Genomic DNA, 71,216 nt, shown 5'->3' with positions numbered 1-71,216 from the left:
AAGTTTAGACATAGGGACGTACGATAGGAGGTACGAAAGTTAAAATCCTGGCACGAGTAATTGGAAGCGGTGCTAGGCTCAGCAAGGGTCCCCTAGGTCGACACACACACACACACACACACACACACACACACACACACACACAGAGAGAGAGAGAGAGAGAGAGAGAGAGAGAGAGAGACACGAATAATAATAATAATAATAATAATAATAATAATAATAATAATAATAATAATAATAATAATAATAATAATGATGTCGCCGCCGCCAGGTTAGGCCGGTCACCTAGGAGGAAATGCAATACTACGCTAAGCTTCGTTCCTGTATAGCCACACGGGGTCGAAGAGCAGCAAAAGGTCTAGCTAGTTTCAGACGTAACAAAAAACGTGATTTAAGCAATTTCTGCTGGCCTGAGGCAAAAGTTGAAAGTAAGTTGTCGTACTGGGACTGGGAAACTTGGTAAAAAGGGAATTGAGCCAACGGCACGTGGTGTTCCCAAGCGGTCACCCATCCAAGTACTGACCACGCCCAATGTTGCTTAACTGCGGTGATCGGACGAGAACCGGTGTATTCAACATGGTATGGCCGTTGGCGAGAGAACGGAGCTTGAAACGTCCATACGAACCGCAAAGCGAGTTTCCTGGAGGTCTTTGTGGCGCGGGGGCGTTGGCAATGGTGCAGGGGTGTGCTCGGAGGTCGCCGTCGCGGAGCGGGCGCGGGTGGTTGTCGCGCTCCGCGGCGAAACGTAACCTAACTCGACTTAACCCCACTTCTCGTAACCTAACCCCAAAAAAACGCGCGCGCTGGCGCGCGCGCGCACACACACACGGGAAGTGTCTAGGGTTGTAATAATAATAATAATAATAATAATAATAATAATAATAATAATAATAATAATAATTACTGAAGGTGGTTGTGAAGGGGCCGGCGCTGTAGCGCAGGGGCAGCGTGCCTGCCTCGTAGCTGGGGGGCCCGGGTTCAATTCCCGGCCAGGCAAAGGAATTTTACCTCGTTCTAATGGCTGCTTTGAGGTCCACTCAGCCTGCTTGCTTAGGGGCTGTAGTGCCATGGGGGTTGGTCTGGTTTTCATTGTAAAGGACAAAGCAGGAGGATTTTTAGCAATAAGGTAATGCAGTAGTAGTAGTAGTAGTAGTAGTAGTTCTTCCCTCGTTAGCTTATGATTTGAATGTTTTGCACTGTCTTTCGATGTATATGAAGTAGGACAGATAGATAAAATCAGAGTGGAGTTGATAACAAGGCTAACAGATGCTGCTCTTTTTTTTAAAGGTGTGGTGGCCCTGAAAAGGGCCGTTTGTTAAGAATGCAGCAAGGCAGAAAACCTGGCACCTTACTTGGAGCTGGTGTATTTGGTAACTGCCTTGGTACCCTCACTGACGGCGTGCTTGGCCAGCTCACCGGGCAACAGGAGGCGGACGGCAGTCTGGATCTCCCGACTGGTGATGGTGGAGCGCTTGTTGTAGTGGGCCAGACGGGAAGCCTCAGCGGCGATGCGCTCGAAGATGTCGTTGACAAAGCTGTTCATGATGCTCATCGCCTTGCTGGAGATGCCAGTATCAGGATGTACCTGTTTAAGCACCTTGTAGATGTAGATGGCATAGCTTTCCTTCCTCTTGCGCTTCTTCTTCTTGTCTCCCTTGGAGATGTTCTTCTGGGCCTTGCCGGCTTTCTTGGCTGCCTTTCCGCTTGTCTTGGGTGGCATGGTTGTCTCGGATGTCTCCTAGAAAGTAAATTTTGCGGGCCTTTTTTTTTTTTTTTTTTTTTTTTGTTGAGAGCGAGTACATGGGAGTCCCGAGGCACACTTCGGCCTCTCTACTCATCTGTTTCCGAGACGTAGCCGATGAGTCGGAAAATCACCATCTCATAATGCACTGGCGGGGGAAAAAACGATCTGTCGTGGAGAAGAGAAAAATATTTTCTCCGCGTCAGAGAAGAAACCCCCTCTTCGCTGCTCTGATAAAATTCAAATGAGTGTCGGAGTGAGTTCTAGTGAAGAAGAAAATTTTAAGAGGGAGGGAGCTTCCTTCTTAACAAACGGGCATTTTCAGGGGGGTAGAATTTTGAATTTCGCAAGTGGGAGTGAGTCAAAAGTAAGCCGAAATAGGGGGGATGGTACCAGTTAAAACAGGTCGTAAGTTAGCCAAGGACCGCGATATTTAAATCGTGTGTTCGGTTTCTTGGTCCTTACGACCCGTTTTAAGAGTAGGATGCCAGGGTCGGTAGACTGATTAAGAAGGATTCTAGTTTTGGCCGCCCTGACTATTTTATTTATTTGCGTTCTAATAAGAGGAACACGAAGCTCAGTCCGTATTTTCCTATTAGATCGCAGTAATGGAGCATTTGTCATACGGCGGAGGGTTTTGTTTTGAAAACGCTGAAGGGTTAGCATATGTGTTTTCGGAATATAGCACCAGGCCTCACAGCCGTATAGGAGTATAGGCCTGACACATGCAAGGTACAGGTTTCTCTTAATGGACTTAGAGATGTGCCTGTTCCATAGCAGAGGTCTCAGGGCTGCCACCCTTGCCGCAGCACGCTGCAAGGCCTGTTCTATATTCAGTTTCCACGTTAACCCGCGGTCTAGTGTGAGACCAAGGTACTTTACAGATTTAGACCAAGACAGGGGGACGTTATCAATAGTAAGGCGGCCAAATCTAGGAAGGCGCTTGGTGAAAACAATTGCCTGCGTCTTGGCAGGATTTATTTTCGCCTTGTTCCTTACACACCATTTCCCAAACAGTGATATCCATTGTTGCAGTGCCCTGAGGGCATAGTCATTCCTCCGTTGTGTGGTAAAAATGGCTATGTCATCAGCATACTGCTGGACCTCTACACCCTGAAGGGTGGGAAGGTCGTTCACATATAGGCCGTATAATGTTGGGGAGAGGACTCCCCCTTGGGGGACTCCGGCACGGAGGGTCCTTGGGGTTGATTTCTCCCCTTCGCAGGAGACATAAAATCTCCTGTTCGTTAGATAAGATTGAATAATTTTGACTAAATAGGCTGGAATATGGTAAATTTCCAGCATTTTAACAATTAGATTTTCGTGCCAGACAGTGTCAAAGGCTTTTTCTACATCAAAAAATACTGCTGGCACGCTACGGCGTATATTGAACGACCTTGTGATGTATTGAGCCAGGCGCAGCGCCGCAAGGGGGGCGCTGCGCTTGGACCGGAATCCAAACTGCTCCGGTCGCATTATTCTGCGCGGGTCCAGGTAGGCATTTAGCCGTGTGAGTAGAAGTCTCTCGAATATCTTAGAGATATGAGATAACAAGGTGATCGGACGGTAATTTTGAGGGAAAAGTCTATCTTTCCCTGGTTTTGGAATGACGACCATCTTCCCCGTCTTCCAAGTCCCAGGGAAATATCCCGTTTTCAGGCAGGCCGAAAAAATAGATGCCAAAAAGAGAATGGCCTTGTAAGGCAGTGATTTAATTTCTTTATTCGATACCTTGTCATCTCCGGGAGACTTCTTCTCATTCAAGCTCTTAATGACCCTGCGGATCTCATGAGGCTTAACGTCTTCAATGTTATTGTCAGGTCTCCATTGTCGTTTGAAAGTTGAAGCCTTTCTGTGTATCTCACGGGTCAGTCGTTCGTTTTCGTCGTCGTCATCGTCAGAGATATCGTGAGTTACACATTGACTCTCAATAGAGTCCGCAAAGGCCTCAGCTTTATCATAAGGGTCGAACACTAGACCTTGGCGGCCATGAATTGCACGCCGGGGGGGGGTGGGCCTAGTCAGATTGCGAGTAATCCGCCAAAATTCGCGATCTGACTCGTTTTCTGAGAGATTACGGCATAATTCCTCCCATTTTTCAATCTTTCTTTCGAGCAGTCGATTTCGAACCTCCTGAGCTAGTTCCAAGTATTCAGCTCTGTCGGAGGGGTCTCTGAATTTTTGCCATCTAATCCTATAGGCATTTTTAATGTAAATCAAATCCTTGAGGAGATCTGGCGTTGAGTCGTCTTGGGCGTCACGGCGGGACTGAACCCGTGGTCTTGCTGTGTTCGTGGTATTAGCAAGGCCGGGACCCGTTTCTGGCGCAGTGTGCGCATTTTGACGACGGTCCAGAACGTTATTATTATTATTATTATTAGGGTGGAGTGTATTAGGTAAATATTGGTTGTGAGTGGTATTATTATTATTATTATTATTATTAGTGCCGTTCTGGACCCCGCCGCGGGATGCAGGACCGCTACTAGGCGGGAGATTGCATCCGTTGACATTGTCAGAGATGACAATGTGGTCAGCGCCATTATTGCGCGTGGTTAAGTGCGCGGGATTTCTCGCGATACGAAGGACATATTTCCGCGCATTGTTGATCTTATTATAGAGATGAACAATAGCACGGTCAATGTCATTCCTATCTTTGGGTTCAAAAGTATTTAAGTTTTTATTTATATGCCAGGAGAATTTATTATAATCTAAATTTAGAGTCTCCCTAGGAATAGATGGCGCCTCGAATCGAACCCAAGAGAGATTGAAAATGATAGGTTTGTGATCAGAGTCAAGGGCATTATGGACGACAAAGTCAATAGGTCTATTGTAAAATTTAGAAACCGTAATGTCAATGACGTCGGGTCGACCATTGGCTGGGTAGATGGTGGGCTCAGTCGGAGCATAGATACCGACGTCATTATCTCTCATATATTCCTGAAGTATTCTACCCTTAGGATTAATAGTCCTAGAGTTCCAGTCAGTGTGCTTCGAATTGAGATCTCCTGCCACGATGGTAGGGACGGACGACGGATTATTTAATAAAATATCTAGTTCCGCTGTATTTAGCGGGGCGTTGGGGGGTAAATAGGCCGCAAAAAGACGATAATGATATTGTTGATGTCTAATCTCGATACCGAGAGACTCAATAACTCCGAGAGGGGGGAGGTCAATGGTACTGTGTGTAAGTTTTGACTTAATCAGAACAGCCACACCTCCACCGTCTCGGTCAGGTCTATCTTTACGATACATCGTAAAGTTCTTAATTTTGAAGGACTTATGTTGTTTAAGCCACGTCTCTCCCAGTAGCAGGATATCGATTTTATAGTCAGAAATAAACGACTCAAGTTCGTATTTCTGACTAGAAATTCCCTGACAATTCCAAGCACAAACGGAAAGGTCCATTGTCAGGCAGAAGGAAACAGATTAGGGTTCTGTAAAGTACTGCATTGCAGCATTTATCAGGACTCCAATCTTATCGATCGTATTCTGACATTGTCGCAGCTGAGTAGCGGTCTCTTTTAGAATAGGCAGTAGCCTGGAAAAATTAATTTGCCTCATGAGATCAATGATATCTCCCATACCCGAGAGAGCGGATGTGGGAGATGCCGTGCCAACGGGCTCAGGGTTCGATGCAGGGAGGGGTGCGGGTGCGCCTCCTATCGCTTGGGCGAAGGAGAAGTTGGGGTCTACTTCTCGGGAGGGGGGCAGAGTCCTGGTCATTTTCTGAGTTTTCAGGTACTCATTTACCACCTTGGTCTCCATAATATTACGAAAGGTTTCGCAACCTCTCCAGGAGGCCGGGTGGCTGCCCTTGCAGTTTACACACGTGGCCGGTGCTGTCGGCACTAATGGACAGGCAGCGGCCGCATGGTTTTCTCCGCACTTTACGCATCTAAGCGGCATGGCACAATAGTTGGCCGTGTGGCCCCATCTCTGGCATCGGTAGCACTGAGTCGGGCCCTCACGACCCCTATAGGCCTCTATTTTGACTCTGGATCCGCACAGATATTTCAGGTTGTAAATAGTTTTAGAGAACTCACTGTTTGGGAGGGTGACGCTCATGACGTTCAGGGGTACTCGCTTTTTAGACATACTGTCAATTCGAGTGAACTGGAATATGTCCTGAGGCTCATACCCCAGAGCCATGAGCTCCTCCTTAATCCAGTCTACGTCTACAGATGAAACAATATTTCTAATGACTACCTTTAAGAGCCTCTGACTAGGCATCTGGTGCGTGTAGAAACTCTTTCCGGAATCACAGAAATACTGTTTAATTATCTGATAGTCATTTTCGTTGGAAGCATGAAATTTTAGGGCATCCCTGGTGTTTATTACCCTAATATCGCCAGTGCATTTAGTTCTCAGATACTTATAGTGTCGCTGGTACTCCGACTTATCAGCGACGACAATCGGCGGTATGGAGACTTTCCTAGGGGGACTCTGACCCTGGGAGGGGCTCGAACCCGGGTCCGAAGTGGGATTCGAACCCAGGTTCTGAGCGGTTTCAGTCTCCATGGCCTCGCTCTCCCCTCCTGGGGGGGCACCACTCGCAGACAGATCAGTACTTTCAGGTAATGGCCGTGAGGCGGCTTCATTAAGTAATTGAGATTGAGTGGCACTCCCGGAGGGCCGAACCTCGGTCTCTTTACGGAGTTCCGACCGGGTCGGAACATAAGCAGTAGGGTCCGTGGACCCTGTAGTTGGTAGTGAAGCCAATACTTCGTACTTGTTCTGGGTGTTAACGGGGGATGGTTTCGGGGTTTTTTCCGCCCGTTTTTTCAGAATCATCTTGGAGACAACCCTGCGATTACCCTTATTCACGGGATGCCATGGAGGGTATTTGGCCGCAAGCTTAGCGGGAACGATGCCCTGTGAAAGCAGGCTGGCAAGCATTTTGTGGTCAAAGCCAGCTGAGCCGTACTCAGGTAGTACATTAATACTAGATTTAGACGCATTTAGTGCCTCCGAGGAGGTGGTCGTAGCGCAAGAGGAGGAAGAAGAAGATTCCCCGCCTCCCGGCGGGGGATTGCCATCCATTGTTACTATCTACAATGCACTCAAGCAGAAATTACACACCCGAAAAAAAATAACACCAACCAGCAACACAAAAAGCACTCACTGACAGTATTTGCACACTATTACCTTCTTATCTTACCAAACTTATACTGAAAGTACACGGTGACGTACACAATTCAGCATCGTGGCATAGATAAAAATACAGGGAGTACAACAATCAAGCAATCTCGCACCAATCACCACGGGATCATAGAAAGGAATGATTTTGCGGGCTTTTTTTTTTTTTTTTTTTTTCTTTTGTTGATGTCAAGTAGCTGGAAGTCCCGTGGCGCACGTCGGCCACTCTACTTATCTGTTTCAGCGACGTTGGTTCAGCTTCACGGCGTAGCGCTAGCGGGGCAAAATCTATCTGTCTATGGCGGAGCAAGTCCGCCACGTCAGAGCTGAAAACCCCTCTTCTCTGAGCTGTTAAAAAGTCAAGTATGCTAGTGCTAGTTGGCAAGGTAGGAGATGGAATTTGTTATGTAATTTGAATTGCAGGAAGAAGAAGGCAAGTAGTGAGGGCAGGCGATTTATCTTGGTCTTGGTGGGGAGGGGACTAGGGTACAATGAGTTGTCGGGGAGGCATGGCTGGGAGATGAGAAAGTTGGGAAGAGAGAAGGTTGAGTAGAAGATAGAGTAGAGCAGGGTTACTATTGCTTGGTTGAGAAAGTTGAGGAGTGAAGCTATTGAAATGTGGTGGTGGAGAACTTGGTTTGCGGAGGTGCCTGGCATTCTTGTAGTGAGACCGAATGGCCTTCTTCATGAACGGGCACCCAGGGAAAGAGGCCGCATGATTCCCCTCACAGTTCACACATCTCGCCTGGGTACGAGGTACCTCGCAGACAGTGTGGTGATGATCACCACCACACCTATTGCACCGGGTGGAATTGGTGCACGTCGCAGCTGTGTGATGTAACTGCAAGCAGTTATAACATTGGATGACCAGGGAGGGGTGGGGGGGGAGGGGAGGGTTGGGGGGGAGGGGCTGGTTCGGTGCTTGAAGAAGTCTGAGGCGCTGATGACCGGCGTTTCCTTCTTCTTCTTCTTCTTCTGGTCTGAGTGGCGCTGGAGGTAAGATTTAGAATAGGTATAGAGGTAGGGTCGGGAGTCGAAGTCGGGATAGTTTCAGGAGTTGAAGTAGATTCATCAGTCTGGGCTTCCTGGGTTTGAAGTGGGACGGGGTCAGTCTGGATGGTTTGAGGTTGGCATGAAATACTGTCGGTCTGGGTAAGTTTCGGCTTTGTGAAGGGGGCTTGAGTGGATCGGTCAAGAGTGGCAGGTTGGCAGGTGTTGCTTACTGGATTGATGAGCATGGGGGTGGGGATGTCTGCATATTGAAGTTTGCGGAGAATAACGGGAATGGATTTATTGTAGAGAGGGGTGAGGATGAGATGGTTATTGTGAGTTTCCTCTATGGTGGCTATATGCTTGCTGAGGACTGGTTCTATTGCTTCGATGACAGATTTACGAGTGAGGGGGATGGGGCCGGGGTTGGTGAGAGGGATGATGAGAAAACTGTTCTTGGGTGCAACTGGGAAAGGTGAATTTTTATGAACATAGTGGAAGGGATGTTCGAAAGGGGACTCTTCAGATTCGACGAAGACTTCGACGGCTTCTTCTTCTTCTTTATCTTCTTCGCCGGTGTCATCTTCCACCATTTCTTCAACTACGTCGCAGTCAAACCCAGGCAGTTCGTCAGCGGGGCAGAAAGGGATATTGCAGCTGGAGAGCTTGTCAGATAGAGGGGTGATGGCTTTAGGGACTATCGGGAGGATGAAAATGACATGAGTGTCGTCATTTTCATATGTCCGATTGATAAATTTGGTGAGGGGAAGAAGAGTAGAGGCAATTTGCCTTCTGTGGAGAATTATCTTGGCAGGAGAAATAATTTCAGGGGGGGGAATAACCAGATAGTTATCGTGCGGGCGGGTGGGGGCATCTGAGAATTCAATAGTGAGAGGAAGATTGAAATCATGATATGGGCCCCAGCTACTCAGTCCACCGGGGGTGTCCATATCGGTGATCAGAAGAATTGAAAAGAAAAGAACAGGAAAAGAAAAGAAGATTTAGTGGAAATAGAAAAGGGGTGGGGGGGGGGCTGGGAGGTGGGTCAGGAACTAGCACTAGGGTCAAACTCCAAGGAGGACCAGGGTGCACTCAGGGGGTACCAGTCGTGCCAGGTGTAGTTTTAACGGATCGCGCCGGGACAAGGCACGAGCAGGCACACACTGAGCGCAAACAAATTTGCTTTAGTTTGGCCTAATAAGGCCAGTCGGCTGCGCTGGTACTTGTTGGCGGTCGAGTAGCTGGTGTGGAAATGAGAGACCGCAGAAAGGTGGCCTCTCAGAGTATATCAGAACAGTCGGACCGACAAGGAAATCCCAAGATGGCCGCCGTTACCGGGCGACACACAGTGGAGCTGGCGGCGGGCGAGCCGGGGCTCGCGCTGGCAGGCGGACCGGTGAAGCGCTACAGGTGGCAGGTGGCGGTACTAGGGTACCGCAGAACAAGCAGGTTGACTGGAGGTGTGAGCGACCTGACGGTTACGGGGTGCACGCTCGGTGACTGGGACCTCTGCAGTTGTTGCCTGTTCAGAGCATAGACAGGGAATGATGGCTGGCTGGCTGATTTTGCGGGCCCCTTGCAATTCTTTTTAAGACCGAGAGGGCTGCATGCGACTAGCCAATGAGCGCAAGCTTACTGCAGCCTTATTGGTTGGCTCGTAACGTTGAGCAACCTTGCAGGCTACAAAACTGGTGCGCAGAGTGATTCGGTATCATTTTCGAAGTAGAGCAGCAGAGCATCATGTCAGGACGAGGAAAGGGAGGAAAAGTTAAGGGCAAGTCCAAGAGTCGCTCCAGCCGTGCAGGCCTGCAGTTCCCTGTCGGCCGTATCCACCGTCTCCTCCGCAAGGGAAACTACGCTGAGCGAGTGGGTGCTGGGGCTCCTGTGTACCTGGCCGCAGTCATGGAATACCTGGCAGCTGAAGTTCTTGAGTTGGCGGGCAATGCAGCCCGTGACAACAAGAAGACCAGGATCATCCCTCGTCACTTACAGTTGGCCATCCGTAACGACGAGGAGTTGAACAAGTTGCTGTCCGGAGTGACCATTGCCCAGGGTGGTGTTCTGCCCAACATCCAGGCAGTGCTCCTGCCTAAGAAGACTGAGAAGAAGGCTTAAGTTCCTGTTCTCGGTCAGGGCGTTGGCTCACCGGAAAAATATAAATAAACGGCCCTTTTCAGGGCCACCAACACCTTAAGATAAGAGCTGTTTGTCTATCATGCTGGTATAGCTATCTTACAGAAGTATGGAAAAATCCTGAAGTGATAGAGCAGTTCAGACAACTCTCCTAATAATAATGATAATAATAACAATAATGAGACACTGCAAATATGAGGGCATCTGTAACATTAGCCAGGAGAGCACAAGAATAGCCTTACCTTTGAGGTTATTTATTTAAGGGGGAAATGAGTGAAGTAGCTCCAGGCCCCTCTTAATATTTAATTTTCAGAAGGGAAGGAAGAAGGAAGTACATTATAGATTTCATTTCATTAATGCTGTATAATTCTGTTCTTGACTGCTGGATACTACCGACCTATGCATGTAAGAACACACACTTAACTAGAGAGGAAAGGATACTTAAAGTAGTATATTTACAATACTTTGTGTATCAGATGTGCACGGCAAGGAAGATAATGTTTGTTTTCTCTTGTTAGCATTAAAATGTAGACATCATAACTGATAATGAGGGCTTTTTTTTCCGTGCAGGTTTCGGGGAGATGACTGTTTTGAGAGGGAGAATAGCGCAAGCTACGTTAGAGGAGTACTGTAAGTGGGACTCTGTGCTCTTTTGAGAGGTAAGTGGTGGCCCTGAAAAGGGCCGTTTTTTAAATACTGCATGCTCACAAACGGGAGCACGCTCGGAGGAGACTTAACCACCGAAACCGTACAGGGTGCGTCCCTGCCTCTTGAGAGCATAGACGACATCCATGGCGGTCACAGTCTTCCTCTTGGCGTGCTCGGTGTAGGTGACGGCATCCCGGATAACGTTCTCCAGGAATACCTTGAGCACGCCACGGGTCTCCTCGTAGATAAGTCCCGAAATACGCTTGACTCCACCTCTGCGAGCGAGACGTCTGATGGCAGGCTTAGTGATGCCCTGGATGTTGTCTCGGAGCACCTTCCTGTGACGCTTGGCGCCTCCTTTGCCGAGTCCCTTGCCTCCCTTGCCTCGTCCGGTCATGATAGATCAGTAGAGCTGCGAGTTCAGAGCTAGAATGCGGCTGGCACTCGCTCTCTCTGAAGTGCGAGACCACGTGACCCCCCGAAGGGGGGTCTCGTGGTTTTGTTTTGAATCTTTTGTGGGACCGCCGACCTTTCTGGGTCCTTTGTCCCATGCCAACTGGTTGGTGAAATTGCTTGGTTCAACTTGCTGTCCTCGTTCTTCCGTTGGTTCTTCTCTGCAGTCGACTATGCCATCTTGTGGCATTGTAATTTCAGCCCTATATTCCAGTATTTCAGGAGGGTAGGGCAGGTTCGATTTGGGAATTATATATCAGATTTGGCTGACGAAGGGTGGTAGGGTGTTGGCTTTGGAGACGGTTGAGGTGTGTAGGAGTTCGTAGGCGTGCGACAGATTTGTATTTCAGGAGCATACAGTATTTACGGGGGATGGGTTTGAATTCGGGAGATGGTGGCTTTACGTTGCAGTGGTGAGGAGAGTTAGAAGGCATTTGAGAAGCTCAATAGCAGGAGGGTTGAGTTGTTGTGGTATGTTGTAAGCGGGAGGTGGTGGGATCTTTAGGCTGAGTAGTGATGGTTGTTGTGGTTGGTTGGCAGGTTGCTGGTGACGTAGATGCTTATTTGCAATATACTGGGCTTTGAGTGCCTTTTTCAGGAATGGACACCCAGGATAGGATGCGGCGTGGTTGCCCTTGCAGTTAGCGCAAATGGCCTCTTTTCGAGGGACTGGGCAGGTGGAGTGATGGTGATGGTCGCCGCACCTGTTGCAGCGGACCTCATTTGTGCAGGTGGCAGCAGTGTGGTGCAGTTGAAGACAGTTATAGCACATGATAATGGTAGCAGGTTTTGAGCGAGGTGCGGTTCTCTTTCGAGCGGGGGCGGAGGATGTAGTGGTTGCAGGAGGGGGTGCCTCCGGTTCTATTGCAGGTGTGGTTGGATTATTTTCAGCGCTTTCCAGGTTAGGCTGTACATGTGTGGTAGCCGAAGAGTGGGAAGTTTCAGAGTCAGTCTGGACTTGTGTGGTAGCTGAAGGGTAAGTGATTGCTGGGTCGGTTTGAAGGCTGATGTCCACTAGAGATGGAGTTGGGTCAGTTTGCACTGCGCAGGCGCAGAAACTAGGTTCCTCTTCCTGCGATTCTTCTTCTTCTTCTTCGTTGTCTACTTCTTCGTTGTCTTCTTCTTCTGTTTTCGGGTCATCGGATTTGTGGTCAGGATGAGAATCAAGTGGGTGCAGTACCAGAGGCTTGGGGACATCCTTTAGGGAGAGTAGTATGTCTAAGATGAGGGTGAGATGTTCTGGGAATGGTTTAATCAATAGTATTCCGCTGTCAGTCTCTTCTATTGTGACTATGTGGGTTTCAATGATATGCTTGATTGCGCCAAGGATTGTAGCGCGATTCTGGGGCACATATCCAGAGATGTAAAGGGGAATGATAATTATCTTGGTTTCAGGGGGAGTTCGACCTCCCCTCCTAAAGGAGAAAGAGTTTTCGTAAAAATAGCCTTCCTCATCAAACGTAGGGTCGTAGCTTGTCTGGGGCTCTGGTATGGGAGATAGAGCTGGGGACGGTAGCCTGTAAGAGGGCTGCGAGGCGGGGCTGCGGTTAGGGGTGGAACGGGCGCGGGACGTGTTGCTCCTAGTTTGGTAGTTTCTAGGAGGGTCTGGAACAGGGGTCCAGCTACTCAGTCCACCGGACTTGTTCCTGGATCGTGGCTTGTTAGGCATGGCGGGATTTTTCTTGGCTGGGATTTATTGGTTGAAGGCTGGGAAAGGTAAGGATGAAATACTGGAAAGGTCAAACGCAGTAGCGGACCAGGCTGGGTATTCAACTTGTTGCCTGTGTCGTGTCAGGCTAGTTTTTTATACGTGGATTACGCCACAGGCAAGACACGCGCACAGGACACCAAGCTGTATTGACAAATAAGCTCTGTGGTCACTAAAGTGACCGTTGACTGCAGTTGTCTTCTTGGCTGGGGCGCAGCTAGCGAGCGCTAGCGGCGAGGCTGACGTCTAGGCGGGCTTCTCCTCGGCTGTATGGGGCTAGCGAGTGCTAGCGGCGATGAGTTCCTCTTGCTGGCTGTGGGCTGGATATCCAGGCCTCGGGGCTAGTCTCTCCGATGTGCTCTCTACCGTGGCTGCACGACGAAGGATGGCTGGCACTCGCGACCCCTCGCTTTTGTTGAAAGTGCCTGGCCCCGGTGACGTCAGCACCGCCCGGCCAATGGGAGTGCAGCTGCTACCGAGGGTGGGGGAAGCGAAGCAATAAAACAGCCGGGCAGCAAGCCCCCGCACCATTCTTCCTGGGACGAGTCGACAGTGAGCACGTGATGGCCCGTACTAAGCAGACTGCACGTAAATCTACCGGAGGCAAGGCCCCGCGCAAGCAACTGGCCACCAAGGCTGCCCGTAAGAGCGCGCCTGCCACCGGAGGAGTGAAGAAGCCTCATCGTTACAGGCCCGGCACCGTGGCCCTGCGTGAGATCAGGCGCTACCAGAAGAGCACTGAGCTTCTGATCCGCAAGCTGCCCTTCCAGCGGCTGGTGAGAGAGATAGCTCAGGACTTCAAGACCGACCTGCGCTTCCAGAGCTCGGCTGTCATGGCCTTGCAGGAGGCCAGTAAGGCCTACCTGGTGGGTCTTTTTGAAGACACCAACTTGTGTGCCATCCACGCCAAGCGTGTCACCATCATGCCTAAGGACATCCAGCTCGCCCGCCGCATCCGTGGCGAACGTGCCTAAGTCCGGTGCTTGTCTTATGGCTGGAGCTTTACCAAACGGCCCTTTTCAGGGCCACCAAAATTTCCTAGAAGAGTAGTTATTGTCTCTCTGGTCTAGGATAGAAGGAAAACGAAAAGAAAAAAAAAAAGCTAGTGGTTCCTCTAGGTTCAAGGAAAAATCTAAGAGTAACAGAAAATAATAATAATAATAATAATAATAATAATAATAATAATAATAATAATAATCTTGAGTACTGAGTACAATAATTCATTAATTAATATCTAGGAGGTGATAGTTATAATAATAATAATAATAATAATAATAATAATAATAATAATAATAACAACAACAACAGCAACAGCAAAAGTGCAGTAAGTAAGGATAAAGAAAAATGTAGTCAAGTACAATAATAATGAAATTCGAAGAGTGAGTCGCCCCGCAATGAGACAAACTAGCCTGTTTAGGAGGCAGAGATAGGAGAGGCCAGGGTTCCAGCCTTGGACAGTGACTGACATAATATGCTCTCTTGGGGAATAAAATTGATGGCCCTGATAAGGGCCGTTTTTCCTCTGCTCTTACGAGAGCAAGAGGTGCGTGTAGAAGGAAGCAAGAACACGAAATGTCCTCACTTCCTTTTTGCTGGAGCCTTTTTAGGCGAGGCCTTGGGCTTAGCGGCCTTTTTAGGCTTAGGTGCCTTAGGCTTCTTAGTGGGCACCTTGGCGGCCTTCTTAGCCTTGGAAGGAGCCTTCTGCTTGGGTTTGGGAGCAGGAGCGGCCTTCTTCTTCTCAGCAGGCTTTTTGGAAATGGCTTTCTTGGCTGCAGCCTTGGCTCCACCAGCCTTCTTCGCCTTGGGGATGCGCTTCTCCTTGGGGGCAGCGGACCGCTTGACAGGGGCTGCGCTGGCCTTCTCCGGCTTGGCAGCCGAAGCGAGCTTGAAGGAACCTGAAGCTCCCTTCCCCTTGGTCTGGACCAGCTCTCCGGAAGCCACGGCAGATTTCAGGTACTTCTTGATGAAAGGGGCCAGCTTCTCAGAGTCCACCTTGTAGTTGGCAGAGATGTACTTCTTGATAGCCTGCAGAGAAGATCCACCTCGTTCCTTTAGGCTCTTGATGGCACTGCCCACCATCTCGGAGGTTTTCGGATGGGCAGGCTTGGTGCGAGGTTTCTTCGATGCAGAAGCCTTGCTCTTCTTGGGCGACGCCTGGGCCGGAGCCGAGGCGGGTGCAGATGCTGCCGATGCTGTTGCTGTGTCAGCCATGGTCACGATCAGAATGTGTTCGCGCTCTCCCCTGGTTATCTGAGTGTATCAGGCTACTCGGACCGCGCAGGAAACAGCAGTGGCTGGCTGTCGGGTGGGTTGCGCGGCGACAAGTTGGGGACGTGCTTCCTAGCTCCTTTCTCGTGCTCCCTGCGTCTTTAAGGGGTGGGTTACAATCAGGGTTCGGTTAGGAAGGGATAGTCAAAGGTTTGACGCTGCTCCTCAGGTGGCAGAAGTACTCGTCACCTTGCTTCGGGCGTCCTGATGGAGGTGCGTTCGATGGGCAGCATTTCACCAGCCGCCTCTCCATGCCGACGTTTAGGGGCGGCCGTCGTCGTCGCGACGCCCCCGGGAGTGACCCCCTCTTACCTGAAGGAAGCCCAATCCTTCCTCTAGCAATGGAGCTGAACGGCCATCCTCAGGCTCTAACCCCTTCCGAGTGAGAGCAAAGGCAAGTCAGCCTTTAGGTAGTTTTCCACAGAGTGAAGCAGACCTGCTGTAATCTGCCTCTTGTAGCTTTGCTTGAAAGGACCTACAGGATAAAGGACATAAGTTAGAAGCTAGCCTCCATGACTCGTTCGACTCCTGCTTTCCTGCAGGTAGCGCCAATCTCGTAAAGTCCTAGCCTTTAGGCCTCTATTTATAAGGCTCTCAACTCTGTACAGTCTCTCACATCCAGCAGCTTTCAGCCCCTGTCGGGGGTCGAAAGCTCAGGTTGGGAAAAGGGACAGCCTGCCCAAGGGAACCTCTAGATGTTTCTTAGGGCATAATTAAATTTCCAGTTCGCTACAGAGCCTGTACCGCCTCAGGAGAGGCTTCACCCCTCGCCTGCTGGATGGAGGCATTGTGAGTCGTATCTTACTGCCTCCAGTGGGCTGCGAAGGCAGGATTGAGAACACCGTGACGGAGGAAGGGGCAGTCAGTCCAGACTCTTCAAAGAACAGATTTCCTGTACCAGGAGATGATAAGTCTGTCAGTTTGATAGACCTGGCAACATCCCTTACCTTCGGTCAAATTTCTTTAGGATGAGAGACCCTTTGAGACAGCAACTCAGCAGATTTATTGGATGGATGGAAGGAAGGAAGGAAGGAAGGAAAGAAGGAAGGAAGGAAGGAAGGAAGGAAGGAAGGAAGGAAGGAAGGACCATGGTTTCCCAACAAACTTCTCTGCAAGACATTGCCACAACTTACAAGGAAAAAATGTAAAGGTTTGAGGTGCTGCAACACTCATACAGCTAACATCTCACTTAAATGGTCCTGAAAGAAAGAAAGAAAGAAAGAAAGAAAGAAAGAAAGAAAGAAAGAAAGAAAGGAAAATAATAATAATAATAATAATAATAATAATAATAATAATAATAATAATAATAATAATAATAATAATAATAATAATAATAAGAAGAAGAAGAAGAAGAAGAAGAAGAAGAAGAAGAAGAAGAAGAAGAAGAAGTTGTGTTTAATGACCCTTCAATAGGAGTTTATTTTTTGAGAGAAGCTCTTGTTTTTACCTTGAATATGTATACTCTGAACGAGGTGAAGCAGAATTTGAAGCCAACTGATCGCGCCGAGACTCGATCTTGCTACCCACCTTCATCATACAGAGTAGCGTATGATGATGATGATGATGATGATGATGATGATGATGATGATGATGGTAGTAATAACTGTATCCAAAATTCAGGTAACATCAGTTTTTACTCGCAAAATGGTTTCATGATTTCTTTGGCTAAGAGAACCATGCGGTAACCCTAACCTCGAAAATGAATTGTCGCTCTCGATTTATAAGATGCCCTTTCTTTCTTCGGCCTAGTCGCTATCTAGTCGGCAGTCGTTTGAAATCGTGCAGGTTTCTGCATGGTTCGACGTGCGTATCCTACTAGCAGTTGAAGTCAGCGTGAAATTAAGTACAGTACAGTAACTATGTGTAAGATCTCCTTCACTTGGTGAGACAAGTTGTAGGGCCAAATAAAGGTACAGAGAGCAGAGAGAGCATAACATAACATAGAGCTAAATATGCACTGTACTTGGGTTGATGGTGTATTATACTGAACGCCCTCTTCCCCCCCCCCCCTGCCATTACATCTTTACTGAATGATTCTGCACAACGTTCCCTGCTGTTAATATTAATCCCCTACTGGGTTTTAGCTTAACGGTATCACTCGGTAATCATCATCATCATGACAGCCTCTGTCCTTCATGCTAAAAATCAGCTGCAGAGAAAAGGACCCTTTGTGTTCTTGCCATTATTATTATTATTATTATTATTATTATTATTATTATTATTATTATTATTATCATTATCATTTACCTCAGCGAATGAAAGCCCATGTATGAACATTTTTTTGTACATAAGCAACGATCAGCTGTTTTACCGACACCTTGTAATCTAAGAAAGAAAGAAAGAAAGAAAGAAAGAAAGAAAGAAAGAAAGTAAGTATAGGGGTACCTAACCACTCCTGAAAACTACTTTCATTGAAGGTTGTACTAGGCCAAACTCTAGAGACCTCTTACTAAATGGTACCATACTACAGGGCAGGTGTAAAAAATAGTTAATGAAACCGTATAATGAAAGGTACAGACTTAAGAGCAAGTGGCGTACTGGCTTATTATCCCTCCCTTCCAGGACCCTTCTTGCAACCACTAACCACCACCTACACCCCTGCCCAAGCAGTATTCGAGCATCGGGCTGGGTGATGTGGTCGCCTTAGAAGTTTGTGCTAGACAATACCCCAAAGAAAGCAGTTGGTTTAAGACAGGCAATAAAGTTTTAAGTTTTACTCCTCTTCCCTCAAATATGAAGAGAGGTACACCATAATGAGGGGTACTAAGCCATTTAAATTCATGACAGAGACCTGATGATTCTTAGCCCTGCTGATCTAGGGTGACACTTGATATAACCAGGCCAGACCCAGTACCTGAATATTTTTAGGTTATCCAAGCCAAACCTGGGTTATATATTGCCCAAAATATGTAGCATCTACCCTGTAATTAGAAGATGCAGCTGTGACTTCACGACTGGTGATGATATAACGGTGCACAATTGAGCATGTTAGGTATTAGTAGATCCACGATCAGCCCTAGCCGTGTCTGATGCAGAAATCCTAACCTGACTTGGGAAGAACGGTAACTTATTTCTTTCTTTCTTTCTTTCTTTCTTTCTTTCTTTCTTTCTTTCTTTCTTTCTTTCTTTCCTTGAACGCTAGCCTGTAGTAGTAAGGCAAGAGGCAGTGATCAGGTGGTCAGCAAATGGACACATTATTGCTTGAGTTCGAAATTGTCCACTGCCTTAAGTAATAGTCGTATTAGTAGCAGTAATGGTGGTGGTGGTACTACTAGTAAGGTTATGTTCACTATTATCTTACGCCTTTCGTAGATGCCGAGGTGCCGGAAGTTTGTCCCGCAGGAGTTCTTTTTATGCGCCCATATCTACAGACCATCGAAATATCACGCGAGTGAGCCGGTGTCGAACCTGTCAAGTAGGGCTCAGAATGGTCTAATTTTAATTCTAGGACGGTAACAGTAACTATCCGGAGTTCCGATTCGTTCTACTCAATTTATCACTTGCCAGATCGGTCAGCTGACGTACAAACAACAAAAACGAGTGCTTTCCTCCCTTCACCTAACCTAAAACGTCACGACTCTTTGAACTAACCCTTGTCGTCAAAAGGTTACCTTCTCAGTCTTATTTGAAGGGCGTCTCGTCTTTGATAGAAATGAAAGAGTTTTACAAGTTCCTAGGCTTCAAAACTACGTTACATCGCAACACACGCACTTCGAAGATAGCGGGCTGTGTGTAGGCCACTGTACTGCACTGGTGCCCTACCGTTCGTAAGGAAGCCCGGGAGAGACACGAGCGTACTACAAACTTGTAACTTATTGCCGAACCGTGTCGTAATTTGAATAGCTACTTACCTGGAAGAACATAAAAGGAAATTGTTCGACTCTTTGAGGGGCTGCTAAATGCCGCGGTCGGTTGCTAGGACATGGCTTTCATTGTAATCACGACAGTGTCGATGACGTTGCATGGAAACCACCTTCCTCGCGATTTTCAAGGTGGGCGGGGAGTTTGGAAGCCTCGTTCCGCCCTTTAATAATCTTAATATTGGGAGAAATAGGACGTAGAATGATGTTATGTGCCATAAGAGGCCTGCAGGATAAGCTACACTAACCTAAAAGAATAAGAACAGCAAGTTTAGACATAGGGACGTACGATAGGAGGTACGAAAGTTAAAATCCTGGCACGAGTAATTGGAAGCGGTGCTAGGCTCAGCAAGGGTCCCCTAGGTCGACACACACACACACACACACACACACACACACACACACACACACAGAGAGAGAGAGAGAGAGAGAGAGAGAGAGAGAGAGACACGAATAATAATAATAATAATAATAATAATAATAATAATAATAATAATAATAATAATAATAATAATAATAATGATGTCGCCGCCGCCAGGTTAGGCCGGTCACCTAGGAGGAAATGCAATACTACGCTAAGCTTCGTTCCTGTATAGCCACACGGGGTCGAAGAGCAGCAAAAGGTCTAGCTAGTTTCAGACGTAACAAAAAACGTGATTTAAGCAATTTCTGCTGGCCTGAGGCAAAAGTTGAAAGTAAGTTGTCGTACTGGGACTGGGAAACTTGGTAAAAAGGGAATTGAGCCAACGGCACGTGGTGTTCCCAAGCGGTCACCCATCCAAGTACTGACCACGCCCAATGTTGCTTAACTGCGGTGATCGGACGAGAACCGGTGTATTCAACATGGTATGGCCGTTGGCGAGAGAACGGAGCTTGAAACGTCCATACGAACCGCAAAGCGAGTTTCCTGGAGGTCTTTGTGGCGCGGGGGCGTTGGCAATGGTGCAGGGGTGTGCTCGGAGGTCGCCGTCGCGGAGCGGGCGCGGGTGGTTGTCGCGCTCCGCGGCGAAACGTAACCTAACTCGACTTAACCCCACTTCTCGTAACCTAACCCCAAAAAAACGCGCGCGCTGGCGCGCGCGCGCACACACACACGGGAAGTGTCTAGGGTTGTAATAATAATAATAATAATAATAATAATAATAATAATAATAATAATAATAATAATAATAATAATAATAATTACTGAAGGTGGTTGTGAAGGGGCCGGCGCTGTAGCGCAGGGGCAGCGTGCCTGCCTCGTAGCTGGGGGGCCCGGGTTCAATTCCCGGCCAGGCAAAGGAATTTTACCTCGTTCTAATGGCTGCTTTGAGGTCCACTCAGCCTGCTTGCTTAGGGGCTGTAGTGCCATGGGGGTTGGTCTGGTTTTCATTGTAAAGGACAAAGCAGGAGGATTTTTAGCAATAAGGTAATGCAGTAGTAGTAGTAGTAGTAGTAGTAGTTCTTCCCTCGTTAGCTTATGATTTGAATGTTTTGCACTGTCTTTCGATGTATATGAAGTAGGACAGATAGATAAAATCAGAGTGGAGTTGATAACAAGGCTAACAGATGCTGCTCTTTTTTTTAAAGGTGTGGTGGCCCTGAAAAGGGCCGTTTGTTAAGAATGCAGCAAGGCAGAAAACCTGGCACCTTACTTGGAGCTGGTGTATTTGGTAACTGCCTTGGTACCCTCACTGACGGCGTGCTTGGCCAGCTCACCGGGCAACAGGAGGCGGACGGCAGTCTGGATCTCCCGACTGGTGATGGTGGAGCGCTTGTTGTAGTGGGCCAGACGGGAAGCCTCAGCGGCGATGCGCTCGAAGATGTCGTTGACAAAGCTGTTCATGATGCTCATCGCCTTGCTGGAGATGCCAGTATCAGGATGTACCTGTTTAAGCACCTTGTAGATGTAGATGGCATAGCTTTCCTTCCTCTTGCGCTTCTTCTTCTTGTCTCCCTTGGAGATGTTCTTCTGGGCCTTGCCGGCTTTCTTGGCTGCCTTTCCGCTTGTCTTGGGTGGCATGGTTGTCTCGGATGTCTCCTAGAAAGTAAATTTTGCGGGCCCCTTGCAATTCTTTTTAAGACCGAGAGGGCTGCATGCGACTAGCCAATGAGCGCAAGCTTACTGCAGCCTTATTGGTTGGCTCGTAACGTTGAGCAACCTTGCAGGCTACAAAACTGGTGCGCAGAGTGATTCGGTATCATTTTCGAAGTAGAGCAGCAGAGCATCATGTCAGGACGAGGAAAGGGAGGAAAAGTTAAGGGCAAGTCCAAGAGTCGCTCCAGCCGTGCAGGCCTGCAGTTCCCTGTCGGCCGTATCCACCGTCTCCTCCGCAAGGGAAACTACGCTGAGCGAGTGGGTGCTGGGGCTCCTGTGTACCTGGCCGCAGTCATGGAATACCTGGCAGCTGAAGTTCTTGAGTTGGCGGGCAATGCAGCCCGTGACAACAAGAAGACCAGGATCATCCCTCGTCACTTACAGTTGGCCATCCGTAACGACGAGGAGTTGAACAAGTTGCTGTCCGGAGTGACCATTGCCCAGGGTGGTGTTCTGCCCAACATCCAGGCAGTGCTCCTGCCTAAGAAGACTGAGAAGAAGGCTTAAGTTCCTGTTCTCGGTCAGGGCGTTGGCTCACCGGAAAAATATAAATAAACGGCCCTTTTCAGGGCCACCAACACCTTAAGATAAGAGCTGTTTGTCTATCATGCTGGTATAGCTATCTTACAGAAGTATGGAAAAATCCTGAAGTGATAGAGCAGTTCAGACAACTCTCCTAATAATAATGATAATAATAACAATAATGAGACACTGCAAATATGAGGGCATCTGTAACATTAGCCAGGAGAGCACAAGAATAGCCTTACCTTTGAGGTTATTTATTTAAGGGGGAAATGAGTGAAGTAGCTCCAGGCCCCTCTTAATATTTAATTTTCAGAAGGGAAGGAAGAAGGAAGTACATTATAGATTTCATTTCATTAATGCTGTATAATTCTGTTCTTGACTGCTGGATACTACCGACCTATGCATGTAAGAACACACACTTAACTAGAGAGGAAAGGATACTTAAAGTAGTATATTTACAATACTTTGTGTATCAGATGTGCACGGCAAGGAAGATAATGTTTGTTTTCTCTTGTTAGCATTAAAATGTAGACATCATAACTGATAATGAGGGCTTTTTTTTCCGTGCAGGTTTCGGGGAGATGACTGTTTTGAGAGGGAGAATAGCGCAAGCTACGTTAGAGGAGTACTGTAAGTGGGACTCTGTGCTCTTTTGAGAGGTAAGTGGTGGCCCTGAAAAGGGCCGTTTTTTAAATACTGCATGCTCACAAACGGGAGCACGCTCGGAGGAGACTTAACCACCGAAACCGTACAGGGTGCGTCCCTGCCTCTTGAGAGCATAGACGACATCCATGGCGGTCACAGTCTTCCTCTTGGCGTGCTCGGTGTAGGTGACGGCATCCCGGATAACGTTCTCCAGGAATACCTTGAGCACGCCACGGGTCTCCTCGTAGATAAGTCCCGAAATACGCTTGACTCCACCTCTGCGAGCGAGACGTCTGATGGCAGGCTTAGTGATGCCCTGGATGTTGTCTCGGAGCACCTTCCTGTGACGCTTGGCGCCTCCTTTGCCGAGTCCCTTGCCTCCCTTGCCTCGTCCGGTCATGATAGATCAGTAGAGCTGCGAGTTCAGAGCTAGAATGCGGCTGGCACTCGCGACCCCTCGCTTTTGTTGAAAGTGCCTGGCCCCGGTGACGTCAGCACCGCCCGGCCAATGGGAGTGCAGCTGCTACCGAGGGTGGGGGAAGCGAAGCAATAAAACAGCCGGGCAGCAAGCCCCCGCACCATTCTTCCTGGGACGAGTCGACAGTGAGCACGTGATGGCCCGTACTAAGCAGACTGCACGTAAATCTACCGGAGGCAAGGCCCCGCGCAAGCAACTGGCCACCAAGGCTGCCCGTAAGAGCGCGCCTGCCACCGGAGGAGTGAAGAAGCCTCATCGTTACAGGCCCGGCACCGTGGCCCTGCGTGAGATCAGGCGCTACCAGAAGAGCACTGAGCTTCTGATCCGCAAGCTGCCCTTCCAGCGGCTGGTGAGAGAGATAGCTCAGGACTTCAAGACCGACCTGCGCTTCCAGAGCTCGGCTGTCATGGCCTTGCAGGAGGCCAGTGAGGCCTACCTGGTGGGTCTTTTTGAAGACACCAACTTGTGTGCCATCCACGCCAAGCGTGTCACCATCATGCCTAAGGACATCCAGCTCGCCCGCCGCATCCGTGGCGAACGTGCCTAAGTCCGGTGCTTGTCTTATGGCTGGAGCTTTACCAAACGGCCCTTTTCAGGGCCACCAAAATTTCCTAGAAGAGTAGTTATTGTCTCTCTGGTCTAGGATAGAAGGAAAACGAAAAGAAAAAAAAAAAGCTAGTGGTTCCTCTAGGTTCAAGGAAAAATCTAAGAGTAACAGAAAATAATAATAATAATAATAATAATAATAATAATAATAATAATAATAATAATCTTGAGTACTGAGTACAATAATTCATTAATTAATATCTAGGAGGTGATAGTTATAATAATAATAATAATAATAATAATAATAATAATAATAATAATAATAACAACAACAACAGCAACAGCAAAAGTGCAGTAAGTAAGGATAAAGAAAAATGTAGTCAAGTACAATAATAATGAAATTCGAAGAGTGAGTCGCCCCGCAATGAGACAAACTAGCCTGTTTAGGAGGCAGAGATAGGAGAGGCCAGGGTTCCAGCCTTGGACAGTGACTGACATAATATGCTCTCTTGGGGAATAAAATTGATGGCCCTGATAAGGGCCGTTTTTCCTCTGCTCTTACGAGAGCAAGAGGTGCGTGTAGAAGGAAGCAAGAACACGAAATGTCCTCACTTCCTTTTTGCTGGAGCCTTTTTAGGCGAGGCCTTGGGCTTAGCGGCCTTTTTAGGCTTAGGTGCCTTAGGCTTCTTAGTGGGCACCTTGGCGGCCTTCTTAGCCTTGGAAGGAGCCTTCTGCTTGGGTTTGGGAGCAGGAGCGGCCTTCTTCTTCTCAGCAGGCTTTTTGGAAATGGCTTTCTTGGCTGCAGCCTTGGCTCCACCAGCCTTCTTCGCCTTGGGGATGCGCTTCTCCTTGGGGGCAGCGGACCGCTTGACAGGGGCTGCGCTGGCCTTCTCCGGCTTGGCAGCCGAAGCGAGCTTGAAGGAACCTGAAGCTCCCTTCCCCTTGGTCTGGACCAGCTCTCCGGAAGCCACGGCAGATTTCAGGTACTTCTTGATGAAAGGGGCCAGCTTCTCAGAGTCCACCTTGTAGTTGGCAGAGATGTACTTCTTGATAGCCTGCAGAGAAGATCCACCTCGTTCCTTTAGGCTCTTGATGGCACTGCCCACCATCTCGGAGGTTTTCGGATGGGCAGGCTTGGTGCGAGGTTTCTTCGATGCAGAAGCCTTGCTCTTCTTGGGCGACGCCTGGGCCGGAGCCGAGGCGGGTGCAGATGCTGCCGATGCTGTTGCTGTGTCAGCCATGGTCACGATCAGAATGTGTTCGCGCTCTCCCCTGGTTATCTGAGTGTATCAGGCTACTCGGACCGCGCAGGAAACAGCAGTGGCTGGCTGTCGGGTGGGTTGCGCGGCGACAAGTTGGGGACGTGCTTCCTAGCTCCTTTCTCGTGCTCCCTGCGTCTTTAAGGGGTGGGTTACAATCAGGGTTCGGTTAGGAAGGGATAGTCAAAGGTTTGACGCTGCTCCTCAGGTGGCAGAAGTACTCGTCACCTTGCTTCGGGCGTCCTGATGGAGGTGCGTTCGATGGGCAGCATTTCACCAGCCGCCTCTCCATGCCGACGTTTAGGGGCGGCCGTCGTCGTCGCGACGCCCCCGGGAGTGACCCCCTCTTACCTGAAGGAAGCCCAATCCTTCCTCTAGCAATGGAGCTGAACGGCCATCCTCAGGCTCTAACCCCTTCCGAGTGAGAGCAAAGGCAAGTCAGCCTTTAGGTAGTTTTCCACAGAGTGAAGCAGACCTGCTGTAATCTGCCTCTTGTAGCTTTGCTTGAAAGGACCTACAGGATAAAGGACATAAGTTAGAAGCTAGCCTCCATGACTCGTTCGACTCCTGCTTTCCTGCAGGTAGCGCCAATCTCGTAAAGTCCTAGCCTTTAGGCCTCTATTTATAAGGCTCTCAACTCTGTACAGTCTCTCACATCCAGCAGCTTTCAGCCCCTGTCGGGGGTCGAAAGCTCAGGTTGGGAAAAGGGACAGCCTGCCCAAGGGAACCTCTAGATGTTTCTTAGGGCATAATTAAATTTCCAGTTCGCTACAGAGCCTGTACCGCCTCAGGAGAGGCTTCACCCCTCGCCTGCTGGATGGAGGCATTGTGAGTCGTATCTTACTGCCTCCAGTGGGCTGCGAAGGCAGGATTGAGAACACCGTGACGGAGGAAGGGGCAGTCAGTCCAGACTCTTCAAAGAACAGATTTCCTGTACCAGGAGATGATAAGTCTGTCAGTTTGATAGACCTGGCAACATCCCTTACCTTCGGTCAAATTTCTTTAGGATGAGAGACCCTTTGAGACAGCAACTCAGCAGATTTATTGGATGGATGGAAGGAAGGAAGGAAGGAAGGAAAGAAGGAAGGAAGGAAGGAAGGAAGGAAGGAAGGAAGGAAGGAAGGACCATGGTTTCCCAACAAACTTCTCTGCAAGACATTGCCACAACTTACAAGGAAAAAATGTAAAGGTTTGAGGTGCTGCAACACTCATACAGCTAACATCTCACTTAAATGGTCCTGAAAGAAAGAAAGAAAGAAAGAAAGAAAGAAAGAAAGAAAGAAAGAAAGAAAGGAAAATAATAATAATAATAATAATAATAATAATAATAATAATAATAATAATAATAATAATAATAATAATAATAATAATAAGAAGAAGAAGAAGAAGAAGAAGAAGAAGAAGAAGAAGAAGAAGAAGAAGAAGAAGAAGTTGTGTTTAATGACCCTTCAATAGGAGTTTATTTTTTGAGAGAAGCTCTTGTTTTTACCTTGAATATGTATACTCTGAACGAGGTGAAGCAGAATTTGAAGCCAACTGATCGCGCCGAGACTCGATCTTGCTACCCACCTTCATCATACAGAGTAGCGTATGATGATGATGATGATGATGATGATGATGATGATGATGATGATGGTAGTAATAACTGTATCCAAAATTCAGGTAACATCAGTTTTTACTCGCAAAATGGTTTCATGATTTCTTTGGCTAAGAGAACCATGCGGTAACCCTAACCTCGAAAATGAATTGTCGCTCTCGATTTATAAGATGCCCTTTCTTTCTTCGGCCTAGTCGCTATCTAGTCGGCAGTCGTTTGAAATCGTGCAGGTTTCTGCATGGTTCGACGTGCGTATCCTACTAGCAGTTGAAGTCAGCGTGAAATTAAGTACAGTACAGTAACTATGTGTAAGATCTCCTTCACTTGGTGAGACAAGTTGTAGGGCCAAATAAAGGTACAGAGAGCAGAGAGAGCATAACATAACATAGAGCTAAATATGCACTGTACTTGGGTTGATGGTGTATTATACTGAACGCCCTCTTCCCCCCCCCCCCTGCCATTACATCTTTACTGAATGATTCTGCACAACGTTCCCTGCTGTTAATATTAATCCCCTACTGGGTTTTAGCTTAACGGTATCACTCGGTAATCATCATCATCATGACAGCCTCTGTCCTTCATGCTAAAAATCAGCTGCAGAGAAAAGGACCCTTTGTGTTCTTGCCATTATTATTATTATTATTATTATTATTATTATTATTATTATTATTATTATTATCATTATCATTTACCTCAGCGAATGAAAGCCCATGTATGAACATTTTTTTGTACATAAGCAACGATCAGCTGTTTTACCGACACCTTGTAATCTAAGAAAGAAAGAAAGAAAGAAAGAAAGAAAGAAAGAAAGAAAGTAAGTATAGGGGTACCTAACCACTCCTGAAAACTACTTTCATTGAAGGTTGTACTAGGCCAAACTCTAGAGACCTCTTACTAAATGGTACCATACTACAGGGCAGGTGTAAAAAATAGTTAATGAAACCGTATAATGAAAGGTACAGACTTAAGAGCAAGTGGCGTACTGGCTTATTATCCCTCCCTTCCAGGACCCTTCTTGCAACCACTAACCACCACCTACACCCCTGCCCAAGCAGTATTCGAGCATCGGGCTGGGTGATGTGGTCGCCTTAGAAGTTTGTGCTAGACAATACCCCAAAGAAAGCAGTTGGTTTAAGACAGGCAATAAAGTTTTAAGTTTTACTCCTCTTCCCTCAAATATGAAGAGAGGTACACCATAATGAGGGGTACTAAGCCATTTAAATTCATGACAGAGACCTGATGATTCTTAGCCCTGCTGATCTAGGGTGACACTTGATATAACCAGGCCAGACCCAGTACCTGAATATTTTTAGGTTATCCAAGCCAAACCTGGGTTATATATTGCCCAAAATATGTAGCATCTACCCTGTAATTAGAAGATGCAGCTGTGACTTCACGACTGGTGATGATATAACGGTGCACAATTGAGCATGTTAGGTATTAGTAGATCCACGATCAGCCCTAGCCGTGTCTGATGCAGAAATCCTAACCTGACTTGGGAAGAACGGTAACTTATTTCTTTCTTTCTTTCTTTCTTTCTTTCTTTCTTTCTTTCTTTCTTTCTTTCTTTCTTTCCTTGAACGCTAGCCTGTAGTAGTAAGGCAAGAGGCAGTGATCAGGTGGTCAGCAAATGGACACATTATTGCTTGAGTTCGAAATTGTCCACTGCCTTAAGTAATAGTCGTATTAGTAGCAGTAATGGTGGTGGTGGTACTACTAGTAAGGTTATGTTCACTATTATCTTACGCCTTTCGTAGATGCCGAGGTGCCGGAAGTTTGTCCCGCAGGAGTTCTTTTTATGCGCCCATATCTACAGACCATCGAAATATCACGCGAGTGAGCCGGTGTCGAACCTGTCAAGTAGGGCTCAGAATGGTCTAATTTTAATTCTAGGACGGTAACAGTAACTATCCGGAGTTCCGATTCGTTCTACTCAATTTATCACTTGCCAAAAGATCGGTCAGCTGACGTACAAACAACAAAAACGAGTGCTTTCCTCCCTTCACCTAACCTAAAACGTCACGACTCTTTGAACTAACCCTTGTCGTCAAAAGGTTACCTTCTCAGTCTTATTTGAAGGGCGTCTCGTCTTTGATAGAAATGAAAGAGTTTTACAAGTTCCTAGGCTTCAAAACTACGTTACATCGCAACACACGCACTTCGAAGATAGCGGGCTGTGTGTAGGCCACTGTACTGCACTGGTGCCCTACCGTTCGTAAGGAAGCCCGGGAGAGACACGAGCGTACTACAAACTTGTAACTTATTGCCGAACCGTGTCGTAATTTGAATAGCTACTTACCTGGAAGAACATAAAAGGAAATTGTTCGACTCTTTGAGGGGCTGCTAAATGCCGCGGTCGGTTGCTAGGACATGGCTTTCATTGTAATCACGACAGTGTCGATGACGTTGCATGGAAACCACCTTCCTCGCGATTTTCAAGGTGGGCGGGGAGTTTGGAAGCCTCGTTCCGCCCTTTAATAATCTTAATATTGGGAGAAATAGGACGTAGAATGATGTTATGTGCCATAAGAGGCCTGCAGGATAAGCTACACTAACCTAAAAGAATAAGAACAGCAAGTTTAGACATAGGGACGTACGATAGGAGGTACGAAAGTTAAAATCCTGGCACGAGTAATTGGAAGCGGTGCTAGGCTCAGCAAGGGTCCCCTAGGTCGACACACACACACACACACACACACACACACACACACACACACACAGAGAGAGAGAGAGAGAGAGAGAGAGAGAGAGAGAGACACGAATAATAATAATAATAATAATAATAATAATAATAATAATAATAATAATAATAATAATAATAATAATAATGATGTCGCCGCCGCCAGGTTAGGCCGGTCACCTAGGAGGAAATGCAATACTACGCTAAGCTTCGTTCCTGTATAGCCACACGGGGTCGAAGAGCAGCAAAAGGTCTAGCTAGTTTCAGACGTAACAAAAAACGTGATTTAAGCAATTTCTGCTGGCCTGAGGCAAAAGTTGAAAGTAAGTTGTCGTACTGGGACTGGGAAACTTGGTAAAAAGGGAATTGAGCCAACGGCACGTGGTGTTCCCAAGCGGTCACCCATCCAAGTACTGACCACGCCCAATGTTGCTTAACTGCGGTGATCGGACGAGAACCGGTGTATTCAACATGGTATGGCCGTTGGCGAGAGAACGGAGCTTGAAACGTCCATACGAACCGCAAAGCGAGTTTCCTGGAGGTCTTTGTGGCGCGGGGGCGTTGGCAATGGTGCAGGGGTGTGCTCGGAGGTCGCCGTCGCGGAGCGGGCGCGGGTGGTTGTCGCGCTCCGCGGCGAAACGTAACCTAACTCGACTTAACCCCACTTCTCGTAACCTAACCCCAAAAAAACGCGCGCGCTGGCGCGCGCGCGCACACACACACGGGAAGTGTCTAGGGTTGTAATAATAATAATAATAATAATAATAATAATAATAATAATAATAATAATAATAATAATAATAATAATAATAATAATAATAATAATAATTACTGAAGGTGGTTGTGAAGGGGCCGGCGCTGTAGCGCAGGGGCAGCGTGCCTGCCTCGTAGCTGGGGGGCCCGGGTTCAATTCCCGGCCAGGCAAAGGAATTTTACCTCGTTCTAATGGCTGCTTTGAGGTCCACTCAGCCTGCTTGCTTAGGGGCTGTAGTGCCATGGGGGTTGGTCTGGTTTTCATTGTAAAGGACAAAGCAGGAGGATTTTTAGCAATAAGGTAATGCAGTAGTAGTAGTAGTAGTAGTAGTAGTTCTTCCCTCGTTAGCTTATGATTTGAATGTTTTGCACTGTCTTTCGATGTATATGAAGTAGGACAGATAGATAAAATCAGAGTGGAGTTGATAACAAGGCTAACAGATGCTGCTCTTTTTTTTAAAGGTGTGGTGGCCCTGAAAAGGGCCGTTTGTTAAGAATGCAGCAAGGCAGAAAACCTGGCACCTTACTTGGAGCTGGTGTATTTGGTAACTGCCTTGGTACCCTCACTGACGGCGTGCTTGGCCAGCTCACCGGGCAACAGGAGGCGGACGGCAGTCTGGATCTCCCGACTGGTGATGGTGGAGCGCTTGTTGTAGTGGGCCAGACGGGAAGCCTCAGCGGCGATGCGCTCGAAGATGTCGTTGACAAAGCTGTTCATGATGCTCATCGCCTTGCTGGAGATGCCAGTATCAGGATGTACCTGTTTAAGCACCTTGTAGATGTAGATGGCATAGCTTTCCTTCCTCTTGCGCTTCTTCTTCTTGTCTCCCTTGGAGATGTTCTTCTGGGCCTTGCCGGCTTTCTTGGCTGCCTTTCCGCTTGTCTTGGGTGGCATGGTTGTCTCGGATGTCTCCTAGAAAGTAAATTTTGCGGTTTTTTTTTTTTTTTTTTTTTTTTTTTTTTTTTTTTTTGTTGATGGCCAGTGGATGGGAGCCCCGGGGCGAAAATAATGCCCCCCTACTCATCTGTTTCCAAGGTTTGCCGATGAGGCAGGAAGTCTCTGTTCGCGCTACACTGGTGGGGGATAAAGCAATCTGTCAGATAGACCAAGGGCCTATCGCCAGAGAAGAAACCCCCTCATCGCTGCTAATTTGTGCTCAAGAGAGTAATTTATTAGGAAATTGGGTCCTTCTTAACAAACGGCACTTAACAGGGGAAAAATTTTGACGTAATTTAGTGGGTCATTGGTATTAATTTGCAAAAGGCCGAAAGGGTTGGCAGGTTCGAATTTTAAAACAGATCATAAGTGATCCAAGGGCCACGGTACTTCAGGCGAGTCCGCGGCTTCTTGGTCCTCATGATCCGTTTTAATAAAAGAATACCAGGGTCCTCTGATAGGTTCGAGAGGATCCTAGCCCTGGTCATCCTCACTATTTTATTTATCTGAGATCTAAGTGTGGGGATACGAAGCTCAGCCCGTATCCTCTTGTTAGATTTCAGATATGGTGCTCTGGTCATCATTCGTAGTGTCTTATTCTGAAAGGTTTGTAATTTGGAAAGCGGAGTCTTGGCAATATAGCCCCAGGCCTCGCAGCCATACAGCAGGATGGGCCTAATACATGCTAGGTAAATATTTCTCTTGATGGTGGTAGAGATATATTTGTTGCCTAGCAGAGGTCTCAGTGCTTTCATCCGTGCCGTGGCACGCTGCCGGGCCTGTTCTATATTGTATCTCCAGGACATAGTTCTGTCCAATATTAGGCCAAGGTATTTAATTTGGTTAGTCCAAGACACGGGGACGTTATTAATAGTGAGGCGATCAAGGTTAGGCCGGCGCCGGGTGAAAACAATTGCCTGTGTTTTGTCCGCATTTATTTTCACCTTGTTCCGGAGACACCACTCCCAGAAGGAATCGATCCATTGTTGCAGTCGTCGGACGGCATAGTCATTTCGTTTCATGCCGATGTAAATGGCTATGTCATCCGCATACTGCTGGATCTCTACTCCGTCTCGTGTGGGAAGATCGTTCACATATAGGCCGTAGAGAGTGGGGCTCAGCACTCCACCCTGTGGGACTCCAGCTCTGAGTGCCCGAGGGGTAGATTGCTCCCCTTCACAGGAAATATAAAATTTCCTGTTAGTCAAATATGACTGAATAATTTTGACTAGGTATGTAGGAACTTGATATAGTTCCAGAAGTTTCACTATTAAATTATCGTGCCAGACAGTGTCGAAAGCTTTCTCTACGTCGAAAAATACTGCTGGCACGCTACGGCGCATATTGAACGACCTTGTGACATACTGTGTCAGGCGCAGCGCCGCAAGGGGGGCACTGCGCCTGGACCTGAACCCAAACTGCTCAGGTCGCAGTATGTTGCGGGTGCTTAGGTATCCATTGAGGCGTGAGAGAAGAAGTCTCTCGAATATCTTAGAGATATGTGATAACAGGGTTATCGGACGATAATTTTGAGGGAATAATTTATCCTTCCCTGGCTTCGGGAAGACTATCATTTTTCCAGTCTTCCAGACGTCAGGGAAGTATCCCAGTTTTATGCAGGCCGAAAAAATGGTAGCTAAGAAAATTACTGCCCTGTATGGCAGTGACTTAATTTCTTTATTTGTAACCCTGTCATCACCGGGAGACTTCTTCTCGTTTAAATTTTTAATAGCCCTGCGAACCTCGCGAGGCTGGAAGTCAGGTACGTTAAAGTCAGGTGTCCATTGTCTTTCGAAAGCCAAGGCTTTTCTGCGTATCTCACGGGTCCGTCGTTCGTCATCGTCATCGTCATCGTCAGCTAAGTTGTGAGTTACGCACTGGCTTTCAATAGTATCCGCGAAAGCCTCAGCTTTATCATAAGGGGAGAACACCAGGCCGTGCCGGCCGTGAATGGCACGCCGGGGTTCCTGGGTTCGAGTCAGACCGCGAGTGACACGCCAAAAGTCGCGTTCTGACTCATGCTCTGAAAGATGTCGGCAGAACTCCTCCCATCTTTCAATCTTACGCTCCAGCAAGCGATTGCGGACTTCGCGGGCTAATTCCTGGTATTCCGCCCGGTCAGCGGGGTCCCGGAATCGTTGCCATCTCTTCCTGTATCTATTTTTAATTTGGATCAAATCCTTAAGGAGATCCGGTGTGGTATCATCCTCAGAACCAGGACGGTGCTGAGAACGATTATTATTATTATTATTATTAATTTTGGCTGCTCGAATGATGTATTTCCGTGCATTGCTGACCTTATTATTAAGGTGCGCAATCGCACGGTCCACATCATTCTCGCTGGTGACCGGAAAGGTTTTCAAATTTTTGTTGACATGCCACGTGAATTTGTGGTAGTCAAGATTTAATTTAGGTACAGGAAGTGACGGCTCTTCAAGCCTAACCCAGGTAAGATTGAAAATGATGGGTTTATGATCCGAATTTAATTCGTCAGGGACTAAGAAATCAATAGCCCTGTTGTAATACTTAGTGACTGCGACATCTAAGACATCAGGTAGGCCACCATTATCCGGATAGAAGGTGGGCTCCGTGGGGGCATATACACTGATGTCAGTATCAAGTGAATGTTGCTGGAGTATTCTCCCCCTAGGATTAATAGTCCTGGAGTTCCAGTCGGTGTGCTTGGAATTCAAGTCGCCTCCAATGATAGAGGGCGTATGGCTTTGATTATTAAGTAAAATATCTAGCTCAGCCGTGTGAAGCGGAGCTTTGGGGGGGAGATAGGCCGCAAAAATTCGATAATGATAGTTATCATGTCTAATCTCGATACCGAGAGACTCAATAGCTCCAAGAGGGAGAGGGTCGATGACGTGATGAGTAAGCTTAGACTTAATCAGCACAGCCACTCCCCCGCCCTCTCTGTCAGCTCTATCTTTGCGGTATACCGCAAAGTTCTTAATTTTGAAAGGCATATGGGGTTTCAGCCATGTTTCCCCTAGAAGGAGGATATCAATGTTGTGCTCAGAGATAAACGACTCGAGTTCGTATCTCTGAGCAGAAACACCCTTGCAATTCCAGGCACAAACCCTAAGGTCCATAGTCAAACAATGACAGCCTGCTTAGGGCTCTGAAAAGTACTGAAAAACAGCACTTAACAGGACTCCAATCTTGTCTATCATTGTTTCACATGACCTTAGTTTGGTCATCGTGTCTTTAATGATAGGTAGCAGTTTAGAAAAATTAATTTGCCTCACAAGGTTCAAAATGTCACTCATGCCCGAAAAGTCGGAGATGGGTGACGCTTCCTCTGAGGGGGCAGGGTTCGATGCAGGGGCGGGGGCCGCCTGGGCACCTCCAGCAGCAGCTGCGTACGAGAAGTTGGGATCAACTTCGCGGGAGGGGGGGAGGACCTTTCGCTTCTCGGTTTTCAAGACCTCCCTAACCATTTTCTGTTCCATAATGTTCCGGAACAGCTGGCATCCCCTCCAGGAGGCGGGGTGTTCGCCCTGGCAGTTGGCGCACTTAGCTGGTGCCTCCGGGTTTAGGGGGCAGGCAGCAGCTGCATGGTTTTCACCACACTTTACACACCTCCTAGGCATTTTACAGTAATTAGCGGTGTGCCCCCACCGCTGGCATCGATAGCATTGAGAGGGGCCTTCACGGCCCCTAAAAGCCTCAATTTTGACCGCACACCCACACAAATATTTGAGTGAGTAAATGGTCTCGGAGAATTTATCCTTCGGGAGTGTTACACTCATAACACTCAAGGGTATCACTTTCTTGGACGTAGCATCACGTCGCGTGTACTGATACACGTCCTGTGGTTGATATCCGAGTGCTATGAGTTCCTCTCGAACCCAGTCCACGTCTACTGTTGAAACAATATTCCGAATGATCACTTTGAGGAGCCTTTTACTCGCGAGCTGGTGCGTGTAAAAGCTCTTGTTGTTCTCCTCGAAATACTGTTTCAACAGTTGGTAATCCTGCTCATTTTCCGCGTGGAATTTCAGAGCATCCCTAGTATTGATGACTCTGATATTTCCAGTGCAGCGGGTCCTCAAGTAATTATAGTGGCGCTGATATTCTGATTTATCATGCACCACTATAGGGGGAACAGAGACTCTTTTCGGGGTCGAAACATCCATGGCCTCGCCCTGGTTTCCTTGAGAGGAGCTCTGCCCTGTCTCATTGTTATTTGGGGTCGAACCCGCGACCCTATCAGGCCTAGGAGGCTGAGAGGGGGCAGTGCTCGTAGAGGGTTGAGGTGCAGGAGCGGTGGAGGGGGGAAGGGGGACGAGGTCAGCTGTGGTCATGTTGCCCTCTGTGGGCAAGGAAGCCAGGACACTGAAAGAATTTGAGGTGGGAACGGGGGGTTTGGGTAGTAGTTGCCTACTACTAGCCCGCTTTTCTTTTTCCTTGAAATATTGGGCTCTAAATTTCTTTGCTTGGGGGTGACTACTGCGGAGAATGGCTGCCAAGTGAGCCGGGTAGTCCCCGGTTCTAGAATATTCTTCCAGTTTCTCTTTAGAGAATAAAGGCATAAGATTAATGGAAGAGCCTCTGTTAGAGGCCGGCATGCTTGATTTATCAGTCCTAGCTCGCTTTACCGTAGCAGCAAGAGGTGGAAAATCATCACCACCACCTCCCGGTGGCGGGGAGTTAGCCATCATGCAACTACAAGTCTACAAGCAGGCACACACCAACAAGCAAGTCAGCAGGCAATAGCACTTACCAGATATGCAGATAGGTAGCCAAAAGGATTGTTGTAATCCACTTTAGCACTTCTCTGTATATTCAGTAATATGTTTAAATTTGCTCCACTAAGAAAAAAGGCTCACACCAAGTCAAATCAGGAGAGAACAGAACAGCGCGTCCGTAAGGTTCACCAGATTGTTCTCGAATCTAAATTTTGCGGGCCCCTTGCAATTCTTTTTAAGACCGAGAGGGCTGCATGCGACTAGCCAATGAGCGCAAGCTTACTGCAGCCTTATTGGTTGGCTCGTAACGTTGAGCAACCTTGCAGGCTACAAAACTGGTGCGCAGAGTGATTCGGTATCATTTTCAGCCATTGAGCCATTCAGCCACAGGTTATTCAGCCATTCCAGCCATTCATTCAGCCATTTGACTCTGAAGGTGACACACCTCAGAGCGCCAAGACTCCTGCGTACATTCAGTTCTCGGCAAGCTCCGCTCTGTCGCCCGCCAGTTGGCCCGACTCCGCAGCTTCCAAGTTACTGTGCGAGCTCCCTGTCTCGGCTAGCTCGCCACCGTCGCCCGCCAAGCCTGCCTACTGCCGCAGCCAGCTCTCCAGCCAATCAACGGCCCTGCCCAGCGGTTCCCTGCGCGGTCCGACTTGTCGGATATACTCCAGCAAGTCTTTCTGCGGTCTCGCATATTCCCTCCAGGGAAGCCAACCGGGTCACACGTCCAGCACTGCTCCTACCAGCCTGCCTGTGCGGGCACACTCAGCATTCTCCGGAAAAGAGCAAATTGTCTCGTACTCGGTGTGGTGTCTGCTCGTGCCTTGTCTCGGCGCAACCCGACAAAACTACACCTGGCACGACTGGCCCCGCCGGGTACACCCCTCGACCAGGTCCTCTTCGGAGTTTGACCACTTGAGTGCTGCTCCCACCCCCCCCCCCCTGCCCCACCATCAGCCTTCCCCTGTATCGGAAATATGGATCCCCCCGGTGGATTGAGTAGCTGGGGCCCATACTCCGACTTCAACCTCCCGTTAAATATCACTTTCCATAATTCACCGCCTACTCATGCCCACACCCTCTACATCTCAGCTATCGTTGACGCTTCCCCCTCCACCCTCCGTACTCATAGACAATTCCTAGCTTCAACCCTCTCTCCAGTAACTAATCTAATTCACAATATAGAAGAATCACCTAATCACGAAATTTTCATACTGCCAATCAATTCTGATGACCTAAACATTCTCTATGAAATCCTTGAATTCCGGCTAAACTCCCTCTCCCCTGCTGAACTGCCCACCTCCCCCCCTACTCAGCCAAACCAACTGCTTGAAGATCTCAGCTCCATTCCTCTGGAAGCCTCAGAAGACGCCGCCCCATTGGAAGTTACAAAAGACTCTGCAAGCATTCAAGACACCTCCGAAGAAGAAGCAACTGAAGAGCCCGAAGACGTCAACTCCAAATTCCGGTTCGAGCAGCCTTATCTCTACAGAAAGAATAACTCCATCTTTCCCATCTCCCACAGGTGCAAATTCATAATAGTCCCTCTTATCAATCCGGGACCAGTACCTCTCACCCGGCAAGCAGTCATCCTGGCCATAGAACCTATCATCCCAGACCACATATCCATTATTGAAGAAACACACAACAACCACCTGATCATCACCCCCACCAGCAACCGCTCAATATCCACTATTCTCAATAACTTGAAACTAGTCGATATTCCCCCCCCAATAGTCATCAATCCAGTAACCAATACTAAATCCAACAGTCCTGCTACCTTCTCTGCCAAAACCCAAACTGATCTCGCTTACTCCAAAGAAAAATCGATCCAAACCTCACCACCCAAATTATTGATCAAAGAAGTCCAAACAATCGTCACTGAACTCCCACCTCTATCCCCCACTACCACCGTAAATGCCCCCTCCACTGCTTCTGATTCAACGCCTAGTACGTCTACAACTATCACCTCAAACCAACCTGTGCTGACCATGGACAACCCCAATCCCAAAAACCAAATCAATAAGTCCAAACCCGCTCCCCGCCCCAGACCTCAATCGCTTCGTCGAACCCATGCACCTGTGAACCCATCACTAGTTATACAGTGTTACAACTGTCTCAAATTAAATCACATTGCTGCCACCTGCAAAGAAGCTGCTCGATGCAACAGATGTGGAGGTCCTCACCGTCTCACCGACTGTATGGTCCCCAGGAAGGAACCCAAGTGCGCCAACTGCAATGCCAGCCACGCTGCTTCCTTTCCTGGCTGTCCCTACATTAAGAAAGCTATCAAAACCCACTACAGGCAACTCAAACACATCAAACATCATAAACCTCCACCCCCCCCCCCAACCAGCCATCACCCTCCGCCCCCAGGCCTAGTACCTCCCTTAAGCCCGCGCCAGAATATAAACATAGACCCCACCCTCCTCCTGCAACTACTCCTGCAGTTAACTACTCTCCAAGCTACCCCTGTCGCTCCTACCATGCCTGCCAAGCAATTAATAATAAACTAACCCTGCCATGAACCACGTCATGCATCTCCCTGCCAACGCCCAAATCAAGTAAATCAACCTGCCACGTACCACCCTCCCGGCTCAATCCGCTACTCCCACCACCCTTTCCGCTAGATCAATTCTACTTACCACTATCCTGACAGTTAAGCAACATTGGGAGTGGTCATCCACTGGATGGGTGACCATCATCCACCCCCACGGCCTAGTGCCATCATGAATAATAATCTACTCCCTTTTACGGGAAACTATGATTCCCCTGGTCACTACACAGTGGTCCAGGACCTCCTCTTCTCACCCATACGGGTGCAGGTCATATCCTGACCAGTTCTGAACTCACCTGTTTTTAGGCCTCCACCCACTATGGCCATCATCTACCACAACTCAGTTCTGTCCTCTCCACTTAATTTGCCGAAAGCAGCACTCAAGACCTTCGGGTCGAAGGGCTATATTGCACAAAGGATCCGGGCTCCGCCCGCATATCCATTGTGACGCGTGGTCTGTCGTGGTCTGTCTATCATTTTCGAAGTAGAGCAGCAGAGCATCATGTCAGGACGAGGAAAGGGAGGAAAAGTTAAGGGCAAGTCCAAGAGTCGCTCCAGCCGTGCAGGCCTGCAGTTCCCTGTCGGCCGTATCCACCGTCTCCTCCGCAAGGGAAACTACGCTGAGCGAGTGGGTGCTGGGGCTCCTGTGTACCTGGCCGCAGTCATGGAATACCTGGCAGCTGAAGTTCTTGAGTTGGCGGGCAATGCAGCCCGTGACAACAAGAAGACCAGGATCATCCCTCGTCACTTACAGTTGGCCATCCGTAACGACGAGGAGTTGAACAAGTTGCTGTCCGGAGTGACCATTGCCCAGGGTGGTGTTCTGCCCAACATCCAGGCAGTGCTCCTGCCTAAGAAGACTGAGAAGAAGGCTTAAGTTCCTGTTCTCGGTCAGGGCGTTGGCTCACCGGAAAAATATAAATAAACGGCCCTTTTCAGGGCCACCAACACCTTAAGATAAGAGCTGTTTGTCTATCATGCTGGTATAGCTATCTTACAGAAGTATGGAAAAATCCTGAAGTGATAGAGCAGTTCAGACAACTCTCCTAATAATAATGATAATAATAACAATAATGAGACACTGCAAATATGAGGGCATCTGTAACATTAGCCAGGAGAGCACAAGAATAGCCTTACCTTTGAGGTTATTTATTTAAGGGGGAAATGAGTGAAGTAGCTCCAGGCCCCTCTTAATATTTAATTTTCAGAAGGGAAGGAAGAAGGAAGTACATTATAGATTTCATTTCATTAATGCTGTATAATTCTGTTCTTGACTGCTGGATACTACCGACCTATGCATGTAAGAACACACACTTAACTAGAGAGGAAAGGATACTTAAAGTAGTATATTTACAATACTTTGTGTATCAGATGTGCACGGCAAGGAAGATAATGTTTGTTTTCTCTTGTTAGCATTAAAATGTAGACATCATAACTGATAATGAGGGCTTTTTTTTCCGTGCAGGTTTCGGGGAGATGACTGTTTTGAGAGGGAGAATAGCGCAAGCTACGTTAGAGGAGTACTGTAAGTGGGACTCTGTGCTCTTTTGAGAGGTAAGTGGTGGCCCTGAAAAGGGCCGTTTTTTAAATACTGCATGCTCACAAACGGGAGCACGCTCGGAGGAGACTTAACCACCGAAACCGTACAGGGTGCGTCCCTGCCTCTTGAGAGCATAGACGACATCCATGGCGGTCACAGTCTTCCTCTTGGCGTGCTCGGTGTAGGTGACGGCATCCCGGATAACGTTCTCCAGGAATACCTTGAGCACGCCACGGGTCTCCTCGTAGATAAGTCCCGAAATACGCTTGACTCCACCTCTGCGAGCGAGACGTCTGATGGCAGGCTTAGTGATGCCCTGGATGTTGTCTCGGAGCACCTTCCTGTGACGCTTGGCGCCTCCTTTGCCGAGTCCCTTGCCTCCCTTGCCTCGTCCGGTCATGATAGATCAGTAGAGCTGCGAGTTCAGAGCTAGAATGCGGCTGGCACTCGCGACCCCTCGCTTTTGTTGAAAGTGCCTGGCCCCGGTGACGTCAGCACCGCCCGGCCAATGGGAGTGCAGCTGCTACCGAGGGTGGGGGAAGCGAAGCAATAAAACAGCCGGGCAGCAAGCCCCCGCACCATTCTTCCTGGGACGAGTCGACAGTGAGCACGTGATGGCCCGTACTAAGCAGACTGCACGTAAATCTACCGGAGGCAAGGCCCCGCGCAAGCAACTGGCCACCAAGGCTGCCCGTAAGAGCGCGCCTGCCACCGGAGGAGTGAAGAAGCCTCATCGTTACAGGCCCGGCACCGTGGCCCTGCGTGAGATCAGGCGCTACCAGAAGAGCACTGAGCTTCTGATCCGCAAGCTGCCCTTCCAGCGGCTGGTGAGAGAGATAGCTCAGGACTTCAAGACCGACCTGCGCTTCCAGAGCTCGGCTGTCATGGCCTTGCAGGAGGCCAGTGAGGCCTACCTGGTGGGTCTTTTTGAAGACACCAACTTGTGTGCCATCCACGCCAAGCGTGTCACCATCATGCCTAAGGACATCCAGCTCGCCCGCCGCATCCGTGGCGAACGTGCCTAAGTCCGGTGCTTGTCTTATGGCTGGAGCTTTACCAAACGGCCCTTTTCAGGGCCACCAAAATTTCCTAGAAGAGTAGTTATTGTCTCTCTGGTCTAGGATAGAAGGAAAACGAAAAGAAAAAAAAAAAGCTAGTGGTTCCTCTAGGTTCAAGGAAAAATCTAAGAGTAACAGAAAATAATAATAATAATAATAATAATAATAATAATAATAATAATAATCTTGAGTACTGAGTACAATAATTCATTAATTAATATCTAGGAGGTGATAGTTATAATAATAATAATAATAATAATAATAATAATAATAATAATAATAACAACAACAACAGCAACAGCAAAAGTGCAGTAAGTAAGGATAAAGAAAAATGTAGTCAAGTACAATAATAATGAAATTCGAAGAGTGAGTCGCCCCGCAATGAGACAAACTAGCCTGTTTAGGAGGCAGAGATAGGAGAGGCCAGGGTTCCAGCCTTGGACAGTGACTGACATAATATGCTCTCTTGGGGAATAAAATTGATGGCCCTGATAAGGGCCGTTTTTCCTCTGCTCTTACGAGAGCAAGAGGTGCGTGTAGAAGGAAGCAAGAACACGAAATGTCCTCACTTCCTTTTTGCTGGAGCCTTTTTAGGCGAGGCCTTGGGCTTAGCGGCCTTTTTAGGCTTAGGTGCCTTAGGCTTCTTAGTGGGCACCTTGGCGGCCTTCTTAGCCTTGGAAGGAGCCTTCTGCTTGGGTTTGGGAGCAGGAGCGGCCTTCTTCTTCTCAGCAGGCTTTTTGGAAATGGCTTTCTTGGCTGCAGCCTTGGCTCCACCAGCCTTCTTCGCCTTGGGGATGCGCTTCTCCTTGGGGGCAGCGGACCGCTTGACAGGGGCTGCGCTGGCCTTCTCCGGCTTGGCAGCCGAAGCGAGCTTGAAGGAACCTGAAGCTCCCTTCCCCTTGGTCTGGACCAGCTCTCCGGAAGCCACGGCAGATTTCAGGTACTTCTTGATGAAAGGGGCCAGCTTCTCAGAGTCCACCTTGTAGTTGGCAGAGATGTACTTCTTGATAGCCTGCAGAGAAGATCCACCTCGTTCCTTTAGGCTCTTGATGGCACTGCCCACCATCTCGGAGGTTTTCGGATGGGCAGGCTTGGTGCGAGGTTTCTTCGATGCAGAAGCCTTGCTCTTCTTGGGCGACGCCTGGGCCGGAGCCGAGGCGGGTGCAGATGCTGCCGATGCTGTTGCTGTGTCAGCCATGGTCACGATCAGAATGTGTTCGCGCTCTCTGAAGAGCAAGACCACGTGACCCCCCGAAGGGGGGTCGCGTGGTTGTGTTTTGAATCATTTGTGGGACCGCCGACCTTTCTGGGTCCTTTGTCCCATGCCAACTGGTTGGTGAATTGCTTGTTTCAACTGGCTGTCCTCGTTCTTCCGTTGGTTCTTCTCTGCAGTCGACTATGCCATCTTGTGGCATTGTAATTTCAGCCCTATGTTCCAGTATTTCAGGAGGGTAGGGCAGGTTCGAATTGGGAATGTTATATCAAATTTGGCTGTCGAAGGGTGGTAGGGCATTGGCATTGGAGTCGATTGAGGTGTGTAGGAGTTCGTAGGCGTGCGTCTGGTTTGTATTTCAGGAGCATACAGTATTTACGGGGAAATGGGTTTGAATTCGGGAGATGGTGGCTTTACGTTGCAGTGGTGAGGAGAGTTAGAAGACATTTAAGGAGCTCTATAGCAGGTTGGTTGAGTTGTGGTGGTAGGTTGTAAGCGGGAGATGGTGAGGTCTTTAGGCTGAGTAGTGAAGGTGGTTGTGGTTGGTTGGCAGGTTGCTGGTGACGTAGGTGCTTAAGTGCGATATGCTGGGCCCTGAGTGCCTTTTTAAGGAAAGGACACCCAGGATAGGATGCGGCGTGGTTGCCCTTGCAGTTGGCGCATATGGCCTTCTTTTTTGGGACTGGGCAGGTGGAGTGATGATGGTGATCTCCGCACCTGTTACAACGGACCTCATTAGTACAGGTGGCAGCAGTGTGATGCAGTTGGAGGCAATTATAGCACATGACTATAGTAGAAGGCTTGGGGCGGGGTGAGGTCCTCTTCCGAGCGGGGGTGGTGGAAGTAGTGGTTGCAGGAGGAGGTGCCTCCGATTCTACTGCAGGTGCTATTGGAGAATTTTCTGAACTTTCCGGATCGGACTGGACATGCGTGGTAGCTGAAGAGCGGGGATTTTCTGGATCAGTTTGGACGTGTGTGGTAGCTGAGGGGTAAGTGATTTTGGGGTCAGTTTGAGAACAGGTGTCCACAAGGGACGGAGGTGAATCAGTTTGAACGCCGCAGTCCCAGATAGGAGGGTCTTCTATTGTGGTTTCTTCTTCTTCTTCTTCTGCTTCTTCGATGTCTTCTTCCTCCTCAGGGTAGATTTCTTCAGGCTCAGGATCTTGGAGTGCGTCCGCTGGGTTAATGACAAGAGGACGGGGGACATCTTGAAGGGTACTGAGCCTTTGCAGAATGTCTTGCATGAGGATATCTCGGACAGGGGTAATCATTAGTATATTGTTATGCGTCTCTTCTATTACAGCGACGTGAGTAGGTATGATGTCTGCGATGGCACCCATTATTGTGCTCCGGTTTAGTGGCACAGGTCCTTGGATACCAAGAGGGATTAGTGCTGTGCTGCACTTGGGTGAGACTGGAAATATGGAGTTATTCATGACATAACGGACAGGATCTTCATAGCTTGTGCTTTCGAGATCATGTTGTGAGAGCGTAGTAGAGGTTGATTTATGCAATAGTGCAGGCGACGGTGATCGGGCGGTGGAGTGAGAGGGAGTCGGGCTGGGGGGGGTGTACATCCGGCGAGCAACTTCAACTAGGTGTTGAGCGGCGGCGAGGTGGGGCGAGCTGTCCAGGTCTGAGTGGATGCGGGTCGTGGTGCTCCTAGTTTGGTAGTTTCTTGGAGGGTCTGGAACAGGGGTCCAGCTACTCGGTCCACCGGACTTGTTCCTGGATCGAGGCTTGTTAGGCATGGCGGGGTTTTTCTTGGCAGGGATTTATTGGTTGGGGGCTGGGAGAGGTAGGGATGAAATACTGGAACGGTCAAACGCAGTAGCGGACCGGGCTGGGTATTCAACTTGTTGCCTGTGTCGTGTCAGGCTAGTTTTTTGTACGTGGATTACGCCACAGGCAAGACACGCGCACAGGACACCAAGCTGTATAGACAAATAAGCTCTGTGGTCACTAAAGTGACCGTTGACTGCAGTTGTCTTCTTGGCTGAGGCGCAGCTAGCGAGCGCTAGCGGCGAGGCTGGCAACTAGGCAGGCTTCTCCTCGGCTGGACGGGGCTAGCGAGTGCTAGCGGCGATGTCTTCTTCTTGTCGGGCTGCGAGCTGGATGTCTGGGTATCCAGTACCAGGCGTCGGGGCTAGTCTCTCCGATGTGCTCACTACCGTGGCTGCACGACGAAGGATGAGTGTTCGCGCTCTCCCCTGGTTATCTGAGTGTATCAGGCTACTCGGACCGCGCAGGAAACAGCAGTGGCTGGCTGTCGGGTGGGTTGCGCGGCGACAAGTTGGGGACGTGCTTCCTAGCTCCTTTCTCGTGCTCCCTGCGTCTTTAAGGGGTGGGTTACAATCAGGGTTCGGTTAGGAAGGGATAGTCAAAGGTTTGACGCTGCTCCTCAGGTGGCAGAAGTACTCGTCACCTTGCTTCGGGCGTCCTGATGGAGGTGCGTTCGATGGGCAGCATTTCACCAGCCGCCTCTCCATGCCGACGTTTAGGGGCGGCCGTCGTCGTCGCGACGCCCCCGGGAGTGACCCCCTCTTACCTGAAGGAAGCCCAATCCTTCCTCTAGCAATGGAGCTGAACGGCCATCCTCAGGCTCTAACCCCTTCCGAGTGAGAGCAAAGGCAAGTCAGCCTTTAGGTAGTTTTCCACAGAGTGAAGCAGACCTGCTGTAATCTGCCTCTTGTAGCTTTGCTTGAAAGGACCTACAGGATAAAGGACATAAGTTAGAAGCTAGCCTCCATGACTCGTTCGACTCCTGCTTTCCTGCAGGTAGCGCCAATCTCGTAAAGTCCTAGCCTTTAGGCCTCTATTTATAAGGCTCTCAACTCTGTACAGTCTCTCACATCCAGCAGCTTTCAGCCCCTGTCGGGGGTCGAAAGCTCAGGTTGGGAAAAGGGACAGCCTGCCCAAGGGAACCTCTAGATGTTTCTTAGGGCATAATTAAATTTCCAGTTCGCTACAGAGCCTGTACCGCCTCAGGAGAGGCTTCACCCCTCGCCTGCTGGATGGAGGCATTGTGAGTCGTATCTTACTGCCTCCAGTGGGCTGCGAAGGCAGGATTGAGAACACCGTGACGGAGGAAGGGGCAGTCAGTCCAGACTCTTCAAAGAACAGATTTCCTGTACCAGGAGATGATAAGTCTGTCAGTTTGATAGACCTGGCAACATCCCTTACCTTCGGTCAAATTTCTTTAGGATGAGAGACCCTTTGAGACAGCAACTCAGCAGATTTATTGGATGGATGGAAGGAAGGAAGGAAGGAAGGAAAGAAGGAAGGAAGGAAGGAAGGAAGGAAGGAAGGAAGGAAGGAAGGACCATGGTTTCCCAACAAACTTCTCTGCAAGACATTGCCACAACTTACAAGGAAAAAATGTAAAGGTTTGAGGTGCTGCAACACTCATACAGCTAACATCTCACTTAAATGGTCCTGAAAGAAAGAAAGAAAGAAAGAAAGAAAGAAAGAAAGAAAGAAAGAAAGAAAGGAATAATAATAATAATAATAATAATAATAATAATAATAATAATAATAATAATAATAATAATAATAATAATAATAATAATAAGAAGAAGAAGAAGAAGAAGAAGAAGAAGAAGAAGAAGAAGAAGAAGAAGAAGTTGTGTTTAATGACCCTTCAATAGGAGTTTATTTTTTGAGAGAAGCTCTTGTTTTTACCTTGAATATGTATACTCTGAACGAGGTGAAGCAGAATTTGAAGCCAACTGATCGCGCCGAGACTCGATCTTGCTACCCACCTTCATCATACAGAGTAGCGTATGATGATGATGATGATGATGATGATGATGATGATGATGATGATGGTAGTAATAACTGTATCCAAAATTCAGGTAACATCAGTTTTTACTCGCAAAATGGTTTCATGATTTCTTTGGCTAAGAGAACCATGCGGTAACCCTAACCTCGAAAATGAATTGTCGCTCTCGATTTATAAGATGCCCTTTCTTTCTTCGGCCTAGTCGCTATCTAGTCGGCAGTCGTTTGAAATCGTGCAGGTTTCTGCATGGTTCGACGTGCGTATCCTACTAGCAGTTGAAGTCAGCGTGAAATTAAGTACAGTACAGTAACTATGTGTAAGATCTCCTTCACTTGGTGAGACAAGTTGTAGGGCCAAATAAAGGTACAGAGAGCAGAGAGAGCATAACATAACATAGAGCTAAATATGCACTGTACTTGGGTTGATGGTGTATTATACTGAACGCCCTCTTCCCCCCCCCCCCTGCCATTACATCTTTACTGAATGATTCTGCACAACGTTCCCTGCTGTTAATATTAATCCCCTACTGGGTTTTAGCTTAACGGTATCACTCGGTAATCATCATCATCATGACAGCCTCTGTCCTTCATGCTAAAAATCAGCTGCAGAGAAAAGGACCCTTTGTGTTCTTGCCATTATTATTATTATTATTATTATTATTATTATTATTATTATTATTATTATCATTATCATTTACCTCAGCGAATGAAAGCCCATGTATGAACATTTTTTTGTACATAAGCAACGATCAGCTGTTTTACCGACACCTTGTAATCTAAGAAAGAAAGAAAGAAAGAAAGAAAGAAAGAAAGAAAGAAAGTAAGTATAGGGGTACCTAACCACTCCTGAAAACTACTTTCATTGAAGGTTGTACTAGGCCAAACTCTAGAGACCTCTTACTAAATGGTACCATACTACAGGGCAGGTGTAAAAAATAGTTAATGAAACCGTATAATGAAAGGTACAGACTTAAGAGCAAGTGGCGTACTGGCTTATTATCCCTCCCTTCCAGGACCCTTCTTGCAACCACTAACCACCACCTACACCCCTGCCCAAGCAGTATTCGAGCATCGGGCTGGGTGATGTGGTCGCCTTAGAAGTTTGTGCTAGACAATACCCCAAAGAAAGCAGTTGGTTTAAGACAGGCAATAAAGTTTTAAGTTTTACTCCTCTTCCCTCAAATATGAAGAGAGGTACACCATAATGAGGGGTACTAAGCCATTTAAATTCATGACAGAGACCTGATGATTCTTAGCCCTGCTGATCTAGGGTGACACTTGATATAACCAGGCCAGACCCAGTACCTGAATATTTTTAGGTTATCCAAGCCAAACCTGGGTTATATATTGCCCAAAATATGTAGCATCTACCCTGTAATTAGAAGATGCAGCTGTGACTTCACGACTGGTGATGATATAACGGTGCACAATTGAGCATGTTAGGTATTAGTAGATCCACGATCAGCCCTAGCCGTGTCTGATGCAGAAATCCTAACCTGACTTGGGAAGAACGGTAACTTATTTCTTTCTTTCTTTCTTTCTTTCTTTCTTTCTTTCTTTCTTTCTTTCTTTCTTTCTTTCTTTCCTTGAACGCTAGCCTGTAGTAGTAAGGCAAGAGGCAGTGATCAGGTGGTCAGCAAATGGACACATTATTGCTTGAGTTCGAAATTGTCCACTGCCTTAAGTAATAGTCGTATTAGTAGCAGTAATGGTGGTGGTGGTACTACTAGTAAGGTTATGTTCACTATTATCTTACGCCTTTCGTAGATGCCGAGGTGCCGGAAGTTTGTCCCGCAGGAGTTCTTTTTATGCGCCCATATCTACAGACCATCGAAATATCACGCGAGTGAGCCGGTGTCGAACCTGTCAAGTAGGGCTCAGAATGGTCTAATTTTAATTCTAGGACGGTAACAGTAACTATCCGGAGTTCCGATTCGTTCTACTCAATTTATCACTTGCCAAAAGATCGGTCAGCTGACGTACAAACAACAAAAACGAGTGCTTTCCTCCCTTCACCTAACCTAAAACGTCACGACTCTTTGAACTAACCCTTGTCGTCAAAAGGTTACCTTCTCAGTCTTATTTGAAGGGCGTCTCGTCTTTGATAGAAATGAAAGAGTTTTACAAGTTCCTAGGCTTCAAAACTACGTTACATCGCAACACACGCACTTCGAAGATAGCGGGCTGTGTGTAGGCCACTGTACTGCACTGGTGCCCTACCGTTCGTAAGGAAGCCCGGGAGAGACACGAGCGTACTACAAACTTGTAACTTATTGCCGAACCGTGTCGTAATTTGAATAGCTACTTACCTGGAAGAACATAAAAGGAAATTGTTCGACTCTTTGAGGGGCTGCTAAATGCCGCGGTCGGTTGCTAGGACATGGCTTTCATTGTAATCACGACAGTGTCGATGACGTTGCATGGAAACCACCTTCCTCGCGATTTTCAAGGTGGGCGGGGAGTTTGGAAGCCTCGTTCCGCCCTTTAATAATCTTAATATTGGGAGAAATAGGACGTAGAATGATGTTATGTGCCATAAGAGGCCTGCAGGATAAGCTACACTAACCTAAAAGAATAAGAACAGCAAGTTTAGACATAGGGACGTACGATAGGAGGTACGAAAGTTAAAATCCTGGCACGAGTAATTGGAAGCGGTGCTAGGCTCAGCAAGGGTCCCCTAGGTCGACACACACACACACACACACACACACACACACACACACACACACAGAGAGAGAGAGAGAGAGAGAGAGAGAGAGAGAGAGACACGAATAATAATAATAATAATAATAATAATAATAATAATAATAATAATAATAATAATAATAATAATAATGATGTCGCCGCCGCCAGGTTAGGCCGGTCACCTAGGAGGAAATGCAATACTACGCTAAGCTTCGTTCCTGTATAGCCACACGGGGTCGAAGAGCAGCAAAAGGTCTAGCTAGTTTCAGACGTAACAAAAAACGTGATTTAAGCAATTTCTGCTGGCCTGAGGCAAAAGTTGAAAGTAAGTTGTCGTACTGGGACTGGGAAACTTGGTAAAAAGGGAATTGAGCCAACGGCACGTGGTGTTCCCAAGCGGTCACCCATCCAAGTACTGACCACGCCCAATGTTGCTTAACTGCGGTGATCGGACGAGAACCGGTGTATTCAACATGGTATGGCCGTTGGCGAGAGAACGGAGCTTGAAACGTCCATACGAACCGCAAAGCGAGTTTCCTGGAGGTCTTTGTGGCGCGGGGGCGTTGGCAATGGTGCAGGGGTGTGCTCGGAGGTCGCCGTCGCGGAGCGGGCGCGGGTGGTTGTCGCGCTCCGCGGCGAAACGTAACCTAACTCGACTTAACCCCACTTCTCGTAACCTAACCCCAAAAAAACGCGCGCGCTGGCGCGCGCGCGCACACACACACGGGAAGTGTCTAGGGTTGTAATAATAATAATAATAATAATAATAATAATAATAATAATAATAATAATAATAATAATAATAATAATAATTACTGAAGGTGGTTGTGAAGGGGCCGGCGCTGTAGCGCAGGGGCAGCGTGCCTGCCTCGTAGCTGGGGGGCCCGGGTTCAATTCCCGGCCAGGCAAAGGAATTTTACCTCGTTCTAATGGCTGCTTTGAGGTCCACTCAGCCTGCTTGCTTAGGGGCTGTAGTGCCATGGGGGTTGGTCTGGTTTTCATTGTAAAGGACAAAGCAGGAGGATTTTTAGCAATAAGGTAATGCAGTAGTAGTAGTAGTAGTAGTAGTAGTTCTTCCCTCGTTAGCTTATGATTTGAATGTTTTGCACTGTCTTTCGATGTATATGAAGTAGGACAGATAGATAAAATCAGAGTGGAGTTGATAACAAGGCTAACAGATGCTGCTCTTTTTTTTAAAGGTGTGGTGGCCCTGAAAAGGGCCGTTTGTTAAGAATGCAGCAAGGCAGAAAACCTGGCACCTTACTTGGAGCTGGTGTATTTGGTAACTGCCTTGGTACCCTCACTGACGGCGTGCTTGGCCAGCTCACCGGGCAACAGGAGGCGGACGGCAGTCTGGATCTCCCGACTGGTGATGGTGGAGCGCTTGTTGTAGTGGGCCAGACGGGAAGCCTCAGCGGCGATGCGCTCGAAGATGTCGTTGACAAAGCTGTTCATGATGCTCATCGCCTTGCTGGAGATGCCAGTATCAGGATGTACCTGTTTAAGCACCTTGTAGATGTAGATGGCATAGCTTTCCTTCCTCTTGCGCTTCTTCTTCTTGTCTCCCTTGGAGATGTTCTTCTGGGCCTTGCCGGCTTTCTTGGCTGCCTTTCCGCTTGTCTTGGGTGGCATGGTTGTCTCGGATGTCTCCTAGAAAGTAAATTTTGCGGTTTTTTTTTTTTTTTTTTTTTTTTTTTTTGTTGATGGCCAGTGGTTGGGAGCCCCGGGGCGAAAATGATGCCCCCCTACTCATCTGTGTCCGAGGAATTGCCGATGAGGCGAAAAAGTCACTGTTCTCGCTACACTGGTGGGGGAAAAGCAGTCTGTCTGATAGGCTGGGAGGCCTATAGTCAGAAAAGAAACCCCCTCTTCGCTTCAGTTTACGTGCTCAAAAGGGAAAATTAAATCGGAGCGGAATTGGTATCAGAGTACTTCTTAAGAAACGGCCCTTAACAGGAGAGTAATTTAGAGAAAAATTTAGTGGACAGAAGGTTTCAATTTGGAATAGACCGAAAGGTTGGCCGGTTCGAATTTAAAACAGGTCGTAGAGGATCCAAGGGCCACGGTACTTCAGGCGAGTACTAGGCTTCTTGGTCCTCATGACCTGTTTTAACAGTAAAATACCAGGGTCCTCTGATTGGTTCGAGAGGATCCTAGCCCTGGTCATCCTCACTATTTTATTTATCTGAGATCTAAGTGTGGGGATACGAAGCTCGGCCCGTATCCTCTTGTTAGATTTCAGATATGGTGCTCTGGTCATCATTCTAAGTGTCTTGTTCTGGAAGGCTTGCAATTTTGAAAGTGGAGTTTTCGCAATATAGCCCCAGGCCTCACAGCCATACAGCAGGATGGGCCTGATACATGCTAGGTAAATATTTCTCTTGATGGAGGTAGAGATATATTTATTGCCTAGCAGAGGTCTCAGTGCTTTCATCCGTGCCGTGGCACGCTGTCTGGCCTGTTCTATATTGTGGCTCCAGGACAAAGTTCTGTCCATTATTAGGCCGAGATATTTAATTTGGTTCGTCCAAGACACGGGGACGTTGTTGATAGTGAGGCGGTCAAGGTTAGGCCGGCGCCGGGTGAAAACAATTGCCTGCGTTTTATCTGCATTTATTTTCACCTTGTTCCGGTGACACCACTCCCAGAAGGAGTCGATCCATTGCTGTAATCGTCGGACAGCATAGTCATTTCTCTTCATGCCAGTGTAAATGGCTATGTCATCCGCGTACTGCTGGATCTCTACACCTTCCCGTGTCGGAAGATCGTTCACATATAGGCCGTAGAGAGTGGGGCTCAGCACTCCACCCTGTGGGACTCCTGCTCTGAGTACCCGAGGGGTGGATTGCTCCCCTTCACAGGAAACATAAAATTTCCTGTTAGTCAAATATGACTGAATAATTTTGACAAGGTAGCTAGGGACTCTATATAATTCCAAAAGTTTTACAATTAAATTATCATGCCAGACAGTGTCAAAAGCTTTCTCTACGTCGAAAAATACTGCTGGCACGCTACGGCGCATATTGAACGACCTTGTGACATACTGTGTCAGGCGCAGCACCGCAAGGGGGGCGCTGCGCCTGGACCTGAACCCAAACTGCTCAGGTCGCAGTATGTTGCGGGTGTTTAGGTATCCATTGAGGCGAGAGAGAAGAAGTCTCTCGAAAATCTTAGAGATATGTGATAACAGGGTTATCGGGCGATAATTTTGTGGGAATAATTTATCCTTCCCTGGCTTCGGGAAGACTATCATTTTACCAGTCTTCCAGACGTCAGGGAAGTATCCCAGTTTTATGCAGGCCGAAAAGATGGTTGCTAAGAAAATTACTGCCCTGTATGGCAGTGATTTGATTTCCTTGTTCGAAACCCTGTCATCACCGGGAGACTTCTTCTCGTTTAAACTTTTAATAACCCTGCGAATCTCGCGAGGCTGGAAGTCGGGTACGTTGAAGTCAGGTGTCCATTGTCTTTCGAAAGCCAAGGCTTTTCTGCGTATCTCACGGGTCCGTCGCTCGTCATCGTCGTCGTCATCGTTATCTAAATTGTGAGTTACGCACTGGCTTTCAATAGTGTCCGCGAAAGCCTCAGCTTTATCATAGGGGGAGAACACCAGGCCGTGCCGGCCGTGAATGGCACGCCGGGGTTCCTGGGTTCGAGTCAGACCGCGAGTGACACGCCAAAAGTCGCGTTCTGACTCATGTTCTGAAAGATGTCGGCAGAATTCCTCCCATCTTTCAATCTTACGTTCCAGCAAGCGATTGCGGACTTCACGGGCTAGTTCCAGGTATTCCGCCCGGTCAGCTGGGTCCCGGAATCGTTGCCATCTCTTCCTATATCTGTTTTTAATTTGGATCAAATCCTTAAGGAGATCCGGTGTGGTATCGTCCTCAGAACCAGGACGGTGCTGAGAACGGTTATTATTATTATTATTATTATTAATTTTGGCTGCTCGAATGATGTATTTCCGGGCATTGCAGACCTTGTTATTAAGGTGCGCAATCGCGCGGTCAACATCATTCTCGCTGGTGATCGAAAAGGTTTTCAGATTTTTATTGACATGCCACGTGAATTTGTGGTAGTCAAGGTTTAGTTTAGAGATAGGAAGAGACGGTTCATCGAGCCTAACCCAGGTAAGATTGAAGATGATAGGTTTGTGGTCGGAATTTAGTTCATCAGGGACTAGAAAATCAATAGCCCTGCTGTAATACTTGGTAACTGCGACATCTAGGACATCAGGTAGGCCACCATTATCCGGATAGAAGGTGGGCTCCGTGGGGGCATATACACTGATGTCAGTATCTGTCATATGTTGCTGGAGTATTCTCCCCCTAGGATTTATAGTCCTGGAGTTCCAGTCGGTGTGCTTGGAATTCAAGTCGCCTCCAATGATAGAGGGCGTATGGCTGGGATTATTAAGCAAAATATCTAGCTCCGCCGTATGAAGCGGAGCACTGGGAGGGAGATAGGCCGCAAAAATACGATAGTGATAATTACTGTGTCTAATCTCGATACCGAGAGACTCAATAACTCCGAGAGGGAGGGGGTCTATGACGTGATGAGTAAGCTTAGACTTAATCAGCACGGCCACGCCCCCGCCCTCTCTGTCAACTCTATCTTTGCGGTATACCGCAAAGTTCTTAATTTTGAAGGGCATATGAGGTTTCAGCCATGTTTCCCCTAGTAGGAGGATATCAATGTTATGCTCAGAGATGAACGACTCGAGTTCGTATCTCTGAGCAGAAACACCCTTGCAATTCCATGCACAGATTCTGAGGTCCATAGTCAAAACATGACAGCCTCATTAGGGTTCTGAAAAGTACTGCATAACAGCACTTAACAGGACTCCAATTTTGTCAATCATGGTTTCACATGTCCTCAGTTTAGTCATGGTGTCCTTTATAATAGGCAGTAATTTTGAGAAATTAATCTGCCTCACGAGATTCAAAATGTCGCCCATGCCCGAAAAGTCGGATATGGGAGACGCTTCCGCTGAGGGTGCAGGGTTCGATGCAGGGGTGGGGGCGGCCTGGGCGCCTCCGGCAGCAGCAGCATAAGTAAAGTTAGGGTCTACTGCCCGGGAGGGGGGGAGGGTCCTCCTTTTCTCAGCTTTGGAGAGCTCCCTGACTACCTTCTGTTCCATAATATTTCGAAACAGTTGGCAGCCCCTCCAGGAGGCGGGGTGGTTTCCCTGGCAGTTGGCACACTTAGCTGCTGCCTCCGGCTGTAGGGGGCAGGCAGCAGCTGAGTGGTTTTCACCACATTTCACACATCTCAATGGCATTTTGCAGTAATTAGCGGTGTGCCCCCACCGCTGGCATCGGTAACACTGAGAAGGGCCCTCGCGGCCCCTGAAAGCCTCAACTTTCACGGCACACCCGCATAGGTGCCTAACCGAGAAGATGGTTTCTGAAAATTTCTCCTTAGGGAGGGTGACACTCATGACACTGAGGGGGATCAATTTCTTAGTTGTGGCATCTCGCCTCGTGTATTGGTATACATCTTGAGGCTGGTACCCCAGTGCCATGAGTTCCTCTCGAACCCAGTCCACGCTGACAGTGGCTACAATATTACGAATGATAACTTTCAGGAGCCTCTTACTCGCCAGCTGGTGAGTAAAGAAACTCTTATTGTTATCTTCGAAATATTGTTTGATAAGGTGATAATCGTTTTCATTTTCAGCATGGAATTTCAGAGCGTCCCGGGTATTGATCACTCTGATATTCCCAGTGCAGCGAGATTTCAAGTAGTTGTAGTGTCGCTGATACTCCGATTTATCAGCGACAACAATAGGTGGAACAGCGACTTTTTTAGGGGCCACAACATCCATGGCCTCCCCCTGTCCTTCCTGAGATGAGCTCTGCCCTGTCTCGGTATTATTGACTGGGGTCGAACTCGCGACCTCAGCGGGTCTAGCAGACTGAGAGGGGGCAGTGCTGGTGGAGGGAAGGGGGTTGGTGGCAGAGGTAGATGGCCTAGGGATGAAGTCAGCTAGAGTAAGGTTACCTTCAGTGGGGAGGGAAGCTAGGACGCTATAGGGGTTGGGGGTGGTTACAGGCTTAGGTTGAATAGGAACCTGTTTTACAGATTTTAGAGATTTACGGTCTCTACGGTCAGTGCGGTGTAATTTACTTCTGCCACTAGTAGGTTTACTATTGCCATTATCAGAAAGATGAAAAAGGTAGGCCATACTAGGGTGTATCTCCCCAGTTTTATTATAATTGGCTACCGCTTCCGGCATGCTGGGTAGCAAATTAATTGTAGAGGCAGCTTGGAGAGCCGGCAGGCCCGATTTAGCATTGCAGGAAGGATTTACCTGCGGTAGAGGTGGAAAATCATTTCCACCACCTCCCGGTGGCGGGGAGCTAGCCATCATGCACTACTGGGTACTACTAGCAAGGCACACCAACAAGCAAAAGCAGGCGATGAGCACTTACCAATTATATGCAGAAATTTTGCGGGCCCCTTGCAATTCTTTTTAAGACCGAGAGGGCTGCATGCGACTAGCCAATGAGCGCAAGCTTACTGCAGCCTTATTGGTTGGCTCGTAACGTTGAGCAACCTTGCAGGCTACAAAACTGGTGCGCAGAGTGATTCGGTATCATTTTCGAAGTAGAGCAGCAGAGCATCATGTCAGGACGAGGAAAGGGAGGAAAAGTTAAGGGCAAGTCCAAGAGTCGCTCCAGCCGTGCAGGCCTGCAGTTCCCTGTCGGCCGTATCCACCGTCTCCTCCGCAAGGGAAACTACGCTGAGCGAGTGGGTGCTGGGGCTCCTGTGTACCTGGCCGCAGTCATGGAATACCTGGCAGCTGAAGTTCTTGAGTTGGCGGGCAATGCAGCCCGTGACAACAAGAAGACCAGGATCATCCCTCGTCACTTACAGTTGGCCATCCGTAACGACGAGGAGTTGAACAAGTTGCTGTCCGGAGTGACCATTGCCCAGGGTGGTGTTCTGCCCAACATCCAGGCAGTGCTCCTGCCTAAGAAGACTGAGAAGAAGGCTTAAGTTCCTGTTCTCGGTCAGGGCGTTGGCTCACCGGAAAAATATAAATAAACGGCCCTTTTCAGGGCCACCAACACCTTAAGATAAGAGCTGTTTGTCTATCATGCTGGTATAGCTATCTTACAGAAGTATGGAAAAATCCTGAAGTGATAGAGCAGTTCAGACAACTCTCCTAATAATAATGATAATAATAACAATAATGAGACACTGCAAATATGAGGGCATCTGTAACATTAGCCAGGAGAGCACAAGAATAGCCTTACCTTTGAGGTTATTTATTTAAGGGGGAAATGAGTGAAGTAGCTCCAGGCCCCTCTTAATATTTAATTTTCAGAAGGGAAGGAAGAAGGAAGTACATTATAGATTTCATTTCATTAATGCTGTATAATTCTGTTCTTGACTGCTGGATACTACCGACCTATGCATGTAAGAACACACACTTAACTAGAGAGGAAAGGATACTTAAAGTAGTATATTTACAATACTTTGTGTATCAGATGTGCACGGCAAGGAAGATAATGTTTGTTTTCTCTTGTTAGCATTAAAATGTAGACATCATAACTGATAATGAGGGCTTTTTTTTCCGTGCAGGTTTCGGGGAGATGACTGTTTTGAGAGGGAGAATAGCGCAAGCTACGTTAGAGGAGTACTGTAAGTGGGACTCTGTGCTCTTTTGAGAGGTAAGTGGTGGCCCTGAAAAGGGCCGTTTTTTAAATACTGCATGCTCACAAACGGGAGCACGCTCGGAGGAGACTTAACCACCGAAACCGTACAGGGTGCGTCCCTGCCTCTTGAGAGCATAGACGACATCCATGGCGGTCACAGTCTTCCTCTTGGCGTGCTCGGTGTAGGTGACGGCATCCCGGATAACGTTCTCCAGGAATACCTTGAGCACGCCACGGGTCTCCTCGTAGATAAGTCCCGAAATACGCTTGACTCCACCTCTGCGAGCGAGACGTCTGATGGCAGGCTTAGTGATGCCCTGGATGTTGTCTCGGAGCACCTTCCTGTGACGCTTGGCGCCTCCTTTGCCGAGTCCCTTGCCTCCCTTGCCTCGTCCGGTCATGATAGATCAGTAGAGCTGCGAGTTCAGAGCTAGAATGCGGCTGGCACTCGCGACCCCTCGCTTTTGTTGAAAGTGCCTGGCCCCGGTGACGTCAGCACCGCCCGGCCAATGGGAGTGCAGCTGCTACCGAGGGTGGGGGAAGCGAAGCAATAAAACAGCCGGGCAGCAAGCCCCCGCACCATTCTTCCTGGGACGAGTCGACAGTGAGCACGTGATGGCCCGTACTAAGCAGACTGCACGTAAATCTACCGGAGGCAAGGCCCCGCGCAAGCAACTGGCCACCAAGGCTGCCCGTAAGAGCGCGCCTGCCACCGGAGGAGTGAAGAAGCCTCATCGTTACAGGCCCGGCACCGTGGCCCTGCGTGAGATCAGGCGCTACCAGAAGAGCACTGAGCTTCTGATCCGCAAGCTGCCCTTCCAGCGGCTGGTGAGAGAGATAGCTCAGGACTTCAAGACCGACCTGCGCTTCCAGAGCTCGGCTGTCATGGCCTTGCAGGAGGCCAGTGAGGCCTACCTGGTGGGTCTTTTTGAAGACACCAACTTGTGTGCCATCCACGCCAAGCGTGTCACCATCATGCCTAAGGACATCCAGCTCGCCCGCCGCATCCGTGGCGAACGTGCCTAAGTCCGGTGCTTGTCTTATGGCTGGAGCTTTACCAAACGGCCCTTTTCAGGGCCACCAAAATTTCCTAGAAGAGTAGTTATTGTCTCTCTGGTCTAGGATAGAAGGAAAACGAAAAGAAAAAAAAAAAGCTAGTGGTTCCTCTAGGTTCAAGGAAAAATCTAAGAGTAACAGAAAATAATAATAATAATAATAATAATAATAATAATAATAATAATAATAATCTTGAGTACTGAGTACAATAATTCATTAATTAATATCTAGGAGGTGATAGTTATAATAATAATAATAATAATAATAATAATAATAATAATAATAATAACAACAACAACAGCAACAGCAAAAGTGCAGTAAGTAAGGATAAAGAAAAATGTAGTCAAGTACAATAATAATGAAATTCGAAGAGTGAGTCGCCCCGCAATGAGACAAACTAGCCTGTTTAGGAGGCAGAGATAGGAGAGGCCAGGGTTCCAGCCTTGGACAGTGACTGACATAATATGCTCTCTTGGGGAATAAAATTGATGGCCCTGATAAGGGCCGTTTTTCCTCTGCTCTTACGAGAGCAAGAGGTGCGTGTAGAAGGAAGCAAGAACACGAAATGTCCTCACTTCCTTTTTGCTGGAGCCTTTTTAGGCGAGGCCTTGGGCTTAGCGGCCTTTTTAGGCTTAGGTGCCTTAGGCTTCTTAGTGGGCACCTTGGCGGCCTTCTTAGCCTTGGAAGGAGCCTTCTGCTTGGGTTTGGGAGCAGGAGCGGCCTTCTTCTTCTCAGCAGGCTTTTTGGAAATGGCTTTCTTGGCTGCAGCCTTGGCTCCACCAGCCTTCTTCGCCTTGGGGATGCGCTTCTCCTTGGGGGCAGCGGACCGCTTGACAGGGGCTGCGCTGGCCTTCTCCGGCTTGGCAGCCGAAGCGAGCTTGAAGGAACCTGAAGCTCCCTTCCCCTTGGTCTGGACCAGCTCTCCGGAAGCCACGGCAGATTTCAGGTACTTCTTGATGAAAGGGGCCAGCTTCTCAGAGTCCACCTTGTAGTTGGCAGAGATGTACTTCTTGATAGCCTGCAGAGAAGATCCACCTCGTTCCTTTAGGCTCTTGATGGCACTGCCCACCATCTCGGAGGTTTTCGGATGGGCAGGCTTGGTGCGAGGTTTCTTCGATGCAGAAGCCTTGCTCTTCTTGGGCGACGCCTGGGCCGGAGCCGAGGCGGGTGCAGATGCTGCCGATGCTGTTGCTGTGTCAGCCATGGTCACGATCAGAATGTGTTCGCGCTCCAGACTGATATTCGAGACCATGTGACCCCCCGAAGGGGGGTCACGTGGTTTTTGTTTGGATCTTTTTGGGACCGCCGACCTTCTCAGGTCCTTTGTCCCATGCCTACAGGGGGGTGATTTTGCTTGGTGCAACTTGGTTGTCTTGTTTTAATTTTATTTGCTCATTATTGAGCATGTTTCAACAGTTATATTTTGTATATTAGTTTGTTGGACATGTATAGTCCAGCTGATCTTTACTTTAACTAATTGACTTAACTAACTATTGTATTTACGGGTTTAATACTAGTTTTTGCTATTTACATTTATATTTACATTATGTACATTTCTTACTAGTGATCTACAGAGGATCTTGTCTCATAAGTTTGACCTTGTCACACACATACGTGCGTCCGTTTCGATTTAGTGTAATAGCAATGTCTTTGGGTGTTTGATTTTATAGTAAACCTGCTCGTCCATATCGTGGATTTCCTGGATGAGTGGGTTATTTATTCCTGCCTGCTTGGCGTAGAACTGTTTAGCTGCCTTTTGGATTTCTTCCTTGAGTGTGGGTGTGCTTAACATTTGTCTAATAGTCCCGTTACTGATATGATATGGGACATCAGCTATCATCCTTAGTAGTTTATTTTGCTGTGTTTGTAGTTTTTCCAGGTATGTGTCCCGCACTGTTCCCCAGGCAGGGGCAGCATACATTGTCACGCTCCTGATGAGTGTTTTATATAACAAGAGTTTATTTGTCCTGTTTAATTTGGATTTACGGGACAGCAGACAGTATAGAGGTTGAGCTGCCTGCTTTGTTTTAGTTATGACTGATTCTACTTGGCTCTTGAAGGTCAGTTTTTTGTCCAGTAAGACGCCAAGATACTTTCCTTCAAGTGACCAAGGAATTTCAGTTCCGCTGAGCTGAATGTTAACTGTTTGTTTATGGTCATATCGTAGCGTATGTAGCACGGCTACCGTCTTGCTAGCGTTTAGTTTGATTCGCCATGTTTCCATCCAGTCATGGACTTTGTTAAGTGCTTCTTGCACTTTAGCCACTGCGATTTCTACTTTAAAGGAATCTGCCGTAATTAATGTGTCATCTGCATAAAGTGCAATTTCCGTTCCTTCCGTGTGTGGAATATCGGCTGTAAATAGGACATAGAGCAGGGGGCCTAAGATACTGCCCTGCGGCACGCCTGCCCTGATGTCCTTATGCATCGAATTTTTCCCGTTTAGGGAGACGTAGAATTTCCTGCTAGTGAGGTAATCCGCTAGGAGCCTCCAGTAGGTGTCATCTAGGTTAAGCCTTCGTAGTTTCAAGAGTAGTCCAGCAATCCATACCCTGTCGAAGGCTTCAGCTACGTCGAGGTATACCACTGGCCTGGCTCTCCTGTGGTTTAATGATTTAGTGATAATGTTTATTATTCTGATTAGTTGCTGCACCGTCGAATGTTCTGCTCTAAATCCAAACTGTTCATTTGGGATGGCCTTCCTGATACTTTCGGTTTCTAGTAGCCTGAGTTGTATGAGTTTTTCGAATAGCTTGGCTAATGCATCCAACAGGCTAATGGGTCGATAGTTGTTCGGATTGCTGTGATCCTTGTTTGGTTTAGCAAGCGTGATGACTTTCGCTAGTTTCCACTTAGCTGGGAAATAGCCTATTTGTAATGCTGCATTGTATATATCTACTAAATGCTGTAGCGCTGTTATAGGAAGCTCCTTTAGCGCCCTGTTTGCGATCTGGTCAGGGCCAGGGGCTTTCTGATTTTTCAGTTTATTAATGATTTTGCTGATTTCTGTAATCGTGGTGAGTCGAGGCGTTCCATGAAGGTTTTTGTTATAATGTAGCTTCATATCGTTTTCCACTTGTTGGTCATACTCGACTTTTTGTGGATGTGAGGGGTTAGGTTGGAACCTGTGTTCTAGAGTGTCTGCTAGCAGTTCCGCTTTTTCTTGGTCTGTTTGTGCGACCTGGTTATTTTTCTTAAGTATCGGGATGTTTTGACTACTTCTTTTTAGGGCTCTCGTCATTTCCCATATACTTTTGTCCTGGGTCTGTAGTGCTTTTATTTTTTCTTCCCAAGTCTTGTTGTTATGGGCTCTGATTTCTTCTGTACAGCGCTTAGCGAGCCTGTTATATTCTGTTTTGTCAACTTGTAGGCGGTACGTCTGCCATCTTTTTCTCACTTGCCGTTTGAGTTTTAATAGGTCCTTGATCTGGTCCGGTATGTCCGTAGAAGGGCGTGCTTCAGGAGGCAGTCTAGCATGTTTAGCTGCCGACACTATACTTGCAGTTAAATTTTCTATGGCTTTGTCTATTTCATCAGCCGTGTTAGGCTTAGTCGGGGGGTTGCTATAGTACTCCTCCATGATGTCCCTGTACTTTTTCCAATCCACACATCTCCAATTAATGGCCTGCACATGGGGTTTGGTTGTCGTTTCTCCTATGGTGAGAAGTACCGGGTTGTGGTCAGAGTCTGTGGCTACCACAGTATCTATTTCGACCGAGCAGCTGATATCTTTACATATGGCAATGTCAAGTACATCAGGCTGGTGGTTGTCATTTGCTGGTATATGTGTCGGTTCTGTGGGTCCAATGGCATAGACGTTATTATTATTTACATAGTCTAGAAGTACTCTGCCTGCCGGGTTTTCAACTCTTGAATTCCAGGTCCCGTGTTTGCTATTTAAGTCCCCAGCTAGTATTATTGGTGTTCTATAGCTGAGTAGCAGGTCCAGGTCACCTGTTTTGAGAGGCTTTTTTGGTGACTTGTATACTGATATTAAGGTCAGCGGTCCATTATGCGTGAAGACTCTTACTGCTGTGGCCTCGAGAAATTCAAGTGCCGGTATGGCCATTTGTTCGTGTTTAATGTGCTTTTTGATTATGATTGCTGTTCCTCCCTTCTCACCTTGGCGGTCAGTTCTGTAGACCACGTACCCTGGAATCCGGAGCTTGTGGTGTGGTTTTAAAAAGGTTTCCTGGAGAAGAACAATATCTATATTGTATTCCTGTAGTAGATAGTTCAGTTCTAATAGTTTAGGCCCTAGGCCTTGTGCATTCCAGACAAAGCAACGTGTACTGCGGGGTACATGTAATTTATTCAGTTTGTTGTTGGCCATGGTCAATCATGATGTATTCAAGTGCTACTTGGAGCGCTGTCTGTCCTGCCTTGGGGTATAATATATTAAAGAGCATATTATTAATTTGCGCTGCAATGCCTGATGAGTGCAATTTTTCTGATAGAAGGTGAAACTGCTCATGCGTTGGCAGGTTGCTTAACTGACGAGCGGCTTCAGTCCTGTCTTCTGCCAGGGTGATATTTCTGCGGGCAGGTATTAGGGCCTGCGTGGAATGTGGCCTTTTCACTGTCACTCTGGTGTCGTTTTGAGTAACAGCTACTGGGTCTACCACATTTTCTACTGACTGGGGGAGCGGGGGGAAGTCAGTCCTGCTGTTTATGTTAATGGCAGGTTGCGTGGCCTCCTTTTTCTTCTGCTCCCTTTGTTTTGCTTTGGCTTTGGCCGTCTTAAGGGTTTCGCATCCTCTGTAGTTGGCTGTATGCGTACCACCGCAGTTACAGCATTTGAAGTCTTTCCAGGTGTTGATGGGACACTCCTCAGTTGCGTGTCGGCCAGGGCATTTGACGCATCTGGGCGCCAGGTGGCAATTCTTTTGTGTATGGCCCGGCCTTTGGCACCTTTTGCATTGTGGTGGCCCGGCCGGCCTCCTGTAGCGTTCTACAGTAATGAAATGGCCTAGGATATTCGTTTCGTTGTGTACGTTCTTGCCTGCTGCAGTATTGTCAAGTGTTACTACATACAGTGGTATTGGACGTCTCACCCTCTCTGGTGGCTCCTCAGGATTTGCACTTTCTACTGGGTAGGGCTTGGCCAATTGAATGACAGCTCTAACTGGGTAGCCCTTTCCCCTTAGTGCTTCTTGTAGTTCTTCAGTTGGCGTGTCAATAGGTAGTTTTCTTATAACTACCTGTATGGTTTTAGGTGGGTCCGTGCTATACGTGTAATATTCAACACCTTCTTCTTTGCTGAGCAGTTCTATGAGGTTCTTATAGTCCCTCATCGTATTTAAAAAATATTTTATTGCTCCCTTGGATAGCGTGCGAGCATCGTAGTTGTCTTTTATGTGTTTCTGCAGGAATTTTCGCCTCTCAGATGACGTGAGCGGGTCCTTCTGGATTGTTATTGGTGGGGGTCGCACCCTCGTCTCAGGATTGGTCGCAGCGTCCCTCTCCTCAGTCAGTACTCGGTACTGGTTTGTAGTAGGTACCTGTGCACTCGGCTGGGAGGTGGGTACCTTGGCAGTGTGCTTTTTTCCGACAGGAATAAATCCTTCGTCATCTTCTTGTTTCTTTGTCTTCTTTTCGATTTGTTTTTCCCTCGATGGCGGGGTGAAATTTTCTGCCGTTCTCTTTGGAGTTTGAGATTTTACTGTAGTGGGGGTTCCCTCGACTTCCTTACGGTACTGCTTGTTGGCAAGTCTTGGGTCCTTCGGATAGGCCTTGTTGATGAGTTCCTCGGCTGATGTCCTTCCTTGTGGAGTGATAATGCTGGCTGCTGAGGTGTAATTCTTCGTAGGTAGTTTCTGCTCGGGTAGTTTTGTACCCGTGTCCTTCCTCTTCGGCAATTTTTCTTCCAGATTTTTCTTTTTCAGAAAAGACGTTTTGCTACTACCCTGGGTAGGGTTGTGAGTGCCTGAACCTTCCCCGTCTGAAGCTACTCGATCCACCCCAGAACGGTTGGATTCAGGCATGGTGCGTGTGTGAGTGCCGTTACTTGACATGGCGGCAGTGTTTACTTGTGTGTGTGTGCCCAGGGGTGTGTCAGACATGTATGCCCTACCTACCTAGCTGCACCAAGCTATACAAGCCAAGGGCCCGAAGGCCGGCCGATGGGGTAGGGGGGGGGTAGGTCAAACGCCCGTAGGCGGACCTCCGTACGAGGTTTGGGGTCCCAGCACACAGGTACCGTTGCTTTAGGCGTACGTTTTTAAAGTGGTGCCTCCCACGGCAGAAAGCAAGCGAGTAGCCTGGGTGAGGGTTGGTCCGATGGACGGCGGACCGGCAGGACAAATTTGCTCTCCAAATTTTTCCAGGTGACACACCGAGAAACAGTGTACCGACCCAGGAGTAGAGTGTTGGCCCCTACCAGGAGCCAGTGCTTCCTCTCCGCTGGTGAGTAGTCCGCGCTCCCCGTGAGCGCTCCCAAGATGTCGCCGGGACCGTACTGTGCCCAGGCTAGGCTAGCCAGTGCGAGCGCAGTGAGCGATGTTCCGTTGAGATGCCTGGCCGTGCCAGGGCGATGAGTCAGAGCTGCTGTGCTTCCTCGCTCTCCCTTCTCCTCTCTCCAAGCGTGCTGCTCCGTAGACTGCCGACGAGTGAGTGTTCGTGTTCGCGCTCTCCCCTGGTTATCTGAGTGTATCAGGCTACTCGGACCGCGCAGGAAACAGCAGTGGCTGGCTGTCGGGTGGGTTGCGCGGCGACAAGTTGGGGACGTGCTTCCTAGCTCCTTTCTCGTGCTCCCTGCGTCTTTAAGGGGTGGGTTACAATCAGGGTTCGGTTAGGAAGGGATAGTCAAAGGTTTGACGCTGCTCCTCAGGTGGCAGAAGTACTCGTCACCTTGCTTCGGGCGTCCTGATGGAGGTGCGTTCGATGGGCAGCATTTCACCAGCCGCCTCTCCATGCCGACGTTTAGGGGCGGCCGTCGTCGTCGCGACGCCCCCGGGAGTGACCCCCTCTTACCTGAAGGAAGCCCAATCCTTCCTCTAGCAATGGAGCTGAACGGCCATCCTCAGGCTCTAACCCCTTCCGAGTGAGAGCAAAGGCAAGTCAGCCTTTAGGTAGTTTTCCACAGAGTGAAGCAGACCTGCTGTAATCTGCCTCTTGTAGCTTTGCTTGAAAGGACCTACAGGATAAAGGACATAAGTTAGAAGCTAGCCTCCATGACTCGTTCGACTCCTGCTTTCCTGCAGGTAGCGCCAATCTCGTAAAGTCCTAGCCTTTAGGCCTCTATTTATAAGGCTCTCAACTCTGTACAGTCTCTCACATCCAGCAGCTTTCAGCCCCTGTCGGGGGTCGAAAGCTCAGGTTGGGAAAAGGGACAGCCTGCCCAAGGGAACCTCTAGATGTTTCTTAGGGCATAATTAAATTTCCAGTTCGCTACAGAGCCTGTACCGCCTCAGGAGAGGCTTCACCCCTCGCCTGCTGGATGGAGGCATTGTGAGTCGTATCTTACTGCCTCCAGTGGGCTGCGAAGGCAGGATTGAGAACACCGTGACGGAGGAAGGGGCAGTCAGTCCAGACTCTTCAAAGAACAGATTTCCTGTACCAGGAGATGATAAGTCTGTCAGTTTGATAGACCTGGCAACATCCCTTACCTTCGGTCAAATTTCTTTAGGATGAGAGACCCTTTGAGACAGCAACTCAGCAGATTTATTGGATGGATGGAAGGAAGGAAGGAAGGAAGGAAAGAAGGAAGGAAGGAAGGAAGGAAGGAAGGAAGGAAGGAAGGAAGGACCATGGTTTCCCAACAAACTTCTCTGCAAGACATTGCCACAACTTACAAGGAAAAAATGTAAAGGTTTGAGGTGCTGCAACACTCATACAGCTAACATCTCACTTAAATGGTCCTGAAAGAAAGAAAGAAAGAAAGAAAGAAAGAAAGAAAGAAAGAAAGAAAGAAAGGAAAATAATAATAATAATAATAATAATAATAATAATAATAATAATAATAATAATAATAATAATAATAATAATAATAAGAAGAAGAAGAAGAAGAAGAAGAAGAAGAAGAAGAAGAAGAAGAAGAAGAAGAAGTTGTGTTTAATGACCCTTCAATAGGAGTTTATTTTTTGAGAGAAGCTCTTGTTTTTACCTTGAATATGTATACTCTGAACGAGGTGAAGCAGAATTTGAAGCCAACTGATCGCGCCGAGACTCGATCTTGCTACCCACCTTCATCATACAGAGTAGCGTATGATGATGATGATGATGATGATGATGATGATGATGATGATGATGGTAGTAATAACTGTATCCAAAATTCAGGTAACATCAGTTTTTACTCGCAAAATGGTTTCATGATTTCTTTGGCTAAGAGAACCATGCGGTAACCCTAACCTCGAAAATGAATTGTCGCTCTCGATTTATAAGATGCCCTTTCTTTCTTCGGCCTAGTCGCTATCTAGTCGGCAGTCGTTTGAAATCGTGCAGGTTTCTGCATGGTTCGACGTGCGTATCCTACTAGCAGTTGAAGTCAGCGTGAAATTAAGTACAGTACAGTAACTATGTGTAAGATCTCCTTCACTTGGTGAGACAAGTTGTAGGGCCAAATAAAGGTACAGAGAGCAGAGAGAGCATAACATAACATAGAGCTAAATATGCACTGTACTTGGGTTGATGGTGTATTATACTGAACGCCCTCTTCCCCCCCCCCCCTGCCATTACATCTTTACTGAATGATTCTGCACAACGTTCCCTGCTGTTAATATTAATCCCCTACTGGGTTTTAGCTTAACGGTATCACTCGGTAATCATCATCATCATGACAGCCTCTGTCCTTCATGCTAAAAATCAGCTGCAGAGAAAAGGACCCTTTGTGTTCTTGCCATTATTATTATTATTATTATTATTATTATTATTATTATTATTATTATTATTATCATTATCATTTACCTCAGCGAATGAAAGCCCATGTATGAACATTTTTTTGTACATAAGCAACGATCAGCTGTTTTACCGACACCTTGTAATCTAAGAAAGAAAGAAAGAAAGAAAGAAAGAAAGAAAGAAAGAAAGTAAGTATAGGGGTACCTAACCACTCCTGAAAACTACTTTCATTGAAGGTTGTACTAGGCCAAACTCTAGAGACCTCTTACTAAATGGTACCATACTACAGGGCAGGTGTAAAAAATAGTTAATGAAACCGTATAATGAAAGGTACAGACTTAAGAGCAAGTGGCGTACTGGCTTATTATCCCTCCCTTCCAGGACCCTTCTTGCAACCACTAACCACCACCTACACCCCTGCCCAAGCAGTATTCGAGCATCGGGCTGGGTGATGTGGTCGCCTTAGAAGTTTGTGCTAGACAATACCCCAAAGAAAGCAGTTGGTTTAAGACAGGCAATAAAGTTTTAAGTTTTACTCCTCTTCCCTCAAATATGAAGAGAGGTACACCATAATGAGGGGTACTAAGCCATTTAAATTCATGACAGAGACCTGATGATTCTTAGCCCTGCTGATCTAGGGTGACACTTGATATAACCAGGCCAGACCCAGTACCTGAATATTTTTAGGTTATCCAAGCCAAACCTGGGTTATATATTGCCCAAAATATGTAGCATCTACCCTGTAATTAGAAGATGCAGCTGTGACTTCACGACTGGTGATGATATAACGGTGCACAATTGAGCATGTTAGGTATTAGTAGATCCACGATCAGCCCTAGCCGTGTCTGATGCAGAAATCCTAACCTGACTTGGGAAGAACGGTAACTTATTTCTTTCTTTCTTTCTTTCTTTCTTTCTTTCTTTCTTTCTTTCTTTCTTTCTTTCTTTCCTTGAACGCTAGCCTGTAGTAGTAAGGCAAGAGGCAGTGATCAGGTGGTCAGCAAATGGACACATTATTGCTTGAGTTCGAAATTGTCCACTGCCTTAAGTAATAGTCGTATTAGTAGCAGTAATGGTGGTGGTGGTACTACTAGTAAGGTTATGTTCACTATTATCTTACGCCTTTCGTAGATGCCGAGGTGCCGGAAGTTTGTCCCGCAGGAGTTCTTTTTATGCGCCCATATCTACAGACCATCGAAATATCACGCGAGTGAGCCGGTGTCGAACCTGTCAAGTAGGGCTCAGAATGGTCTAATTTTAATTCTAGGACGGTAACAGTAACTATCCGGAGTTCCGATTCGTTCTACTCAATTTATCACTTGCCAAAAGATCGGTCAGCTGACGTACAAACAACAAAAACGAGTGCTTTCCTCCCTTCACCTAACCTAAAACGTCACGACTCTTTGAACTAACCCTTGTCGTCAAAAGGTTACCTTCTCAGTCTTATTTGAAGGGCGTCTCGTCTTTGATAGAAATGAAAGAGTTTTACAAGTTCCTAGGCTTCAAAACTACGTTACATCGCAACACACGCACTTCGAAGATAGCGGGCTGTGTGTAGGCCACTGTACTGCACTGGTGCCCTACCGTTCGTAAGGAAGCCCGGGAGAGACACGAGCGTACTACAAACTTGTAACTTATTGCCGAACCGTGTCGTAATTTGAATAGCTACTTACCTGGAAGAACATAAAAGGAAATTGTTCGACTCTTTGAGGGGCTGCTAAATGCCGCGGTCGGTTGCTAGGACATGGCTTTCATTGTAATCACGACAGTGTCGATGACGTTGCATGGAAACCACCTTCCTCGCGATTTTCAAGGTGGGCGGGGAGTTTGGAAGCCTCGTTCCGCCCTTTAATAATCTTAATATTGGGAGAAATAGGACGTAGAATGATGTTATGTGCCATAAGAGGCCTGCAGGATAAGCTACACTAACCTAAAAGAATAAGAACAGCAAGTTTAGACATAGGGACGTACGATAGGAGGTACGAAAGTTAAAATCCTGGCACGAGTAATTGGAAGCGGTGCTAGGCTCAGCAAGGGTCCCCTAGGTCGACACACACACACACACACACACACACACACACACACACACACACAGAGAGAGAGAGAGAGAGAGAGAGAGAGAGAGAGAGACACGAATAATAATAATAATAATAATAATAATAATAATAATAATAATAATAATAATAATAATAATAATAATAATGATGTCGCCGCCGCCAGGTTAGGCCGGTCACCTAGGAGGAAATGCAATACTACGCTAAGCTTCGTTCCTGTATAGCCACACGGGGTCGAAGAGCAGCAAAAGGTCTAGCTAGTTTCAGACGTAACAAAAAACGTGATTTAAGCAATTTCTGCTGGCCTGAGGCAAAAGTTGAAAGTAAGTTGTCGTACTGGGACTGGGAAACTTGGTAAAAAGGGAATTGAGCCAACGGCACGTGGTGTTCCCAAGCGGTCACCCATCCAAGTACTGACCACGCCCAATGTTGCTTAACTGCGGTGATCGGACGAGAACCGGTGTATTCAACATGGTATGGCCGTTGGCGAGAGAACGGAGCTTGAAACGTCCATACGAACCGCAAAGCGAGTTTCCTGGAGGTCTTTGTGGCGCGGGGGCGTTGGCAATGGTGCAGGGGTGTGCTCGGAGGTCGCCGTCGCGGAGCGGGCGCGGGTGGTTGTCGCGCTCCGCGGCGAAACGTAACCTAACTCGACTTAACCCCACTTCTCGTAACCTAACCCCAAAAAAACGCGCGCGCTGGCGCGCGCGCGCACACACACACGGGAAGTGTCTAGGGTTGTAATAATAATAATAATAATAATAATAATAATAATAATAATAATAATAATAATAATAATAATAATAATAATTACTGAAGGTGGTTGTGAAGGGGCCGGCGCTGTAGCGCAGGGGCAGCGTGCCTGCCTCGTAGCTGGGGGGCCCGGGTTCAATTCCCGGCCAGGCAAAGGAATTTTACCTCGTTCTAATGGCTGCTTTGAGGTCCACTCAGCCTGCTTGCTTAGGGGCTGTAGTGCCATGGGGGTTGGTCTGGTTTTCATTGTAAAGGACAAAGCAGGAGGATTTTTAGCAATAAGGTAATGCAGTAGTAGTAGTAGTAGTAGTAGTAGTTCTTCCCTCGTTAGCTTATGATTTGAATGTTTTGCACTGTCTTTCGATGTATATGAAGTAGGACAGATAGATAAAATCAGAGTGGAGTTGATAACAAGGCTAACAGATGCTGCTCTTTTTTTTAAAGGTGTGGTGGCCCTGAAAAGGGCCGTTTGTTAAGAATGCAGCAAGGCAGAAAACCTGGCACCTTACTTGGAGCTGGTGTATTTGGTAACTGCCTTGGTACCCTCACTGACGGCGTGCTTGGCCAGCTCACCGGGCAACAGGAGGCGGACGGCAGTCTGGATCTCCCGACTGGTGATGGTGGAGCGCTTGTTGTAGTGGGCCAGACGGGAAGCCTCAGCGGCGATGCGCTCGAAGATGTCGTTGACAAAGCTGTTCATGATGCTCATCGCCTTGCTGGAGATGCCAGTATCAGGATGTACCTGTTTAAGCACCTTGTAGATGTAGATGGCATAGCTTTCCTTCCTCTTGCGCTTCTTCTTCTTGTCTCCCTTGGAGATGTTCTTCTGGGCCTTGCCGGCTTTCTTGGCTGCCTTTCCGCTTGTCTTGGGTGGCATGGTTGTCTCGGATGTCTCCTAGAAAGTAAATTTTGCGGGCCCCTTGCAATTCTTTTTAAGACCGAGAGGGCTGCATGCGACTAGCCAATGAGCGCAAGCTTACTGCAGCCTTATTGGTTGGCTCGTAACGTTGAGCAACCTTGCAGGCTACAAAACTGGTGCGCAGAGTGATTCGGTATCATTTTCGAAGTAGAGCAGCAGAGCATCATGTCAGGACGAGGAAAGGGAGGAAAAGTTAAGGGCAAGTCCAAGAGTCGCTCCAGCCGTGCAGGCCTGCAGTTCCCTGTCGGCCGTATCCACCGTCTCCTCCGCAAGGGAAACTACGCTGAGCGAGTGGGTGCTGGGGCTCCTGTGTACCTGGCCGCAGTCATGGAATACCTGGCAGCTGAAGTTCTTGAGTTGGCGGGCAATGCAGCCCGTGACAACAAGAAGACCAGGATCATCCCTCGTCACTTACAGTTGGCCATCCGTAACGACGAGGAGTTGAACAAGTTGCTGTCCGGAGTGACCATTGCCCAGGGTGGTGTTCTGCCCAACATCCAGGCAGTGCTCCTGCCTAAGAAGACTGAGAAGAAGGCTTAAGTTCCTGTTCTCGGTCAGGGCGTTGGCTCACCGGAAAAATATAAATAAACGGCCCTTTTCAGGGCCACCAACACCTTAAGATAAGAGCTGTTTGTCTATCATGCTGGTATAGCTATCTTACAGAAGTATGGAAAAATCCTGAAGTGATAGAGCAGTTCAGACAACTCTCCTAATAATAATGATAATAATAACAATAATGAGACACTGCAAATATGAGGGCATCTGTAACATTAGCCAGGAGAGCACAAGAATAGCCTTACCTTTGAGGTTATTTATTTAAGGGGGAAATGAGTGAAGTAGCTCCAGGCCCCTCTTAATATTTAATTTTCAGAAGGGAAGGAAGAAGGAAGTACATTATAGATTTCATTTCATTAATGCTGTATAATTCTGTTCTTGACTGCTGGATACTACCGACCTATGCATGTAAGAACACACACTTAACTAGAGAGGAAAGGATACTTAAAGTAGTATATTTACAATACTTTGTGTATCAGATGTGCACGGCAAGGAAGATAATGTTTGTTTTCTCTTGTTAGCATTAAAATGTAGACATCATAACTGATAATGAGGGCTTTTTTTTCCGTGCAGGTTTCGGGGAGATGACTGTTTTGAGAGGGAGAATAGCGCAAGCTACGTTAGAGGAGTACTGTAAGTGGGACTCTGTGCTCTTTTGAGAGGTAAGTGGTGGCCCTGAAAAGGGCCGTTTTTTAAATACTGCATGCTCACAAACGGGAGCACGCTCGGAGGAGACTTAACCACCGAAACCGTACAGGGTGCGTCCCTGCCTCTTGAGAGCATAGACGACATCCATGGCGGTCACAGTCTTCCTCTTGGCGTGCTCGGTGTAGGTGACGGCATCCCGGATAACGTTCTCCAGGAATACCTTGAGCACGCCACGGGTCTCCTCGTAGATAAGTCCCGAAATACGCTTGACTCCACCTCTGCGAGCGAGACGTCTGATGGCAGGCTTAGTGATGCCCTGGATGTTGTCTCGGAGCACCTTCCTGTGACGCTTGGCGCCTCCTTTGCCGAGTCCCTTGCCTCCCTTGCCTCGTCCGGTCATGATAGATCAGTAGAGCTGCGAGTTCAGAGCTAGAATGCGGCTGGCACTCGCGACCCCTCGCTTTTGTTGAAAGTGCCTGGCCCCGGTGACGTCAGCACCGCCCGGCCAATGGGAGTGCAGCTGCTACCGAGGGTGGGGGAAGCGAAGCAATAAAACAGCCGGGCAGCAAGCCCCCGCACCATTCTTCCTGGGACGAGTCGACAGTGAGCACGTGATGGCCCGTACTAAGCAGACTGCACGTAAATCTACCGGAGGCAAGGCCCCGCGCAAGCAACTGGCCACCAAGGCTGCCCGTAAGAGCGCGCCTGCCACCGGAGGAGTGAAGAAGCCTCATCGTTACAGGCCCGGCACCGTGGCCCTGC

The 71,216-nt window shown here is 47.8% G+C and overlaps 5 non-coding genes across 5 annotated transcripts; all 5 read right to left on the bottom strand.

Annotated features, from left to right (window-relative positions):
* Positions 1 to 474: 474 nt before the first annotated feature.
* Positions 475 to 593, bottom strand: LOC137500673 (5S ribosomal RNA). Its single transcript, XR_011018182.1, has one exon. It is a non-coding gene; the product is annotated as a 5S ribosomal RNA (ribosomal RNA).
* Positions 594 to 19,678: 19,085 nt separating this feature from the next.
* On the bottom strand, positions 19,679 to 19,797 carry LOC137500672 (5S ribosomal RNA). Its single transcript, XR_011018181.1, has one exon. It is a non-coding gene; the product is annotated as a 5S ribosomal RNA (ribosomal RNA).
* Positions 19,798 to 29,113: 9,316 nt separating this feature from the next.
* On the bottom strand, positions 29,114 to 29,232 carry LOC137500671 (5S ribosomal RNA). The gene has a single exon (XR_011018180.1). It is a non-coding gene; the product is annotated as a 5S ribosomal RNA (ribosomal RNA).
* A 19,106-nt stretch (positions 29,233 to 48,338) lies between these two features.
* Positions 48,339 to 48,457, bottom strand: LOC137500670 (5S ribosomal RNA). The gene has a single exon (XR_011018179.1). It is a non-coding gene; the product is annotated as a 5S ribosomal RNA (ribosomal RNA).
* A 19,491-nt stretch (positions 48,458 to 67,948) lies between these two features.
* LOC137500669 (5S ribosomal RNA) lies at positions 67,949 to 68,067 on the bottom strand. The gene has a single exon (XR_011018178.1). It is a non-coding gene; the product is annotated as a 5S ribosomal RNA (ribosomal RNA).
* Between the last annotated feature and the right edge of the window lie 3,149 nt (positions 68,068 to 71,216).

This window comes from Anabrus simplex, chromosome 4, assembly GCF_040414725.1.
Source record: "Anabrus simplex isolate iqAnaSimp1 chromosome 4, ASM4041472v1, whole genome shotgun sequence".
NCBI lineage: Eukaryota > Metazoa > Arthropoda > Insecta > Orthoptera > Tettigoniidae > Anabrus > Anabrus simplex.
The sequence above is the reverse complement of the archived record's forward strand: the minus strand, read 5'-3'. Positions and strand labels throughout refer to the sequence as shown.